We start from the raw sequence: 72089 nt of genomic DNA, 5'->3' as shown, positions 1-72089 counted from the left end.
TCCCAGAGTTTGCTCAAACTCATGGCCATTGAGTCAATGATGTCATCCAAACGTCTCATTCCTCTGTCGCCCCCTTCTCCTCCCATCCTCAATCTTTCCCAGCACCAGGGTCTTTTCTAATGAGTCAGTTCTTCGCATTAGGTGGCCAAAGTATTGGAGCTTCAACTTTAGCATCAGTCCTTCCAATGGCTATTCAAAAGAGTTGATTTCCTTTAGGACTGACTGATTTGATCTCCTTGCTGTCCAAGGGACTCTCAGAAGTCTTCTCCAGAACCATCAATTCTTTGGTGCTCATCCTTCTTTATGGTCCAACTCTCATATCCATACATGGCTACTGGAAAATATGATAGCTTTGACCATATGGACTTTTGTTGGCAAAGTGACGTCTCTGCTTTTGAATATGCTGCCTAGGTTTGTCATAGCTTCACTTCCAAGGAGCAACTGTCTTTTATTTTCATGGCTGCAGTCATTGTCTTCAGTGATTTTGGAGCCCAAGAAAATAAAATCTGTCACTGTTTCCACTTTTCCCCCATCTATTTGCCATGAAGTGATTGGACAGGATGCCACAATCTTAATTTTTTGAATGTTGAGTTTCAAGCTTTCAAGCCAGCTTTTTCACTCTCCTCTTTCACCCTCATCAAGAGTCTCTTCAGTTCCTCTTCACTTTCTGTCATTTGAGTGGTATCATTTCCATATTGGAGGTTGTTGATATTTCTACTGGTAATCTTGTTTCCAGCTTGTGATTCATCCAGCCAGGCATTTTGAATGATGTATTACTCTGTACCTAAAAGTTAAATAAGCAGACAATATACATCCTTGATGAACTCCTTTCCCAGTTTTGTCCCATGTCCAGTTCTGTTGCCTTTTAACCTGTGTACAGGTTTCTCAGGAAACAGGTAAGATGGTCTGGTATTCCTATCTCTGAGAATTTTCTACCGTTTGTGGTGATCCATACAGTCAAAGGCTTTAGTGCAGTCAAGGAAGATGTTTTTCTGGAACTCCCTTGCTTTCTCTATGATCCAATGAATGTTGGCAATCTCTGTTTCCTGCACCTTTTCTAAACTCAGTTTTTACATTTGGAAGTTCTCAATTCATGTACTTCTGAAGACTAGTTTGAATTATTTTGAGCATAACTTTGCTGGCATGTGAAATGAGGGCAATTTTATGGTAGTTTGAACATTCTTTGGCATTGCCCTTCTTTGGTATTGGAATGAGAACTGATCTTTTCCAATCCCGTGGCCACTGCTGAGTTTTTCAAATTTGCTGACACAGTGAGTGCAGCACTTTAACAGCATCATCTTTTAGGATTTGAAATAGCTCAGCGGAATTTCATCTCCTCCACTAGCTGTGTTTGCAATAATACCTCCTAAGGCCCACTTGACTTCACACTCCAGGATGTCTGGCTTGTTAGGGGAGTGACCATATCATTGTGATTATCTGGATCATTAAGAGCTTCCTTGTATAGTTCTATGTACTCTTGCCACCTCTCATTAAACTCTTCTGCTTCTGTTAGGTCCTTGTCGTTTCTGTCCTTTATTGTATTCATCCTTGCATGGGCACAATATATTCCCTTGATATCTCCAATTTTCTTGATGATATCTCTAGTCTTTCCCATTCTGTTGTTTTCTTCTATTGCTTTGCACTGTTCATATGTGAAGAGTTTCTTATTTCTCCTTGTTATTCCCTGGAATTCTGCATTCAGTTGGGTATATCTCTCTCTTTGTCCCTTACTTTTCACTTCTCTTCTTTCCTCAGCTCTTTGAAAACCTCTTCAGACAATCACTTTGCCTTTTTGCATTTCTTTTTCTTTGAGATGGTTTTAGTCACTGCCTCCTGTACAATGTCATGAACCTCTGTCCATAATTTTCAGTCATTCTGTCTATCAGATCTAATCTCTTGAATCTATTTGCCACCTCCACTGTACAATCATAAAGGATTTGATTTAGATCATACCTGAATGGCCTAGGGTTTTTCCTACTTTCTTCAATTTAAGCCCTGATTTCACAATAAGTAACTCTTGATCTGAGCTACAGTCAGTTCCATGTCTTGTTTTTGCTGACGATATAGGGCTTCTCCCTCTGGCTGTAAAGAACATAATCAGTCTGATTTCAGCATTGACTATATAGTGATATCCATGTGTAGAGTTGTCTTTTGGGTTGCTGGAAAAGGATGTCTGCTGTGACCAGCATGTTCTCTTGACAAAACTCTGTTAGCTTTAGCCCTACTTCATTTTGTACTCCAAGGTGAAACTTGCCTATTACTCCAGATATCTCTCTTGACTTCCTAATTTTGCATTCCAGTTCCCTATGATGAAAAGGATATATATATATATGTATATATATTTCATGCTGTTAGTTCCAGAAGGTCTTGTAGGTCTTCATAGAACCATGCAACTTCAGCTTCTTTGGCATTAATGTTTGGGGCATAGACTGGGATTACTGTGATACTGAATGGTTTGCCTTGGAAATTTCTGTTGTTTTCAAGATTGCACCCAAGTACTCCATTTTGGACTCTTTTGTTGACTATGATGAATGCTCCATTTCTTCTAAGGGATTCTTGCCCACAGTAGTAGATATAATAGTCACCTGAATTAAATTCTTCCATTCCTGTCCATTTTAGTTCACTGATTCCTAAGATGTTAATGTTCAATCTTGCCATCTCCTGCTTGACCACATCCAATTTACCTTGATTCAGGGACCTAACATTCCAGGTTCCTATGCAATATTGTTTTTTTTTTTTTTAACAGCATCAGGCTTTACTTTTACCACCAGATACATCCAAAACTGAGCATCATTTCTGCTTTGACCCAGCCACTTAATTCTTTCTGGAGCTATTAGTAATTGCCCTCTGCTCTTCCCCAATAGCATATTGGACAACACATTGGACCTTCCGACCTGGGGGGCTCATCTTCCAGTATTATTTATTTTTCCATTTTCATTCTGTTCATGGGGTTCTCCAGGCAAGAATACTAGAGTGGGTTGCCATTTCCTCCTCCAGTGGATCATCTTTTTTCAGAACTCTCTCCTATGACCCATCCATCTTGGGTGGCCCTGCACAGCATTGCTTGTAACTTTATTGAGCTACAAAAGTCCCTTCACCATGACAAGGGTGTGATCCTTGATGACCCTTGAAGATCATGATGGGATCCTTGAAGATCATCACTTCCCTGTGATGAAAGGGAAGTCTTCATCAAGATGGATAAATAAGTATGGGATAATTATACAGTAAGTTACTACACTGCAGTGAAAATGAATCCACTTCAGTACATACATGACATGAATGATCTTAAAGAAGTTAGAGAAGAAGAGACACAGTATTATTTCACTACAGATGTTCAAACATGGGGACACACAGGTTGTAAAGATTGAGACATTAACTAGTGACTGATTGCAATTTCAGGACAGTAGTTTACCACTGACTGAGAAGAGCAAGAAGGAGTTCAATCAGTGAGAGCACGGAGTGGCTTGTGGGGGCAGGATTATTCTATTTCTTGATATGGGTAGTAGGTAAGTGAATGTTTGGTTTATTTAAAAGGTACAGAAGCATTCTATATAAACTTGCATGTAAGTTATATTTTATAATTTTAGCAAAAGGCACGTATATGTGGGGCAGTAACTTCCCTCAGATCCATGGTGAGCTTTCTTTGACCTTGATGCCATTAATTGTGTTCTTTTATTTCAGACCTTTCTCTTCCACTCAGTGGGCAGCTGCTTATTTATGCCTTTTCACTTTCCTTCTTTCTCCTTCAATATTCTTCTGTCTCCCTCACTCTTTAGTATTCTGATTGTAGGCCACCAACCTGGGGGCCTGTATCCTGGGTCTGGACAGCAGTAAAATACAGAAGAGAAATGGTTCACACCTAGGCAAGAACCGAATTATGGAACTTATATGCCACGCTGGCTGCTAAGTTTTGGGTATAAAGCCCTTATCCCGGCAGGGGAGCCCCAGCCTATTTCAGCCTGGCAGGCAGGTGTCCTCTGGGTTGCCAGGACTGGTCACCTGGTGATGGTTGCTGTGGCAGGGCTATTTGGGGGAGGATATCTATGTCTGCTACAGGGGAAGAGGTGGCAGCTATATAAGAAATTTGCTCTCTTTGGACTTAAAGTCCATTCATGCGATCAAACCAGTCAATCATAACTGAAATCAACTCTGAATATTCACTGGAAGGACTGATGCTGAAGCTGAAGCTCCAATATTTTGGCCACTTGATGATGAGTCAACTTATTGGAAAAGACCCTGGTGCTGGGAAAGATTGAGGGCAGAAGAAGGGAGTGACAGAGGATGAGATGCTTGGATGGCATTATGGACTTAAAGGGCGAGTTGGAGTAAATTCTGGGAGATAGTGAAGGACAGGGCAGCCTGGTGTGCTGCAGTCCATGGGGTCGCAAAGAGTCGGACACGACTGAGTAACTGAACAACAACAACATGAAAGAAATGTTAAAAATAAAGCAGATACTTTAACACTGCATAGAGGAACTGTTAATAAATAGAATGGGAAAGACTAGTGGTTAATAAACCCATGTGATGAGGTCTTTCTCTTACAAGCTTCCACCGTGGTGTTTTATCCCCTATTTATTTTGCATTAGCCATGAACTGTCACTCCCACCACTCCCCAACTTTGTCTTCTTCAATATATTTTTACTTGGTCTTTTCAGATTGATATTAAGACTGTAAGAGAGAGAGAGTGCTTGCATTTATATCCCACATGGAAGTTAACAGGTAATCTTGCATATCGTATGGCTAAATAAGCATTTAGGGCTTCCCAGCTGGTAAAGAACCAGCCTGCCAATGCAGTAAATGTAAGAGATGCTGGCTGGATCCCTGGCTCAGGAAGAAGAAATGGCAACCCACTCCAGTGATTCATGCCTGGAAAATCCTATGGTCAGAGAAGCCTGGTGGACTACAGTCCATGGGGTCATGAAGAGTCCAACAGCTGAAGTGATGTAGCACATAGCTCATATAAGCGTTTATTAACAGATCTGTCTAACATGGTTTCAACAATAGGACTGAACCTCATATTTAGTACTATTTAGGTATAACTACTCACAGTGAACCAAATTGACTTTGATGGTTCATTTTTCTAAGAGGAGTAACTTGTATTTCCTATAAATGAAACAGTTTCAGATTCTTTTTTTAAATTTTTAATTGGAGGATAATTGCTTTCAATGTTGTCTTGATATCTGTACAACAACGTGAACTAGCTATAAGTATATGTATGTCCTCTTCCTCTTGAACCTCCCTACCACCCCACCCCATCCACACCTCTAGGTCATCACAGAACATCGAGCTGAGCTTCCTGTGCTCAGCAGCTTCCCACTAGCCATTTATTTGGCACATGGTAATGTATATATTTCTCAGTACATACTCTCTCATTTTGTCCCACCCTCTCATTCCCCTGCTGTGTTCACAAGTCCATTCTTTACGTCTGTGTTAGACTCTGAGATTCTAATTTGTAAACTAAAGATAATAGCATGAAGGAAAAATGACAAATCCTTAATATTTGACTTGTTTCTTCCTTTAAAATCCTTTAAAAAAATTCAAAGTAATGTAACACTTTACACTGTGCAATGTACGTACAAAACAAAAACATTTTTTTTTAGTATCCCACCTACATACTATGGAGTAGGGAATGGCAGCCCACTCCAGTATTCTTGCCTAGGAAATCGTGTGGACAGAGGAGCCTGGCAGGCTACAGTCCATGGGGCCCAAAGTGTAGGACTCAACTGAGCACAGCACAGCACACAGCAGCACCTATATAGTATGATTTAAGAGAAGTGCTTTAGAGTGCATTTCAGATGCAAGGTGTCATCTTAAATATACCCCCTTTACTTTGTTGCTAGAAGTTGTTAGGTGTTTGTGTACTACATTTCTTTTCTGTTTCAATAACCTACCTACCTGTTCCTTTGGACAGAAATGTGTAAACAGGTAATAGGAGTCAGCCTTAGAGAAAGAATTTGAGCATAATGTACTTCAATTATATCATACAATGTTTCTGATTGTTGAGGGAAAATTAAGATGTTGGAAAAATCATGCATTTTAGACTCAAAGAAGTGACGAGCTATAGGTAAAACAACATACTTGGAAACTTGAGCCACTGATCATCTTAACCTAAGTAAAACATGAGTTTTTATGAACAAGTTTGGGTTCAAGCTGCCAAGTTTTTGAAGGGCTGGTCTCATACATTGCCTGTGTTTTGTGGTTTCAGGATTATTCTCATGCTTCCCAAAACCTTTTTCCACCCATTGGTTGAGACTGTAAATGTCTATGACAGTGGACAATCCACTGAATTTCAGCTTCTAAAGTGAAGTTGCTCTGGGAGAATATAACACAATGATTTAAATTCAAACTAAAGCCTCTGTTACTGATACTAGATCCTTGGTTAGAGTAGGTTTTGGTAGATGGACAAGAGAAGAGATGGTAGGAAGGATCATCAGTTCAGCTCAGTCGCTCAGTCGTGTCTGACTCTTTGCGACCCCATGAATCGCAGCACGCCAGGCCTCCCTGTCCATCACCAACTCCCGGAGTTCACTCAGACTCACGTCCATCGAATCAGTGATGCCATCCAGCCATCTCATCCTCGGTTGTCCCCTTCTCCTCCTGCCCCCAATCCCTCCCAGCATCAGAGTCTTTTCCAATGAGTCAGCTCTTCACATGAGGTGGCCAAAGTACTGGAGTTTCAGCTTTAGCATCATTCCTTCCAAAGAAATCCTAGGGCTGATCTCCTTCAAAATGGACTGGTTGGATCTCCTTGCAGTCCAAGGGACTCTCAAGAGTCTTCTCCAACACCACAGTTCAAAAGCATCAATTCTTCGGTGCTCAGCCTTCTTCACAGTCCAACTCTCACATCCATACATGACTGGGAAAACCATAGCCTTGACTAGATGGACCTTAGTTGGCAAAGTAATGTCTCTGCTTTTAAATATGCTATCTAGGTTGGTCATAACGCCATAGTAAGCATTAAAAATCCAAGCTAAACAGTATCTATATATCATGATTTCTTAATAAAACTCAAATGACAGTTACTTCTAATGTGTCAATGTCGTAAGTAGAATTTTAGTGTACATGTGCGTTTATGTGGAATATATCACACCTAAAGTATATTCACTGAAGAAGGCTTTCTTATCTCTTCTTGCTATTCTTTGCATCTCTGCATTCAGATGCTTATATCTTTCCTTTTCTCCTTGGCTTTTCACTTCTCTTCTTTTCACAGCTATTTGTAAGGCTTCCCCAGGCAGCCATTTTGCTTTTTTGCATTTCTTTTCCAAGGGGATGGTCTTGATCCCTGTCTCCTGTACAATGTCACCAACCTCATTCCATAGTTCATCAGGCACTCTATCTATCAGATCTAGGCCCTTAAATCTATTTCTCACTTCCACTGTATAATCAGAAGGGATTTGATTTAGGTCATACCTGAATGGTCTAGCAGTTTTCCCTGTTTTCTTCAATTTGAGTCTGAAGTTGGTAATAAGGAGTTCATGATCTGAGCCACAGTCAGCTCCTGATCTTGTTTTTGTTGACTGTATAGAGCTTCTCCATCTTTGGCTGCAAAGACTATAATCAATCTGATTTTGGTGTTGACCATCTGGTGATGTCCATGTGTAGAATCTTGTGTTGTTGGAAGAGGATGTTTGCTATGACCAGTGCATTTTCTTGGCAAAACTCTGAGAAATCTGTATGCAGGCCAGGAAGCAACAGTTAGAACTGGACATGGAACAACAGACTGGTTCCAAATCGGAAAAGGAGTACATCACGGCTGTATATTGTCACCCTGCTTATTTAACTTATACGCAGAGTACATCATGAGAAACGCTGGACTGGAAGAAACACAAGCTGGAATCAAGATTGCTGGGAGAAATATCAATAACCTCAGATATGCAGATGACACCACCCTTATGGCAGAAAGTGAAGAGGAACTAAAAAGCCTCTTGACGAAAGTAAGAGAGGAGAGTGAAAAAGTTGGTGTAAAGCTCAACATTCAGAAAACGAAGATCATGACATCTGGTCCCATCACTCCATGGGAAATAGATGGAGAAACAGTGGAAACAGTGTCAGACTTTATTTTTTTGGGCTCCAAAATCACTGCAGATGAAATTAAAAGACGCTTACTCCTTGGAAGAAAAGTTATGACCAACCTAAATAGCATATTCAAAAGCAGAGACATTACTTTGCTGACTAAGGTCCATCTAGTCAAGGCTATGGTTTTTCCAGTAGTCATGTATGGATGTGAGAGTTGGACTGTGAAGAAGGCTGAGCGCTGAAAAATTGATGGTTTTGAACTGTGGTGTTGGAGAAGACTCTTGAGAGTCCCTTGGACTGCAAGGAGATCCAACCAGTCCATTCTGAAGGAGATCAGCCCAGGGATTTCTTTGGAAGGAATGATGCTTTGGCCACCTCATGTGAAGAGTTGACTCATTGGAAAAGACTCTGATGCTGGGAGGGATTGGGGGCAGGAGGAGAAGGGGACGACAGAGGATGAGATGGCTGGATGGCATCACTGACTCTATGGACGTGAGTCTGAGTGAACTCTGGGAGTTGGTGATGGACAGGGAGGCTTGGCGCGCTGCGATTCATGGGGTCGCAAAAAGTCGGACATGACTGAGTGACTGAACTGAGCTGAACTTTAACTCACAAGGAGCCTTTCTGTGCATGTGCAGTGTCTCCTTTGTCCCAAGAAAGAGGGGAGTGGAGATCCTTTAATCCTTTCAAACATGTTTTTGGCTCTCTTTGTCCTTTCCATGACTATTACCTTAAGGTGTTTACAAGAGACAAACACTGGCTGTTTAGCCTGTTTCTGTTTTTACTTCCATTTCAGAGGGCAAACAGGAGGCTGACTGTAAATGCCCTAATTGGAGTCCATCTATCTTCTGTCTCAGGAAATTCTGGTAGTTATAGGTATCCAGCCTGAAGCCCCCTTCTTTGTGCCCCCATGAAATGCAAACAGGAGGCCAGATATAACTGTCTAACCTGGAGCCCATCTATCTCCTAACTCATCTCCAGTGCCCATCACAAAGTCTGATGCCTAGCAGGCATTCAGTAAATGTGTGGTCAAAAAACAGTGTTTTAATGAATGAACTAATGAAAGATAAAGGAGCGTTAGCAACTACAGTAAAATACCAGACATGAGATTCATTTCAGTTCAGTTGCTCAGTTGTGTCCTACTCTTTGTGACTCCTTGGACTACAGCACACCAGGCCTCCCTGTCCATCACCAACTCCTGGAGCTTGCTCAAACTCATGTCCATCCAGTCAGTGATGCTATCCAACCATCTCATCCTCTGTCATCCCCTTCTCATCCCGCCCTCAATCTTTCCGAACATCAGGGTCTTTTCCAATGAGTCAGCTCTTCGCATCAGGTGGCCAAAATATTGGAGTTTCAGCTTCAGCCTCAGTCTTTCCAATGAATATTCAGGACTGATTTCCTTTAGGATGGACTGTTTAGATCTCTTTGCTGTCCAAGGGACTCTCAAGAGTCTTCTCCAACACCACAGTTCAAAAGCATCAATTCTTTGGTGCTCAGCTTTCTTTATAATCCAATTCTCACATCCATACATGACTACTGGAAAAACCATAGCTTTGACTAGATGGACATTTGCCAGCAAAGTAATGTGTCTGCTTTTTAATATGCTGTCTAAGATGGTCATAGCTTTTCTTCCAAGGAGCAAGCGTCTTTTAATTTCATGGCTGCAGTCACCATTTGAGTGATTTTGGAGCCCCCCAAAGTAAAGTCTGTCACTGTTTCCCCATCTATATGCCATGAAGTGATGGGACCGGATGCCATGATCTTAGTTTTCCGAATGTTGAGTTTTAAGCCAACTTTTTCACTTTCCTCTTTCACTTTCATCAAGAGGCTCTTTAGTTCTTTATGTCTTTTAGTTCTTCTACAGACATGAGGTAGATCGTAACAAATTTTCTATTAATAATAGCTAAAATCCTAGGGTTGTGAAATTTAAAAAGAAGAACAGGTAAAAGGCATTTTTATTTACTTGCCTTCCCTTGTATTTTCTTTAACATGAGTATTACAAAAAATTTCTTATTTAACTATAGTTGATTTACAGTATTGTATTAGCTTTAGGTGTATAGCTTCAGATGCTTTTCCATTATAGGCTATTACAAGATAATGAATATATTTCCGTGCTCTATACAGTAAATCCTTGTGTCTACCAATTTTATATGAAGTAGTATATATTTCTTCGGAGAAGGCAATGGCACCTCACTCCAGTACTCTTGCCTGGAAAATCCCATGGATGGAGGAGCCTGGTAGGCTGCAGTCTATGGGGTTTCTAAGAGTCAGACAGGACTGAGCGACTTCACTTTCACCTTTCACTTTCATACATTGAAGAAGGAAATGGCAACTGACTCCAGTGTTCTTGCCTGGAGAATCCCAGGGACGGCAGAGCCTGGTGGGCTGCCGTCTATGGGTTTGCACAGAGTTGGACACGGCTGAAGTTACTTAGTGGCAGCACCAGCAGCTTCACTGACAAACCATTCACAGGATTGACCTTCCTCCAACTTGCCCCAGATCCCAGCTGGAGATTGTTCTTATCAAGGAAGGGATGAGGGGCGTGGCCTCTACTGGTTTCCCTGGTAACTAATGTACTCCACCTGATGTCAATTCCCTTGTAACTGGTAGTCTCCTCTTCCCCTACCCCAGGGAGTGGAGACACATTTCCTCCTGCGCTCACTGCACACAGTGGGGTGTCGCTCCAGGACCTTGCTTCAGACAGGTAAGATGTCCCTCATCCATTGATGTGTCTGTTGTTCTCTCTGAGCTTTTTCTTCAGTCTTGAAGCTAGGCGAGCACAGGCCTTAAAGGGGAGCACATAGCTTTTCGAATTAGAGTTTCCATCTTTTCTGGAGTATGCGTAGGAGGGGGATTTCTGGGTCATATGGTAACTCTATTTTGTGTTTTAAGGAATCTCCGTATCATTTTCCAGAGTGGCTGCAGCAACATTTACATTCCCGCCTACAGTATAGTATGATTCCCTTTTCTCCATACTCTCTCCAGACTTTTTGGTGAAGGCCATTCTCACTACTGTGAGGCGATACCTCCTTGTAGTTTTTGATGAGAATGAGTTTTTGAGGGTAGTGTATTGAGAACTGTTCATAATCTTCAGAATCTTCTGATTTACAGTCCTCCATTTGGGATTAGATCATACGTTTTGTGAATATCATGTATCATGGTCTGACATCCAGTCTTTTTTGAGAACCACTGAAATAGATTACTTCAGTTGGCCTAATAATTTATAATATAAACCACACAGGGAAATAATTTTAGTTTTAAAAAATGAATGGTAATGTGTATCATCGGAGAAGGCAATGGCACCCCACTCCAGTACTCTTGCCTGGGAGATCCCATGGATGGAAGAGCCTGGTAGGCTACAGTCCATGGGGTCGCGAAGAGTCAGACACGACTGAGCAACTTCACTTTCAATTTTCACTTTCCTGCACTGGAGAAGGAAATGGCAACCCACTCCAGTGTTCTTGCCCAGAGAATCCCAGGGACGGGGGAGCCTGGTGGGCTGCTGTCTATGGGGTCACACAGAGGCGGACACAACTGACTTGACAGCAGCAGCAGCAGCAACAGGAGTAATGTGTATCATATGTTACATAAATTATTTTTTATTTGAAAGAGTATTTTCCTTATTTTCTCTAGTTTCTAAAATATTTGGACAAACACCTGGAAATTTTTCTACATTAGTTTCTTCTCTAGAAATCAAGATAATTATGTCTACAAACTTGTAAGAATATCCTGTAAAATTTTGGAAGAGTGAAAGGAGATTCTCTCATGTATCATTTCTTTAATCTTGAGGAAAAGCTTGACTATGTGAGGTGCAGAGTGAAAAGAAAAATGAGATAGACACATTTAAAAATAAACAACAAGGACTTTTTGATATTATTTATGCTATTGTTGGTTAATGGAAATTTCTGAAAGTCTTTAAAACTACCAGTATTTGAAGGGATTGACAAGATTATTTCATTTTCTGGGTCAAGCATAGGACAGAGTATCTTAGTTTATTACTGAATAATGAAAAAAGTAGTTAACATAGAAAGTTGGTATTTATAAAATATAGTCTCTCCTTTACATTTAAGGGAAGGATGTTGGCATATCTCTGCAAATGTATGACACTGAAGATGCTGCATTAATAATCCATCATAATGATGATTTGAGGGAAAGTATCTAACCACCTAAGAGCACAGATAAGATACCTTACCATCTTACACTTTAGGATATTCCTTTGTTTTTTCCATGGCCTATGTTCCTAGTGGGTGTTATGTTGGAGATGCTCATTCACTCTTTCAAGTTTCTGCAAGGCTATTGCAAAAATATGAAAGTTAAGAGGCACCTTCATACTTTTCATCAATAAAAAGTTCTAGTTCTCCTGATGTACTTGTTTGCTATGAAAAAACTCTTTAAAAATGGTAATCTAAGACTTTAAAGTTTTTACTCTGATATTTTTCAAGTCCTTATTGAATTGCTGGCAACTTAGAAGTTGCTGTGTATGCTTCATATTTCAGTTCTGAAACTGTGTCCTTGTGAAAGCTAAGATCTTCTGCTTAGTTTATCATTACCTCTCTATCCAAAACTATTCCCTTTCTTGTCCCATACCAGTTCCCCCCTCAAGACTGAGGAGTGTAGGCTACAATGGTTCTATACAGGATAGACTCCGGGATACAAAAGCCTTTCTGTGTTCCTTGTTTCTTGTACGTAAGAAAAAGGCTTCAGCCTCCTGCACCTTTCTGGCGTTCCAAAGGGTAGGTTCACAGTTGCTAATTAGGGAAGTGAGGAAGTGAAGAAACAAGGGAAAAGCAGTAATGAAACAGTAGTTCAGGGACTCCCCTGGTGGTCCAGGGGCAAGACTTCATGGTCCCAATGCAGGGGACCCGGTGCTTGATGCCTAATCAGAAAACTGCATCCCATTGCTACAACTAAAACCTGACACAGTGAAACAATAAATGAATAAACATATTTTTAAAAAGAAACAGTAGTGCAGTGATAGAGTCTCAGTTCCTCCTCAAGGGATATACAGAGCAATCTGATCTATCTTTGAGTTCATCTATAGGAACTGAGGTACCACCACCCATGTGGAGGATGGTTCCTTCAGGGTGAGCACCAACACAGACCCCCAGACAGGTTAGAACAAAAAAGCTGATGATTGGCTAGAATACCACCCTATTCAATTCAGTTCAGTCATTCAGTCATGTCAGACTCTTTGCAACACCATGGACTGCAGGATGCCAGGCCTCCCTGTCCATCACCAACTCCCAGAGCTTGCTCAAACTCATGTCCATCGAGTTGGTGATGCCATCCAACCATCTCATCCCCTTCTCCTCCTGTCTTCAAACTTTCCCAACATCAGAGCCTTTTCCAAAGAGTCAGCTCTTCACATCAGGTGGCCAAAGTATTGGAGTTTCAGATTCAGCCTCAGTCTTTCCAATGAATATTCAGGACTAATTTCCTTTAGGATGGACTGGTTGGATCTCTTTACATTCCAAAGAACTCTCAAGAGTCTTCTCCAACACCACAGTTCTAAAGCATCAGTTCTTTGGTGCTCAGCTTTCTTTATAGCCCAACTCTCACATCCATACATGACTACTGGAAAAGCCATAGCTTGACTAGACAGACCTTTGTTGGCAAAGTAATGTGTCTGCTTTTTAATATGCTGTCTAGGTTGGTCATAACTTTCCTTCCAAGGAGTAAGAGTCTTTTAAATTCATGACTGCAGTCATCACCTGCAGTGATTTTGGAGCTCCCCAAAATAACGTTGGCCACTGTTTCCACTGTTTCCCCATCTATTTGCCATGAAATGATGGGACCGGATGCCATGATCTTAGTTTTCTGAATGTTGAATGTCAGGGGACGTTCAGCTTTAAGGGATCCGATATGTTGCATTTTGTGTGTGTGTGTGCCATTTCTCAAGGACTCTCTGTTCCTTATCAGTTCCTGGAATACAGGAACAAGTAGAGCTACACACAGTTCTCAGGACTGAGATCATGGGAAAGGGCACCTGCTTGGATTCCTTTCAGTGACTCCCTTCAGTGACTCTCTTCAGCGACCTTGTATGTATTAGACTATCCGTTTTGTTGCAACTGGTGAAATTTCATTCTTTGTAATGGCTGAGTAACCATTTTACTGAAGATATATAAGCATGCAGTTCTGCTAATAAAATACCCTTGTTCCACTAGAGACTTGGATCCCCTGCGTCCGTCTTTCTATGTTCATTCTCTTCAGAGCATGGAAGCCTGCTCACTTTCTTGCCTGGGCTTTAAAGACCTCCTTGAGAGGATGCCCTGTGCCTTCATGAGTGGTACAAGTTCTATGCATGGGCTTTATTGGTTTTCCACATAACCTGAGAGATACTGCTCTCTCTTTCTCTCTCTCTCTTTTCATTGACTCCAGTCCCCAGCACGCGGTCTGTAAAAGACCACAACAGTTGAGCTTTAAGCCAACTTTTTCACTCTCCTCTTTCACTTTCATCAAGAGGCTCTTTAGTTCTTCTTCACTTTCTGCCATAAGGGTGGTGTTATCTACATATCTGAGGTTATTGATATTTCTCCCGGCAATCTTGATTCCAGCTTGTGCTTCTTTCAGCCCAGAGTTTCTCATGATGTACTCTGCATAGAAGTTAAATAAGCAGGGTGACAATATACAGCCCTGATGTACTCTTTTTCCTATTTGGAACCAGTCTGTTGTTCCATGTCCAGTTCTAACTGTTGCTTCCTGACCTGCATACAGGTTTCACAAGAGGCAGGTCAGGTGGTCTGGTATTCCCATCTCTTTCAGAATTTTCCACAGTTTATTGTAATCCACACAGTCAAAAGCTTTGGCATAGTCACTAAAGCAGAAATAGATGCTTTTCTGGAACTCTCTTGCTTTTTCCATGATCCAGCAGTTGTTGGCAATTTGATCTCTGGTTCCTCTTCCTTTTCTAAAACCAGCTTGAACATCTGGAAGTTCACGGTTCACATACTGTTCAAGCCTGGCTTGGAGAATTTTGAGCATTACTTTACTAGCGTGTGATATGAGTGCAATTGTGTGGTAGTCTGAGCATTCCTTGGCATTGCCTTTCTTTGGGATTGGAATGAAAACTGACCTTTTCCAGTCCTGTGGCCACTGCTGAGTGAAAACGTTGCTGACATATTGGGTGTAGCAGTTTCACAGCATCATCTTTTAGGATTTGAAACAACTCAACTGGAATTCCATCACCTCCGCTAGCTTTGTTCATAGTGATGCTTCCTAAGGCCCACTTGACTTCACATTCCAGGATGTCTGGCTCTAGGTCTGTGATCACACCATCATGATTAACTGGGTCATGAAGATCTTTTTTATACAGTTCTTCTGTGTATTCTTGCCATCTCTTCTTAATATCTTCTGCTTCTGTCAGGTCGATACCATTTCTGTCCTTTATTGAGCCTATCTTTGCATGAAATGTTCCCTTGGTATCTCTCATTTTCTTGAAGAGATCTCTAGTCTTTCTCATTTTATTGTTTTCTTTTATTTCTTTGCATTGATCACTAAGGAAGTCTTTCTTATCTCTCCTTGCTATTCTTTGGAACTCCAAATTCAAATGGGTATATCTTTCCTCTTCTCCTTTGCTTTTTGCTTCTCTTCTTTTCACAGCAATTTGTAAGGCCTCCTCAGGCAGCCATTTTCTTGGGGATGGTCTTCATCCCTGTCTCCTATACAATGTCACAAACCTCTGTCCATAGTTTATCAGGCACTCTGTCTATCAGATCTAGTCCCTTAAATCTATTTCTCACTTCCACTGTATAATCATAAGGGTTTTGATTTAGGTCATACTTGAATGGTTTAGTGGTTTTCCCTACTTTCTTCAATTTAAGTCTGAATTTGGCAATAAGGAGTTCATGATCTGAGCCACAGTCCACTCCTGGTCATTTTTTTTGCTGACTGCATAGAGCTTCTCCAACTTTGGCTGCAAAGAATAAAATCAATCTGATTTCTGTGTTGGCCATCTGGTGATGTTCATGTGTAGAACCTTCTCTTGTGTTGCTGGAAGAGGGTGTTTGTTTATGACCACTGCATTCTCTTGGCAAAACTCTATTAGCCTTTGCCCTGCTTCATTCCGTACTCCAAGGCCAAATTTGCCTGTTACTGCAGGTGTTTCTCAACTTCCTATTTTGCATTCCAGTCCCCTATAATGAAAAAGACATTTTTTGGGGTGTTAGTTCTAAAAGATACTGTAGATCTTCATCCTATTACCTCACCACTTACCAGTTAGAAGAAAGTCATGTATCCCTTTCTCAAAATTTGCCTTTAAAAACTCTTCCCTGAAGACTGTTGGAGAGTTTGGGTCTTTTGAGCTGAGCTCCTGTACTCCTCTCTTGGCCTTTGCAGTAAACCTGCTCCAAACTTGACATTTCAGTTTGCTTGGCCTCACTGAGCACTGGGCACATGGACCTGGGTTCAACAACAGTTCCACTGAGCTTTTAGAAAATATGCCCCTACAAATCCTTGTACACTGATGATGGGAAAAATTGGCAAAAAAATTTTTTTTGCAGCCTCTATATAAAAAAAGCATAGAGATTCCTTAAAAAAAAATTAAAAAGAATTACCAGGGGATTCAGCATTCTCACTTTTAGGTATTTATCCAAAAGAATTAAAATCAAGATCTTGAAGTAATTAGCATGCCTGCTAAGGATCTGGAAACAACTTAAAAGTCCACAGATATATGAATGGATAAAGAAAATGTAAGGAGGTACACACAAAGAACTTCCTTTAGTCATGTGGGACTCTTTGCAACCCCATGGACTGAAGCCCACCAGGCTCCCCTGTCCAAGGGATTCTCCAGGCAAGAATACTGGAGTGAATTGCCATGCCCTCCTCCAGGGGATCTTCCCAGCCCAGGGATTGAACCCACATCACTTAGTAGGCAGATTCTTTACCCCTAGCACCACATGGGAAGCCTTCCAAAAGGAGGAAATTTTGCAGATGAACCTTGAAGACATTATACCAAGTGAAATAAGCCAGTCAAGAAAGACAAACATTGCATGATTTCAGTTCTGTAAGGATCTAAAGTAGTCAAATTTGTAGAAGTGAAGGGTGGGATGGTGGTTGTCAGGGTTTGGAGGGAGGGAGAAATGGAGAGTTACTAATCAGTGGGTATAAAGTTTCACTTAGCAAGGTACATAAGCTCTAGAGATCTGCTTACGACATCATTCCTATAGTTAATAATATTTTATTGTACACTTAAAAGTTTCTTTAAAAAAATATTTATTTATTTGGGTGTGCCTGGCCTTAGTTGCAGCACTCAGGATCTTCTATCTTCATTGCAGCATGCAGGATCTGCTAGTTGTGGTATGTGAACTATTTGTTGTGGCCTGTGGGATCTAGTTCCCTGACCAGGGATCAAACGCAGGCTCTCTGCATTGGGAACACAGAGTCTTGACCACTGGACCACCAGGAAAGTCCCTTAAAAGTTTTTTAACAGGGTAAATCTTTTGTGGTATTCTTATGTTAATAAAATTAAAAAAAATTAAAAATCAAATTATTATTAAAGTAAAAATCAATTTTCTGTTGCTGAAAAAATATGCCATGGCATTATAACAGGTAGTTGAGGATTTGTTTAGATGTTTGTTAAAATGGTAATGTAACCATCTAAACCAGTCTCTTTTTCACTTTACATGCTTTGTCAGCTCATAGAGCAAATATCTTGGGGAGCTGATTTTGTTATCTCTTTTAGATACTCAATAACAATATTGCTGGACTGGCCTAAAAGTGAAGGAAATATCAGAACTCCCAAATGTCAAAGCTGCTCTAGAAGGATGAAAATGTTTATGGTTGCTGAGTCAGGGGGAGGATAGGGGGAAGAGATAGTTAGAGAGTTTGGGATGGACATGTACACACTGCTATATTTAAAATGGATTAACAACAAGTACCTACTGTACAGCACAGGGAACTCTGCTCAATGTTATATGGCAGTCTGGATGGGAGGGGAGTTTGGAGGGGAACGGATATGTGTAAATTTATGGCTGAGTCACCTCATTGTTCACCTGAAACTATCACCATTTTGATACCAGCTATATCCCAATACAACATAAAATAGCTTTAAAATTAATTAAGAATGGGAAAAAAGGATAAAAAGTAACAATTGTGAATGTTTATGAAGAGCTGTTGCAGATTCTGGAGGCAGTTTCCAGAGTTCTAAGAGTATGCTGAATAATCTGAACATTGTGGAACTAAGTGCATTAACCTCAAGGTGATTCCTTTGGAAAGGAAAGCTTTCATTTGATTGGTGAACCATAGTTCAAAAAATTTCCCAGTTTCTAGGACTATATTTGTCTTTATGTTCATAGATCATTTCTCAAGCAGTTGTGACAGGAGAGTATGGAAAAAGAGGCTTGGGCCCATGCTGAGGCACTTATTGCTCAGCTAGAAAAAGAACTCATTAGAGTATTCAAAATAAGATTCATAAGGATGACTCTGGTTCTTGAAACTTACCTTCTTTATCTTCCAATAACCAGATTCTTGATCATTAAAACCTAAATACACCTATTTTTTATTTATTCACTTATTTATTCATTTCTTTTTTCCCCGTTTCCTCAAGTATGAGCACCTTCTAAGAGCCAGCACTCTTCTCTGTACAAGAGTTTACCAGAAAGCCAGAGGGAAATGGCGTCTGCCATTACATGGCAAGTCAAACTTTATCTGTATCTCTTTTATGGCAATCACTAGAGTTTAAATAGAGAAGGCAATGGAACCCCACTCCAGTACTCTTGCCTGGAAAATCCCATGGATGGAGGATCCTGGTAGGCTGCAGTCCATGGGGTCGCTCAGAGTCAGACACGACTGAGCGACTTCACTTAATTTTCACTTTCATGCATTGGAGAAGGAAATGGCAACCCACTCCAGTGTTCTTGCCTGGAGAATCCCAGGGACGGGAGAGGCTGGTACGCTGCCATCTATGGGGTCGCACAGAGTCGGACACGACTGAAATGACTTAGTAGCAGCAGCAGCAGCAAAGTTTAATTATTTGTGCATATCTCATCCTCCCACAAGTGCTTTGATGTCAGTATTACTGTCTAATTTACTTATTTCCATGTTTTACAACTAAAAGACAATTGACTTGTGATGAATGACTGGACAAGTGAATGAATAAGTAGGTAAGTGAATGAACCAATCTTTCTGACCTGTTATGCCTGGGTAACGCAACATGATTTTTACTTTTCTGAACTGGTACAAAAGAAACCCAACCTCTGTCATTACAGGATGGAGTCACATAAAATGGGCATCAAGAAAGCCATTACAATGGAATAAAAAAAAAAACAAAACCCCAAATGTGTTTCTGTGGAATTATAGAATACATTTTTGCAGCCTAACATAATTAAATCAGGATTTTTTAAAGGTTACAAATGCAGAATGATATATTTACCAATAGACTTGTTACCTCGGAGAAGGTGGTGGCACCCCACTCCAGTACTCTTGCCTGGAAAATCCCATGGATGGAGGACCCTGGTGGGCTGCAGTCCATGGGGTCGCGAAGAGTTGGACACAACTGAGTTACTTCACTTTCACTTTTCACTTTCATGCATTGGAGAAGGAAATGGCCACCCACTCCAGTGTTCTTGCCTGGAGAATCCCAGGGATGGGGGAGCCTGGTGGGCTGCTGTCTATGGGGTCACACAGTCAGACACGACTGGAGTGACCTAGCAGCAGCAGCAGCAGCAGACTTGTTACCTATTTAGCAGAGGCCATTGATGTGTATTAAGAAAGAATAGCATTATATGAAATAGCAGTAGAGGAAGTTTTTTAGCTCCCTTAAATATTTCTCTATGCTAAATAATGACTCAATGAAGTAAAGATTAGAAATTGTCTCCATATTTTGACATTTTAGAAAATAGTTTTGTTACATGTTCATAAACTAGCTTTGAGGAAGAAGAGTGCATAGGTAAATATTTTAAAGATTTGAAGTAAATACACACAAAGTTTAGGGAACTGAGGAAAGCTAATATCTGCTGAAAGTATCCTCTATTGAAGCACATTCCCACATTTAAAAAATTAATTAATTTATTTTAATTTGAGGCTAATTACTTTACAATATTGTAGTGATTTTTGCCCTACATTGACATGAGTCAGCCATGGGTGTACATATGTTCCCTATCCTGAAGCCACCTCCCACCAATCCCTCCCCATCCCATCCCTCAGGGCATCCCAGTCCACCGGCCCTGAGTGCCCTGTCTCATCCATTGAACCTGGGCATGTGATCTGTTTCACATATGGTAATGTACATGTTTCAATGCTATTGTCTCAAATCATCCCATCCTTTCCTTCTCCCACAGAGTCCAAAAGTCTGTTCTTTATATCTGTGTCTCTTTTGCTGTCTTGCAAATAGGGTCATCATCACCATCTTTCTAAATTCCATATACATGCATTAATATTACTATATTGGTGTTTTTCTTTCTGACTTACTCCACTCTGTATAATAGGCTCCAGTTTCAACCAGCTCATTAGAACGGATTCAAATGTGCTCTTTTAAATAGCCGAGTAATATTCCATTGTGTATATGTACCATGGCTTTCTTATCCTGGAATGTGAAGTCAAGTGGGCCTTAGGAAGCATCACTACGAACAAAGCTAGTGGAGGTGATGGAATTCCAGTGGAGCTATTTCAAACCCTAAAAGATGATGCTGTGAAAGTCCTGTGCTCAATATGTCAAAAAAATTGGAAAACTCAGTAGTGGCCACAGGATTGGAGAAGGTCAGTTTTCATTCCAGTCCCAGAAAAAGGAAATGCCAAAGAATGCTCAAACTACTGCACAATTGCACTTATCTCACACATTAGTAAAGTAATGCTCAAAATTCTCCAAGCCAGGGTTCAGCAATACATGAACTGTGAACTTCCAGATGTTCAAGTTGGTTTTAGAAAAGGCAGAGGAACCAGAGATCAAATTGCCAACATCTGCTGGATCATGGAAAAAGTAAGAGAGTTCCAGAAAAACATCTATTTCTGCTTTATTGACTATGCCAAAGCATATACTATGCCATTGCAATACTGTGTGGATCACAATAAACTCTGAAAGAGATGGGAATACCAGACCACCTGACTGGCCTCTTAAGAAACCTATATGCAGGTCAGGAAGCAAAAGTTAGAACTGGACATGGAATAACAGACTGGTTCCAAATAGGAAAAGGAGTATATCACGGCTGTATATTGTCCCTCTGCTTATTTAACTTATATGCAGAGTACATCATCAGAAACACTGGGCTGAATGAAGCACAAGCTGGAATCAAGATTGCTGGGAGAAATATCAATAACCTCAGATATGCAGATGACACCACCCTTATGGCAGAAAGTGAAGAGGAGCTAAAAAGCCTCTTGATGAAAGTGAAAGAGGAGAGTGAAAAAGTTGGCTTAAAGCTCAACATTCAGAAAACGAAGATCATGGCATCCAGTCCCATCACTTAATGGCAAATAGATGGGGAAACAGTAGCTGACTTTATTTTTCTGGGCTCCAAAATCACTGCAGATGGTTATTGCAGCCATGAAATTAAAAGATGCTTACTCCTTGGAAGGAAAGTTATGGCCAGCCTCGACAGCATATGAAAAAGCAGAGACATTACTTTGTCAATAAAGGTCTGTCTAATCAAGGCTATGGTTTTTCCAGTAGTCATGTATGGATGTGAGAGTTGGAGTATAAAGAAAGCTGATCACTGAAGTATTGATGCTTTTGCACTGTGGTGTTGGAGAAGACACTTGAGAGTCCCTTGGACTGCAAGGAGATCCAACCAGTCCATCCAAAAGGAGATCAGTCCTGGGTGGTCATTGGAAGGACTGATGTTGAAGCTGAAACTCCAATATTTTGGCCACCTGATGCTAAGAACTGACTCATTTGAAAAGACCCTGATGCTTGGAAAGATTGAGGGGAGGAGGAGAAGGGGACGACAGAGGATAAGATGGTTGGATGGCATCATCAACTGAATGGACATGAGCTTGGTTAAACTCTGGGACTTGGTGATGGACAGGGAGGCCTGGCGTGCTGCAGTTCATGGGGTCACAAAGAGTCGGACATGATTGAGCAAGTGAACCGAACTGAACCACAGCTTTTTTATCCATTCATCTGCCGATGGACATCTAGGTTACTTCCATGTCCTAGCTATTGTAAACAGTGCTGCAGTGAACATAGGGGTACACGTGTCTCTTTCAATTCTGGCCTTCTTGGTGTGTATGCCCAGCAGTGGGATTGCTGGGTCATATGGCAGTTCTATTTCCAGTTGTTTAAGGACTCTCCACACTGTTCTCCATAGTGGCTGTACTAGTTTGCATTCCCACCAACAGTGTAAGAGGGTTCCCTTTTCTCTGCACCCTCTCCAGCATTTATCGCATGCAGACTTTTTGATAGCCATTCTGACTGACATGAGATCATACCTCATTGTAGTTTTGATTTGCATTTCTCTGATAATGAGTGATGTTGAGCATCCTTTCATGTGTTTGTTAGCCATCTGTATGTCTTCTTTGGAGAAATGTCTGTTTAGTTCTTTGGCCCATTTTTTTGCCTGGGTCATTTATTTTTCTGGAATTGAGCTGTGTGAGCTGCTTGTATATTTTTTAGATTAATTCTTTGTCAGTTTCTTCATTTGCTATTATTTTCTCCCATTCTGAAGGCTGTCTTTTCACCTTGCTTATAGTTTCCTTCATTGTGCAAAAGCTTTTAAGTTTAATTAGGTCCCATTTGTTTATTTTTGCTTTTATTTTCATTACTCTGGGAGGTGGGTCATAGAGGATCATGCTGTGATTTATGTCAGAGAGTGTTTTACTTATGTTTTCCTCTAGGAATTTTATGGTTTCTGGTCTTACATTTAGATCTTTAATCCATTTTGAGTTTATTTTTGTGTATGGTGTTAGAAAGTGTTCTAGTTTCATTCTTTAACATGTGGTTGACCAGTTTTCCCACCACCACTTGTTAAAGAGATTGTCTTTTCTCCATTGTATATTCTTGCCTCCTTTGTCAAAGATAGGGTGTCCATAGGTGTGTGTATTTATCTCTGGACTTTCTATTTTGTTCCATTGATCTATATTTCTGTCTTTGTGACAGTGCCATACTGACTTTGTGGTATAGTCTGAAGTCAGGCAGGTGGATTCTCCAGTTCCATTCTTCTTTCTCAAGATTGCTTTGACTATTCGAGGTTGTTTGTATTTCCATATAAACTGTGAAATTATTTGTTGTAGTTCTGTGGAAAATACCATTGGTAGCTTGATAGGGATTGCATTGAATCTATAGATTGCTTTGGGTAGTATACTTATTTTCACTATATTGATTCTTCTGATCCATGAACATGGTATATTTCTCCATCTATTTGTGTCATCTTTGATTTCTTTCACCATTGTTTTATAGTTTTCTATATATAGGTCTTTTGTTTCTTTAGGTAGAATTATTCCTAAGTATTTTATTCTTTTCGATGTAATTGTGAATGGAGTTGCTTCCTTAATTTCTCTTTCTGTTTTCTCAGTGTATAGGAATGCAATGGGTTTCTGTGTGTTAATTTTATATCCTGCAACTTTACTATATTCTTCGATTAGCTCTAGTGTTTTCTGGTGGTGTCTTTAGGGTTTTCTATATAGAGGATCATGTCATCTGCAAACAGTGCAAGTTTTACTTCTTTTCCAATCTGGATTTCTTTTATTTCTTTTTCTTCTCTGATTGCTGTGGCTAAAACTTCCAAAACTATGTTGAATAGTAGTGGTGAAAGTGGGCACCCTTGTCTTGTTTCTAACTTTAAGGGAAATGCTTTCAAGTTTTCACCATTGAGGATAATGTTTGCTGTGGGTTTATCATATATGGCTTTTATTATGTTGAGGTATGTTCCTTCTATGCCTGCCTTCGGAAGGGTTTTTATCACAAATGGATGTTGAATTTTGTCAAAGGCTTTCTGTGCATCTATTGAGATAATCATATGGTTTTTATCTTTCAATTTGTTAATGTGGTGTATCACATTGATTGATTTGCAAATATTCAAGATTTCTTGCATCTCTGGGATAAAGCCCACTTGGTCATGATGTATGATCTTTTTAATATTCTGTTGGATTCTATTTGGTAGAATTTTGTTAAGGATTTTTGCATCTATGTTCATCTGTGATATAGGCCTGTAGTTTTCTTTTTTGTGGCATCTCTGTCTGGTTTTGGTATTAGGGTGATGGTGGCCTCATAGAATGAGTTTGGCAGTTTGGCTTCCTCTGCAATGTTCTGGGAGAATTTGAATAGGATAGGTGGTGTTAGCTCTTCTCTAAATTTTTGATAGAATTCACCTGTGAAGCCATCTGGTCCTGGGCTTTTGTTTATTGGAAGATTTTTTATTACAGTTTTGATTTCTGTGCTTGTGATGCATCTGTTAAGATTTTCTAGTTCTTCCTGGTGCAGTTTTGGAAGGTTATAGTTTTCTAAGAATTCATCCATTTCTTCCAAGTTGTCCATTTTATTGGTATATAGTTGCTGATAGTCTCTTATGATCCTTTGTATTTCTGTGTTGTGATTTCTCGATTTTCATTTCTAATTTGATTGATTTGGTTCTTCTCCCTTTTTTTCTTGATGAGTCTGGTTAATGATTTGTCTATTTTATTTATCTTCTCAAAGAAGTAGCTTTTAGTTTTGTTGATTTTTTCTATAGTCTCCTTTTTTTGTTTTTCATTTATTTCTGCCCTAATTTTTATGATTTCTTTCCTTCTACTAACCCTGAGGTTCTTCATTTCTTCTTTTTCTAATTGCTTTAGGTGTAAAGTTAGGTTATTTATTTGATTTTTCGCTTGTTTCTTGAGGTAAGCCTGTATTGCTATGAACCTTCCCCTTAGCATGGCTTTTACTGAATCCCATAGGTTTTGGGTTGTTTTGTTTTCATTTTCATTCATTTCTATGCATATTTTGATTTCTTTTTTGATTTCTTCTGTGATTTTTTGGTTATTCAGAAGCATGCTGTTTAGCCTCCATATGTTTGTATTTTTAATAGTTTTTTTCCCTGTAGTTGACATCTAATCTTACCACATTGTGATCAGAAAAGATGCTTGAAATGATTTCAATTTTTTTGAATTTACCAAGGCTCAGGGTGTGATCTATCCTGGAGAATGTTTCATGTGCACTTGAGAAAAAAGGTGAAATTCTTTGTTTTGGGGTGAAATGTCCTATAGATATTAATTAGGTCTAACTGGACCGATGTATCATTTAAAGTTTGTCTTTCCTTGCTAATTTTCTGTTAGTTAATCTACCCATAGGTGTGAGTGGAGCATTAAAGTCTCCCACTATTATTGTGTTACTGTTAATTCCCCCTTTCATACTTGCTAGCATTTGCCTTACATATTGTGGTGCTTCTATGTTGGGTGCATATATATTTATAATTGTTATATCTTCTTCTTGGATTGATCCTTTGATCATTATGTAGTGTCCTTCTTTGTCTCTTTTCATAGCCTTAATTTCAATGTCTATTTTATCTGATATGAGTATTGCTACTCCTGCTTTTTTTTGTCTCCATTTGCATGGAATATCTTTTTCCAGTCCTTCACTTTCAGTCTGTATGTGTCCCTTGTTTTGAGGTGGGTCTCTTGTAGACAGTATATATAGGGGTTTTGTTTTTGTAACCATTAGCCAGTCTTTGTCTTTTGGTTGGGGCATTCAACCCATTTACATTTGGGGTAATTATTGATAAGTATGATCCTGTTGCCATTTACTTTGTTGCTTTGGGTTTGAGTTTATAAACCTTTTCTGTGTTTCCTGTCTAGAGAAGATCCTTTAGCACTTGTTGAAGAGCTGATTTGGTGGTGCTGAATTCTCTCAGCTTTTGCATGTCTGTAAAGCTTTTGATTTATCCTTCATATTTGAATGAGATCCTTGCTGGGTGTAGTAATCTGGGTTGTAGGTTTTTCTCTTTCATCACTTTAAGTATGTCCTGCCATTCCCTTCTGGCCTGAAGTGTTTTTATTGAAAGATCAGCTGTTATCCTTATGGGAATCCCCTTGTGTGTTATTTGTTGCTTTTCTCTTGCTGCTTTTAATATTTGCTCTTTGTGTTTGATCTTTGTTAATTTGTTTAATATGTGTCTTGGGGTGTTTTGCCTTGGGTTTATCCTGTTTTGGACTTTCTGGATTTCTTGGACTTGGGTGGCTATCTTCCCCATTTTAGGGAAGTTTTCAACTATTATCTTGTCAAGTATTTTCTCATGGCCTTTCTTTTTGCCTTCTTCTTCTTCTGGGACTCCTATGATTCGAATGTTGGGGTGTTTAACATTGTCCCAGAGCTCTCTGAGGTTGTCCTCATTTCTTTTAATTCTTTTTTTTTTTCTCTCTGCTACATTTATTTCCACCATTCTATCTTCGACCTCACTTATCCTATCTTCTGCCTCAGTTATTCTACTGTTGGTTCCCTCCAGTGTGCTTTTGATCGCAGTTATTGCATTATGCACTATTGACTGACTCTTTTTTATTTCTTCTTGGTCCTTGTTAAACATTTCTTGCATCTTCTCAGTCCTTGTCTCCAGACTATTTATCTGTAACTCCATTTTTTCCCCAAGATTTTGGATCATCTTTACTATAGTTATTCAGAATTCTTTTTCAGGTAGACTTTCTGTCTCCTCCTCTTTGGTTTGGTGGGCATTTATCATGTTCCTTTACTTGCTGAATATTTCTCTGCCTTTTCATTTTATTTAGATTGCTGTGTTTGGGGTGGCCTTTCTGTATGCTGGAAGTTTGTGGTTCCTCTTTATTGTGGAGGTTCATCCCTGCGGGTGGGGTCGGATGAATGGCTTGTTAAGATTTCCTGGTTAGGGAAGCTTGGATTGGTGTTCTGGTGTGTGGAGCTGGATCTCTTCTCTCTAGAGTGCAATGAAGTGTCCAGTAGTGAGTTTTGAGGTGTCTATAGGTTTGGTGTGATTTTGGGCAGCCTGTATTTTAATGCTCAGGATGATGTTCCTGCATTGCTGGAAAATTAGCTTGGTCTGTCTTGCTCTGGAACTTGTTGGCTCTTGGGTGGAGCTTGGTTTCAGTGTAGTTATGGAGGCTTTTGGATGAACTCTTATCGATTAGTGTTCCCTGGTGTCAGGAGTTTTCTGGTGTTCTCAAGTTTTGGATTTAAGCCTCCTGCCTCTGGTTTTCAGTCTTATTCTTACAATAGCCTCAAGACTTCTCCATCCATACAGCACAGATTATAAAACTTCTAGGTTAATGGTGAAAATATTCTCCACAGTGAGGGACACCCAGAGAGGTTCACAGAGTTAAATGGAGAAGCAAAGAGGAACGAGGGAGATAGAGGTGACCAGGAAGAGAAAAGGGGAAATCAAAAGGGGAGAGAGCAATATAGCCAGTAATCAATTCCCTCTGTGCACTCCATAGTCTGGAACACTCAGAGAGGTTCACAGAGTTACACAGAGAAGAGAAGAGGGAGGAAGGAGATAGAGGTGATAGAGTCGAAAGAGGAGAGACCAGTCTAGCTAGTAATCAGTTCCCTAAGTGTTCTCCGCAGCCCAGAACACCCAGAGAGATTCACAGAGTTGAGTAGAGAAGAGAAGGCAGAGGGAGGAGATTGAGGTGACTTGAGGGAGAAAAGGGAGAGTCAAAAGGGGAGAGAGCAATCAAACCAGTAATCACACCCCTAAGTAAAAATGGGTACTGAAAGGTACAAAATTGATTACAAATACCAAAAAGCAAAGATTAAAAGTCTAGAGTGTCGGGAAGCATTTAACAGGAGGCTTCCTGTGTGCTGTTTTGGATCTGTCATGAATCCTCTGTTCCTTATTAATTTCTGAATATTCAGGAATTAAGTGGAGTGGCAAACCACTCCCGGGGCTGAGGAAGCATGCATTTCCTTCGTTAGTTTTTCCATATGGTGATAAGTAACTATTTACAACCCTCTTCCTTTTTATGAACCATACAGTAAAAGTAATTGTTTACAACCCTCTCTCTTTGATATGGATTGCCTTATGTTTCCTTGATAATTTGTAAGTCTGGACTTTTGATCTTTATCTTTGCTGAAAATAGCTACCTTGTAAGACAGAATATATACCCACACTATGTTGAATAAAACACCCTTGTTCCATCAGAGCTTGGGTCCCTGTGTCTGTCTGTCTTTCTGTCTTTCTCTCCCTCTCCCTCTCTCTCTCCAGCTAATTCTCTGGAGCATAGAAACCTGTTGTGCTCACTCTCCTGCCTGGGCTTCCTACACCCTCTAGAGAAGGCACACTGTGCCTTCACCCCCTTGAGAAGACGCCCGGTGCCTTTATGAGCGACACAAACTCTGTCAAGAGCTTTATTGGTTTTCTGCATAAACCAAGGAATATCAGCCTCTTTCTCTCTCTCTTTTACTTTCTTATCGTCGACTCCAGACTGCCAGGCTCTGGTCCATTGAAGGACCTCAACACTAGAGTAGAGGTTAGAGTCTCAAAAATACAATATTAAAAAGACAAAACAAAATCAATCACAAAAATTATTAAAAAATATATATGAGATTTGTTTTAAAAATAGGGTCTTTTTTTTTTGCAAGGTAATAGGTTAAAAAATGAAAATTAAAGGCATAATAAAGAACTTAAAATTTTTAGAAATTAAAAAATGATAATAATAAAATATATCTAGGAATTTCTCTGGAGCTGTTGAGGGCAGTGGGGTCAGTTCAGTTTCAGATAGTTTCTTGTTCCAGCTTATACTACTTCTCAAGGTCTATAGGCCCCTTCCAATGCTTAGTCAATGCTAACTACAGGGTTTTAATCTGTTGCATCTGTCACCTCCAGAGCAGTTCCCTCTTCTTTATTTTGGCTTCCTCTGTTTGCAAGTCTCTTCAGGGTCTAATTTCCACCCTGACACAAGGGGGTCAAGGTGGTCACTTATTTGGGCTCACTTGTTCAGTCGTGCTGTGGGGAGGGAGGAACACTGCAAACAAATATCAATGGCATGTGTGGGGAATTCTCGCAGTGTATGGACTACACTGGGTTTGCCCCCGCTCAGGGTGTGTGTGTTTTCCCAGTCTACACTGCTCAGGCTCCAGATTGCTCTCTGCAGCGAAACTGTCCAAAGTGGGCCCTGGGTTTTGTGTACTAAGCTGCTCAGGTTCAGGTTCTCGGGTACTCCACAAAGGCACAGACTCAGTTGGGCATGTGTTTTGTGCCCTTCCCAGGTTGGAGCAGCTCAGGCGTCCAGATGCTTGGCAAGCGCACTGTCCCAGGTGGGCTGTGTCTTGCTCACCTCCCTGGTCCCAGACGCTTGGTTTCCTGGGTGTGCTGCAAGAGCACTGTCCAGGGATGCCATGTGTCTCCTCTGGGGAGCTGATCTCTGGCTGCTATCCTCCTGGCAGATGTCAACCGTCTAGGATCCCAGGAAGAGTTGATTAGCAGCTGAGAGCCTTTCATAGTTTGGTGGAGGATGCCATCTCTGGGGCGGAGACTGCCCCTCACCTTCTGGCTCTGGCTGTCGCCTGCCTGCTTCTCTGCCTCCGGAGAGGGGGATGGGCCCATCCGCAGCCGGCTAGCTCTCCTTGGATATTCGCTCAATCCTTTGTTCTGTGAGAGGACCAGTCTGTGCCTTAGATTAGAGCTTTTAGCAGGAAACCTCTCTCTCTCTCTTTTCTCTCTCTGGCTATCCTACAGTTTGGGTTGCTATGTCACGTTAGCTCTCTCAGATTGTCCTCAGGGCATTCAGTCCTGGTCCTTATCCTAAGCACACAACCGGTGTCTCCCTGTTCAGCCCCTGCTCACTGGTGGCTGACGCTAGCGTTTGGGCTACATCTCTGCTGGGAGTTGTGGTTAGACGCGTATTCTGTTTTCTTCTCCTCCTTCCGGTTATGTTGCCCTGTGAGATTCCAAAGCTCCCCACAGACCTGCCGGTGAGAGAATTTCCTGGTGTTTGAAAACTTCTCCTCCTTCCCAACTCCCTCGCCAGGATGGGTCTCCATCCTTAACTCTTTTGTCTTTTATATTTTGTCCTACCTCCTTTCCAAGAGAATGGGCTGCCTTTCTGGGTGCCTGATGTCCTCTGCCAGGGTTCAGAAGTTGTTTTGTGGAAGTTGCTCAGCATTCAAATGATCTTTTGATGAATTTGTGGGGGAGAAAGTGGTCTTCCTGTCCTAAGAGGTCCTCTGCCATCTTAGCCCAAGGCTACATTCCCACCTTTTTGAGGAGTTATCAGTTTGGAGTTAATTTCTCTATTGAGCTTTAAATTTCCTCCCATACTTTTTGCCCACCAACTGTCTTATCAACAGCTTACAAGGGTTCCCTATTCTCTGTGTCCTAGCCAACCCTTGTTACTTCTTGTCTTTTTGATGATAGCCATTCTAACAGATATGAGATGATATCTCATTGTGGTTTTGATTTGCATTTCACTGATGATTAGCAGTGTTCAGCATCTTTTCATATATCTGTTGACCATTTGTATGCTCTATGCAGAAAAATGTCCATTCAGGTCCTCTGCCTATTTTAAAATCAGATTATTTGTTTTTTGTTTGTTTTTGTTATTGAGTTGTATGAGTTCTTTATCTATTTTGGATACTAACTCCTTATCAGATACATAATTTGAAAATATTTTCTTCCATTTCACAGGCTACTTTTTCATTGTGTTGTTTCTTTTGCTGCACAGAAATTTTAGTTTGATGTAATCCCAGTTGTTGATTTTTGCTTTGTTGCTTGTGATTTTGGTATCATATCCCAAAATATTATTGCCAAGACCAGGGAGATATTCCCTGTGTTTTCTTCTAGAGGTTTTGTGGTTGAAGGTCTTGCATTTGAGTCTTTAATCCATTGCAAGTTACTTTTTGTGAGAGGTGTAAGATAGGTGTCCAATTTCATTTTTTCTTTTTTTGCACGTGAACATCCAGTTTTCCCAGCACTATTTATTGAAGAGACTGTCCTTTCCCCATTGAGTATTCTTGGCTTCCTTGTCAAATATTGGTTGACTGTGTGTGTGGATTTATTTCTGGGCTCTTGATTCTTTTCCTTTGGTCTCTAAATTTTTTTTATGCCAACATCATGTTGTTATGATGTACTATAGTTTTTGTAATATAGTTGGAAACCAGGAAGTGTAATGCCTTCAATTTTTTTCCTTCTTTCTCCAGATTTCTTTGGCTATTTGGGGTCTTTTCTGGTTCTATACACATTTCAGAATTGTGAAAAATGTCATTGGAATTTTGATAGGGATTACACTGAATGTGTAGATCACTTTGGGTAGTATGGAAATTTTAATAATATTAATTATTCCAATCCATGAACACAGAATCTTCCCCCATTTATGTCTTCTTCAATTTTTTCCCACCAATGCTTTATGGTTTTCAGTGTTCAGATTTTCACTCACTTGGTTAAATTTATTCCTATTTAATTGTTTTTGACACTACTTAAATAGGATTCTTTTCTTTATTTCATTGTCAGCTAACTAGTTTTCAGTATATAGAAACACAAGATGACTTTTATATGTTAATTTTGTACTCTGCAAAATTACTGCAGCTTTACTGAATTTGTTTATTAGTTCTAACAGTTTTTTGGTGATGTCTTTAGTGTTAGATAGGTCTTATTAAATGCAGTCTTTGAATCCTGTCCCATGACTAATGAAGCAGCCTAAGTTCCCCATACCTTCTGAGAATCTGAACATTGAACAATTTTCAGAATTGTTCTGACAATAGTTCTACAAATGGTGGAACTCTGACTACCTTCATCAATCTAATATGTGAATTCTTTAGGTTATCTGCTCTCCAGCAGAACAGCCATCTTGAGCCTGTTTTGATGGTTAATAAAGGCTTAAGCTAACAACTTTTAGTTGGTTTTTCTTTTTTCACAAATTCATACTTTGGCTAGATATTATTTTCCTAAAGAATTTTTAGATTTTGTTTTTGGATCTCATGGCACCAGGGTTGCTGATGAAAAGTCTCTTTTGCAGTGCTCAGTTCTGGGGTTGACACCTTCCTCTGCAACCTCTGCATTTTCCTGGCAGGGCTGTGGCTTACAGCTGTGGCTTCCCTGTGCTTTCTTTTCCAGGAATCTGGTCCTTCTGGACTATTCTGGTTTACCAAAAGTCCTTATTCTGTTTTTCACAAATCCCAACATATTTATTAACTTCTTATAAAAATGTATGTACCTTTAAAAATGCTTATAATGATTTGGTGTTAAAAAGGGAGATTTCAGCATGTGCTCAAGTTGAAATAAGATTAATTTTGTTTGTTTCTTTGGGTGGAGCCATATGAAGCTGTATCTTTGGGGAGTAGAATTGGTGTTCAAGGAACAACTTTTATTTTTACTCTCTTCATTTCTCTATTTGAATTTCTGCTTATGAGTTGCCTTTTGATTCAAAATAATGAAGTACTTGGGCTTCCCTGGTGGCTCAAGTGGTAAAGAATCTGCCTGCAGTGCAGAACACCTGGATTTGATCCCTGGATTAGGAAGATCCCTGGAGAAGGAAATGGCAACCCATTCCAATATTCTTGCTTGGAGAATTTCATGGATAGAGAAGCCTGGCGAGCTACAGTCCATGGGGTCACAAGAGTCGGACAAGCTGAGTGACTTTCACTTTCACTAATGAAGTACTTGATGTATTGGGCATCTTATCTTCCTTTTCTACCTCCCAGTGTGCTCACCAACTTTCTCCAGCTGCTATGGTGCCCTATCTCTGCAGCTTTCCAGAGTGCACAGTATGCAGAGTTCCAAGGCCTTTGTTTTTCAGGTGGGTTTGCCCAATGGAAGTACCAAGAGCAAACTAGACAGGAAGAGGAGGGTGAGGTTGGGGCACATATTCACTCATCTCCTCACTCTTATTCCTCGCACCCCCATGTTGACTATTCTGTCTCTTCATCCTCCTATGAAGAAAACAGCCACCAGGTGGCCCGTGGCGCATAGAGACCCTCACTTCCTCATCTTGATCCTTTAGGCCCACTGGTCGCAGTGGCTCCAAGGATGCTAGCCTGGAGACCACACTCCTTTGCTGGCTTCTCCACATCCTGCCCACACCTTTGTGACTCAGCTTGAGCATCATTTATTTTTGCCTTGGATCCTGACCAAAACAGAACCCCTAAAACAAACCTCAAACCAAAGCAATAAAGTATTCAGGTAACTTAGCTATACAGATTGATCTTTTTTGCTGTTTTGTAACAGAATAAACATATTTTAGAAAGAATATTGGTGAAGAAAACTCATTTTAGTTGAAGAAAGTATGCCACAGAGGGGAAGTTATAGTAAATATTTCATGAGTACAAACTTCAAGCTGAATCTGTCTCTTTCCTGCTCAGCTGTTGCTAGGTTTCTGGGCCTGGAGGGAGAGCAGGCAGGAGTGCAGACTGTCTGATGGGGGTCTTCACACAGCACCATGGGATCCTGCTGCAGAGACGTACAGAATCTCAGAGAGCGAAGGGCCGTGGGGGCTGTCTGGCCCATTGATGCACAGCACAAAAAGCCACTCAATTTGTGAAATGGTTCTAGATTTAACTTGTGTGGTAACTATTTAGAATCGACCCCCGTGCTGCTGCTGCTACTGTGTGTCTACAAAAAGCATTTATTGGCTATAATATAGTGCTAATTTTCTCTCTGGGGATTTTGAAGAATAGCTAATAATGGCAGCAGGTAACATTCACAGAATGCTCACAGTGTGCCAGAGATCATGCTCAAAGCTTGACGTGCACCATGTCCCATGACCCTCCTCTAAACTCCACATGGCTACTGTCCTCTGTGTAGAGTGGTGCATGATAGTAGTTGGTGGCATCACTAGTCCAGTTTTACTGATGAGGGAAATAAGGCAGAAAGAAGTTAAGGGACTTGCCCCTCATCACACAGCTGTTAAGTAATGGGGTAGTTTGACTCTGAACCCCACAGTCCTATCCATTACATGATTCCTTCCTATTAGAACATCTATGCAAAAATATATACAAACATACAATGCAGAAATACTGCCTAACAATATACCAGATATGTTGTTCTATGTCTCTAAACACACAACAATGCCATTTTAAGTGATGCCATAATTTTCAGTTGTGTCAATATGCCAATTTGCTTAATCAATCTCATTGTTAGATATTAATTTGCTCTGGTATTTTGGCCTCATAATTCCTTTTGAATCCTGACTCCTCTTATATCATAATCTCTTACCTCAACATTTCCTTGAGCTTCATATCCTCAATTGTAAAGTGATAATCATAATATAATCTGTAGTATTTAAATGTGTAGTAAGGAAAATCAGTTCACTGAAGTTTTTTTGAAAAAATTGTTAATTTAAAGATATAAAGGTTAAAATATGCTTTAGCACTCATGTCTCACAAATGATTTTAACATTGATCAAAAACAGTCACTAGTCCAGAAAAAACTCGCACAATTTTACTTCACTGAGCAATGCTTGTCCTGAGTTATTTTACCACTTGTCAGTATTTAACAGTGTGCAATCAGAAAGGCACTTGGCAGTCCTTCCCTCAAATATACACACAAGAGCTTTCCTCTGATTGCTCAGTATTTCTGATACATGTGCTTCTGCTCGAGTGTTATGGGCACTAGTAATCACAGGCAGTTCTTAGAAATGTAAGATAGGGGCTCTATCTTTGTTACGGGGGTGATGCCATATTATCAGCACCCTATCTTTCTGCATGTTCCAGTGATCTTTGTGAGAGTTTGGTTTAGTGTCTTAATTCTAGTGAGACTCAAACACTGGTTCACTTATCCCTGGGCTTTAAGGAGGACTGAAATAGTACTGTGCTGCTGTCTTACTCAACAAGGAAATAATCAGTAAAATGCATCTTTAAAGTAGGTTGTTGCTCTATTTGAAAAAGAGAATCATAAACACATGTAAACAGAACTGAGCCTTTACTGTTTGGGTAACCAGAATGTAATTGTTTTCTCCATGAATGATCCCAACAACAAGTGCATGCATGTGGGAAAGAGAAACTGTGACTACATTTAGTCATTTTCCTTAAGAAAGAGAAATTTAGTAGCTTTATGTTTCATTATTTTACAGCCAAAACAGGTTGGAACATATCTCATCCACTAAAAGAAAGGTTGCCAATTAGACATAAAGGTTAATGAAAGAATAAGGCCCAATTTAAGACACTTTTTCTTTTATTTAAAATGTTAACTATTATGACACATTGTACAATAAAATACCTTAGAATCACAGAAAAACTTTTTAAATGTCTCTATATAGCCACAAAACATGAAACATGCTGCAGGGAACAAACACAGTTTGATACCAACTCTCAGCACATTTTCACCATGAAAATAAATGGAGAAGCACAGCCTATATATGAATTTCTTTTCCGTAGTATTAGCTGATGTGACTGCTTCCAAGAAATATAAATGATTCCTTTCTTTGGAGAATATATCTTTGATAGGTTTTTACAACTTCATTGAACACTGTGCTTTGTTGAGAAGTTACCACTGATTTCTACTTCTGACTGAGTTGTCATATTAGAATTACAACACATTTTTTTACAACATATATTGCCACAATATGAAAAATAAATACTTCTTGAGTTTTAAACTCAAAACAACAATTATTAAATAAATAATTATTCCTCATAGTACATGTCTCATTTTACCTTTCCTTGACCACTGACACAAATGAAGCTCAATAAATATGTTAGGCAGTCTATTTACGTCTTCTTTCATAATCCTGCATCACACTCCTTTCATAAGCCACTGAGAACAAAGAGAAGGTAAAGGGTTTGTTAAGAGGATCACTGACACAGGTAAACAAAGTTCAAGGCATAGGAAATTTATTTTAAACTCATTACTTTATCCCTTGACTGAAGTATTTCTAAGAGTCTTATTTGTGTATCTTCTATTCGGGTCTCAGTCTTTATCGTGATTGACAGTGATCTATCCACAGAATTCTTGGTTATGTTGGTCATCCTTATAGACTTGATGCCCTCAAAGTATACTTCCACAATATATTGCAATATTGATTCTCCATAGCTTTCTCAAGCAGTGACAGACACCTTGGTGATTTACAGAAAAGATAGTGTTTAAAGTAAACAGGAATGGTAGGAGGATGAAAGCAAAATGCGGGGCTTTTATTCCAGGATATAGTCAACCAACTATATATAGGTCATGGGCCAAATCCAGTCCACCATCTTTTCTTGTAAATAACATTTTATTGGAACATGGGCACACCCATTCATTTATGTATTGTCTTTGCCTAAGTTAGTTAAGTGTTAGTTGCTCAGTTGTGCCTGACTCTGTGACCCTACACACTGTAGCCCACTAAGTTCCTCTGCCCATGGAGTTCTCCAGGCAAGAATATTGGAGAGGGTAGCCATTCCCTTCTCCAGGTGTCTTTGCCTACTTTAACATTAAAATGGCAGATCTGAGTAGTTCCTCCAGAGACTGCATGGTTCACACAGTCTAAAATATTTACCATCTGGCTGTTTACAGAAAAAGTTTGCTGATTTCTGGTATGTGGTGGTGGTGGTTTAGTTGTTAAGTTCTGTCTCATTCTTGTGACTTAATGAACTATACCCTGCCAGGCTCCTCTGCCCATGGGATTTCCCCAGCAAGAATACTGGAGTGGGTTGCCATTTTCTTTGCCAGGGGATTTTCCTGACCCAGACTTCCCTGGTGGCTCAGACGGTAAAGTGTCTGTCTACAATGTGGGAGACCTGGGTTCGATCCCTGGGTCAGGAAGTTCCCTGGAGAAGGAAATGAAAACCCACTCCAGTACTCTTGCTTAGAAAATCCCATGGACGGAGGAGCCTGGTGTCCTTGGGGTCACAAAGAGTTGGACACGACTGAGCGACTTCACTTTCTTTCTTTCCTGACCCAGGGATCGAACTCATGTTTCCTGCACTGGAGGCAGATTCTTTACCGATGCACCAGGATAGGGGTACCTAATAGTGTGAAGGTTTCTTCCTGTCCTCTGGATTCCTTCCAATGACAGACTGTCCATGAGACTAAAAACAATCTCATTGTCTGAAAGTAGGGTAATTGTATCATCTAAATACAACATAGTTTAACTTACCTCCTAGCACCCTAAGTGGCCTGTGGAACATTAATCACTGTTTCCAAAGGTATTTAACATATAGCCAGCAAGTAATTTAAGTACTTTGACTATGTGGAAAGAAAAAAGTACCAAATTACATTATTATATTAAACATAATTTCAAAGGGGTCTGTAGCCACAAAAGAATAAGGATCAGATTTTTGTGATAGATTTTGGACAAAATACTTATGTCCATTTTTCATTATTTTAGCTAATATTTTATACACTTAGATTTACATGATAAATGATTTTTAAAACTATTGCACTTTTAAAAATTCAGTATGCATGGATAAAATGCTGACTTTAAATAGAAAGAACTGTGAACGACATCAGGAATCATAGATGCCACTCTAACCAATTTTCTCATTGAGAAGGGTTTGCTGAAAGAGATGGTAGGTAAAGGCTCCAGTGTTGTCGCTTCCCTCCTTTACCACTGAGCAGATGCTCATTTGTATACAGTGTTCACTTAAGTGAGGTCAACAATAAGCTGAATGTTTTTAATAGTGTACATGTCAAACATGTACAAAGCTGGCAAGCATTCGTAACATAATTCTATTCCGCAGAGAAGGGAGGTGAATGCTAATGTAAACTGACCAAAGGCAGATTAGTGATCAAGCTGGAAAACAATGTCTTAACTGGAAGCGAAGTTCTCGCCTGCTCCTTGAACCCTCTAAAACCATAAATGTTTGTGTGTATGAGCTGATGAGGGTTTCCCTGGGAAGATGGTTTCTAGGCTTGTCAGATTGTCAAAGGTCCTTACCACAACAGGGTAAGGATCAGATGGCTGTAGGTGGCAGACACTATGATAACCTTGCCTCAACTAATTATATGCCAAAGTACCTGATTGGTTATAGATTACATGTTTGCCCATGTTTTCCTTTGACATTTTCTTAACTAAAATGAAGGAGCAAAGATTTAGTCATTGACTGTGATTCATATAATGATTCTATTTAATACTATCTATAATTATATTACCATTTTAAGTACCTTTAATAGCATCTAATTTGTTCCAAATTGCACACATCTATATTATTTGTAAAGTTAAGCATGTTCTGAAACCTGTGTCAGTTCTGAAAATGAAAAGTTGATGACTGGCATGGTTTCAAGAAAACCACAGGTATATAAGGGCTAGTGTTACACTTCTGATACATATAACGCCAATGTGGTTTAAACTTATATTCCATTTCTAAAAGGTGGAAGATAATACATAGCAATAAAACAATTTTAGTGTTTCATTATGTACATTCACAACTTCTTTAAAATTGAGAACCCTCCAAATTATTGATGAAGAAATACAAAAGTACTATCTAAAATTTCAAGGTAGAGAACCAATATATAGGCTAAAATACCTCATTTTTGCTAGACTTTTTCAGGTTAGTTAAGTCAGCACATCTTAGTTATAGATTTTCAGGAAACTGGTAATACTCTAAATGGGTAAGATGGGTGATGATTACTTTCTAATTAATTACATGATTAGTATTTTAATTCTAATTTCACTGAAGTTAAACAGAGAATTTGAATAGCTTTTCTATGAAAAATAACCTATTGATTATAAGGCCTGAATGAGCTTAACAAAATATCAGTCTCTAGGAAAAAGATACAGGGATTATTTAACCTTGAAAATACTATGATGAATGAGTTAAGAAATGAGTTTTCAGATCTATACAAGTGGCATTTACATACACTATAGAAACTAAAGAAAAGAAAGGAAATATGCAGCCTTTATATCAAGTGAAAGAGTTGTTCAGAATTAGAGAACTGTAGCACTCCTTCTCTTTAAGGGTTTTATAGCCAGGACTGATTAAAACCCTCTAGGATAATTTGATGGTTTCTCTTTTTAAGGCACTGGAATGGACTATGTTACTCTCCTAGTGTTAAACATTCATCAGGAGGTATAGAGTATGAGCTATTATAATTTCATAAAGAGCAAGTGATTTGTAAAAATGGATTTGTTTTTGTTTATTTCTGTGTTAGAAGACTGTCAGATTTAACCTTTTGTAAGACTTTCTAATTAGCTTGGTTTTAATCCCCCCCTCTTAGTTCAGTAAGGTAAAGTGTAGCTTATTGAACAGATATAAGAGAAAGGGTATTGGACTAGCCCAAAGATTCGGATTAGGTAGTGATTAAAAGGGGGAGACACTAGGAGTTTGAGAAAGATAGACTGCTGTAGTGGTATTAGCTCGCTCAATCAGCTATAAATCCATTCTTGGATTTATTTATTGCAGTTAGATTTTTTCAACATAAGTACTCATTTTAATTTTATTATTCCTGTTTAATAGTTTGAAAAGAATGCCTTGAGAAAGTAGCAGTAGATTTAAGATACTGTTTATGTCCAGTCATGGTTTTATACATACCAGAATTTAAAGCTCTTTTGCCCATTAGTCCAACAAAGGAATCTGTTTTATGCCCTGGAAAAATACATTTAGGGGTATTTTAATATGTATATATCTGAGGAAATAAACTGTTATAACTAGTACCAAGAAAAGCAAGCTTCCAAATATATGCCTATATAATAAATGCATAACTATTTCAAGTTTTGGTGAGCCTGAAGAAATAAAGACTCCTAGTAAGTCTTAGTAAATAAAATAATACAATGAAAGCACTTTTCTCAATTCTATATCTAAATATTAGCAAGTATACTTTATTCATATTCTATTTTATGTGTTTTATATAATGCTTTAAATATTGTGGCTATTTGAGCAAGCTTTGATTTTTAGGAAGTCAGCGTCACATATGTGTGATAGAAATATCTTCATATTACTGAATACGCTATATTTCTCAGGAAACTAAAGTTTAGTTAAATCAGAATCCTATACTTAATAAGTATAAATTTCTAAAGGTCATTATTTCTATTTTACTGGATTAAAAAAAATTTCCTTGGAAAAAGTAAGTTTTGATTTAATAGAGTACATTTATTTTCATCACATAGAATTGTGCTATATATAATTCCTTTGAAAGTAAAATCCTGAGAAAATAAATATGAAAATGTTTATTTATTTTCAAAGATGAAACCTTTGGAAAGGATGATTATTTTAACTCTAGTGGTAGAATATCTCTTGGTTTATACTACATTAGCTTGGTTTATACTACATGGCTGCTATCTTGGTGTGGCCTGCTCTGCCCTCGGTGAGCCAGCATCCAAGCTGGATTCCACCTTGGGCTAAGTGAGTGTGATTAAGATGGATCCCTGGGACTTTCTACAACTCTGGTTCCATTAACTAGGAGACTGCAATCTAATGACTACCAAGTGCCACAATTCTGCCATCTTTGCTGCCCTAAGAATGTTTCACTATGCTTGGAAAGACTGAGGTCTCCCATCCCATCATGGGATCACAAAACTATTGATACATTTCTGTCTTTACTTTAGTATGGATTCTCTACTCAGAAATTCACTTCATCTTCTTAACTGACTGCTGGATTACTCTAATAAATTATGTCAACATGGAATCCAACATAGTAAAATGAACCTGGAGATGCCTATAAATGCTTCAGTTTTTGTTTTTGCTTTTGTTTTTGCAGTGGAAGTGGCAGGGTGAAAATCAGGGAAGAGGAAGGGGTGATGGAGTTTTACCCCTAGGATTGAAATTCTTACCTAAAACTAACAATTTGTATGAATTAAAGGACTCCTCCCTCCTTCCCTTTTTCCCTCTTCTTTTTTCTTTCTTTAGCAGTTTAAAATAACAACAAATATTTATTATCTCAGTTTCTGTGGATCAGGAATTCAACAACAGTTTAACTGGGAGCTAAAGGATTTTTAATATAATGCATCTTTGTGGTAGGTATGATATGTTTAAACAACAGAACTTTAAACAATTATGTTCTGGATGTAATATGAGTATCCTCCATTCTTAAATCATGTAAATTAAAAATATCAAGTCCTACATTACAACAGAAAATTAGATATTATATAAAATGGAATTCAATATAATTTATATTTGCATTTGATAAATGTCAAAATAATTTGGAACTTACTTTTGTGAGAAAGCTGGCCATGTCCTATAGAAAGAAAGATAAAATTAGCAAACAATAGATTTGCTTAAAAGGAGCTACATTTTTAAAGAGAATTATAAAACAAATAGTTTTTTAAAATAATGCAACATTTCTCATTCATGTACTATCCTGAGAAATATAGCAGAACCATAAATGCTAACCAAATTATTAATAATAAAAGCAATGTTTTAGCAAAAGGAATACTTTTAATTGGTTTACATGGGCCACAGATTCAAACTGAGGTCTGTGAGACTTCTGAGGTCTGGTAATAACTGCCTGACCATACCACGTCTCTTGTTTTCTTATGAGACATGCATTCAAGGTCCATCACCTCTGATTCTCAGGAGAGAGCAAACACATCTCTTCAATTCAACAGGCATTATTAAGAATCTGTATTTGAGTCCACAAAAGGCTTTCTTCACACATGTGCATCCGCAATAGTAAAATAAAGATTTATAGAAATGTTTACCATAAAGGGCCTTTAACAGGGCCACTTGCTTTTCAATTGAGGAATCTGACAAGAGACAAATTGACGTTAACCACACATTCCACTGATGGTGTGATGAATTCAAGGAGATTACTCTTCTATCAGAAGACACTGGCAGCTGAATCTACTCTAACCCCAGTGAGCTAAAGTCAGTTTTCTACAAGCACTGAGAACCTACTGAGTACCCTGAGCCCTCCGGTTGCTTGTCAGTTTGGATCCTTGGGCAAGGAAGCACTTAGCTAAAAAGGTTGATTCCTGTTCTTGGTGGTTCAGATGGATCTCCCTCCCTCCGTGGGCACATGTGTGTTAGTGAGGTGAGGGCCAGAGTCGCGCCCCAGGAGATATACCCCTTTTAGAGTGGAAATCTCTGCTCATAGAGCAAGAGAGACTGGGTGCTCTGAGCACCAGCTAAGACCGTGAGTGGGAGTGTATGTGTGTGGGTTGCCCAGAGAGACAGAGAGGGACGACTGCCCATCTCACCAGCATCCCGTTTGCCCATCAATCCAAAGAACTGCTGAGGCTTGGGTCTCCGAGCGATTCTCTGCAGAAGATGCTCAAGGGGCTCAGGCATTTCCTCCTAGAGGACAAACACACGGATTATCGGGCCTGAAGGCAACCAGTTCGAGGCACTGGGAATTCGGAGTGCGTTCCAGCCTTGGGCAAATCCTGGCGGTGGGGCCAGGTCAGGATTAGAGAACCAGCTCCGAGGAGAGAGGAAGCCGAGCTTCCTCAAGCCTGGGCGCTCCCTCTCTCCACCCCTCCCCGCCCAGTTGGTGTCCTGCACCTCCGCCGCCTGCTAGCCCAGCCTTGCCGTTAGCGGGACGCGCAGTGCCTCCACGCCCTGAGAGCGCTTTCCGTTCCTTGCTCCCAGCACCCAGACCCTCACTCAGCAGCCTCTCAGCTACCGGACTTTGTCTCATCTCAAGCGCTGGCTGCGGCGACCTATCACCGCCCTAAATGCACACAGGTGTGTGTGGCGGGGGGAGGGGAGGGACTGGCCGGGGGTGGTAGGTAAGGTGACAGCGCTTTAGGAGCGACTAGCAGTGCATGGCTCTCAACTGTTCCTGCTGCATGTGGGTCCCTCGTGCAAACAGCCTGCGAGCAATCTAAAGGGAAACTTGCGGCTATGTCTTCAGGTCGGTAAAATAAAAGTCAAGGCCTGAAGTTAGCTTCCCACCCACCTGCGCCTCTCCAGGCCCCCAGCAACTGGCCACTTGCCCCTGCTTTTGCCTGCGTCGGACGCGCTCTCAGTCCCTGCCCAGCGTTTCCAAACTCCAGGCCCTTTTGCAGCGGGACTAGTCCCCGAAATCCGCGTTACCAGGGGATGAAACCTTGTGAGGTTTCCAGTCTTGTGAGGATCCTGGGATCCTTAGGGAGGGTATTATTCCTCCAGAGAGATCCTGAGACCCGACGATGGAGAGGAAACTTGGTTCTTGGTTGCAGGACCCAGGGGAATGACGTTCCTTTTACAAGCCCTCGCAGCTCGTCCCCACTGCCTCTGGTTGTGATCCCGGAGCCCGCTAGGCTAACTAGGGTGCTATCGCTGGGGGTGATGGTGGGATGGTGGTAAGTGACAGCTCCTAAACCCGTGAGGAAGGGCGCAGGCCATCTACGGAACGGGTCTCACCTTGATCTGGTCGCTGTCGGACCAGTCGGACCAATAATTGAGATCATCGTTGGCTCCGATTTCTTCTGCAGACAGTTGAGTGGAGACGAGAAAAATCACTGCCAAAGCCACGAGGATTTTCATGTTGGATTTCTGGGAAGAGTAGGGAGAAAAGGCAGAGGGGGAAAAAAGAATTTATGATCCCATAACAGAACTCAGGGCCGATTGAAACAAGACAACCCACCTAAAGGGCTAAAGTCCTGCATGTGCACGTTAGGAAAGACAAGCCCTAAAATCTCAAATTCCCTTCTTCCTAGACCCCAAATCCCCAGCTTCCAACCACCAATCCATACCTTCAAGCCAGGAGGCTGTGCGGGTGGAAGACAAGGAGGGATAAAGCTCTTGGGATACCCGTTTCCTCGCAGCCCCCCAGTTGTCCCCCGGCTGTTTCCCCGCTGTCCGCAGCAGCCGCCCATCCAGCCCTGCTAGACGCCTTCTCGGAGCGGTGCGCGGCGCGGAAAGCGCGCAGTTCAGCGCGCGGGCACTTACCGCAGCTGACCCGCCCGGGGGTTCCTCTGCTGGTCTGAGCACTCGCGGGGCGCTGCGCACTCTCGGTCGCAGCAGCGATGGAGGAGGTCAGCAGCGCGGTCTTTTGCCTGCTGGCTGCCGCGCGGTATTTATCCCAGGCTCGCCGAGTCTCGGGACCCACGTGACACGCTCCCCACGCGACTTTCTGCTCAATATTTAATTAACCGCCTCCTCTCCTTTCGCTTGCGTCTGATTGAGAGTTTCCGAGACGGTATTCCGTCGGTGCGCATAACATCTGGACCCAATTGGGTTCGAAATGACGCAATTATAGGAATATCGAGTTCTCGCCATCCAATACCCAGCGGCCTGTCTTCTTCCGTCTGCATATCTGACGCCCCCTCCCCTCTTTCTTCGGAACGAGGTTCCATGACACCTGAGATTACTCATCAGAGCAAAGTGACTCATTCTTCGGACTTGGGCAACTTTTTCGTGCCGTGAGAGGATAAGTTGCACTTCTAAGGATGGCCAAATAACTTCAGATATTAAAATATTGTCGGAAATCAGGCTAAGAAAGGAGAATTTCAAATGAGGGGGCGGGGCATTTTCCCCCTATTTCCGTCTGCAGAGTATCTTAAGTGTTTCCAAGATACAGCATCTTTCTGTGAGCAGAACAACCTTCTTTCAAATCAACTAGAATACTGGCATTTTTTTTTTTTCAGTACTAGAAAAAGACTTTCCAGTCCCATAGGATTTCAAAGGATGAAAGCAGATTTATTTTACGTTTTGGAGATGGGGGCATTTAAACGTGGCATTGAATGAAGAACTTTCATATTAGTGCCATTTTAGGATATCTTTTGTTCCAAGCTAGCTATAGTTACCTACGAGAAACCCCTAAGAGATGTACAGGCTCCTTCCTGTTTGTCACTAAAGGTCTCTTAAGATCCTTCATAGATTTCTTGTAACAAGTGTAGTGAAGATGTTAATTGGACAGTCATTATCAATACAAGGCTATTAGGCAAATAGCTTCTGTACAGATATAACAGGTTTTCATGAGCCCATGGTTTGCCTTGTAGACTAAATGACTGCTGTCTCTCGGATGGTGTTGTGTTCTCCCCTTTCCTTAGTAAATACTGTTTTCCAGTTGATTCTGATGTTCTTAGTATAGTGTATAAAGGAAATAATTTATTGCAACTGACTTAAAGCCACGATTTTTTCTCTATTATTTGTTGTTCTTTATTAAGTAACCCTGATGTTTGAATTTTTGTGTGTCTATCTCATTTCTTTATGCCTAGCCTCACAACAGGAGGCATTCTATTCTTTCTCTCTATAATTTTTTATATGGAAAATTATAAACTTGTACAAAAGTAGAGAATCATCCACTTGAAACAATTTGCAAGTTTCGCTTTGTATTTCCCCACAACTCAGATTATTTCAAAGCAAATCTCAGACATAATTTCAACTCTAAATATTTTGTCATGTCTATAGAAAGGACAAAAAAATAAAAGAACTATGCTATTATTCCACCTAAAAGCAACATAAAATAAAATAATTCTTTATATTAATGTCCAGTGTTCAAATAGTCCTCATTGTTTTATGGGTCCCTCCCCCATACACTTTACTACTTGAAATCAGAATTGTAACAACGTTTATAAATTGCAATTAGTTCGCATCTCTCTTAAATCTTCCCTAATCTAGAGTCCTCTCTGTATATATATTTTATAGATAAGAACTGCTCAGTATAGTGTCCTGAGTTTGGGAGTTTGCTGATTGCCTCCTAATGGTTTCTTTTAACTTGTTCCTCTGTTCTATTTCCAGTTAATTGGTATTTGTATCTAGAAGTTTAATGTCATCTTGGTTTGCTTTTTTTGACAAAGTTACTCTGCATGTGTTGTTAAGAAGCACATGATATCTGGTCGATTCTCCTTTTGAGAGTTAGCAGCTGTTGCTGACCATTTTGGATCCATTAACAGTAGTACTTTCAAAATAGTGTTACTATGATTTTCTCATTCATATTTTATTTATTATTCAACCTATTCCTTCCATATAAAATTTTCCCCAACAATTATGTAGTTACTCTAAGACATGGCTAATATAGGAAAGATAGGATAAGTGCTTGATTACTTCCTTTTACCAATTATTAAAATAATGAGTTGGTAAATTAATACATTCAAATATGGCCCTCCCCCTCCAAATTTAGTATAATTATGACTTCATTTATTTAAACACAATTGAAGTATTTTCATTCTTCAAAGAAAAATAGAAGGCCTCCTTTTTTTTATTTTTAAAAATTTATTTATTTTAATTGGAGGCTAATTACTTCACAATGTCATAGTGGTTTTTGCCATACATTGACATGAATCACCCATGGGTGTACATGTGTCCCCCATCCTGAACCCCCTCCCACCTCCCTCCCCATCCCATCCCTCAGGGTTGTCCCAGTGGACTGGCTTTGAGTGCCCTGTTTCAAGCATGGACCTTGGACCTCTGTTTCACATAAGGTAATATATATGTTTCAATGCTATTCTCTCAAATCATCCCACCCTCGCCTTCTCCCACAGAGTCCAAAATTCTGTTCTTTGTATCTATGTCTCTTTTGCTGTCTCACAAATAGGGTCATCCTTCTAAATTCTGTATATATGTATTAATATACTGTATAGCTGTTTTTCTTTCTGAGTTACTTCACTCTGTACAATAGGCTCCAGTTTCATCCACCTCATTAGAACTGATTCAAATTCATTCTTTTTAATAGCTGAGTAATATTCCATTGTGTATATTATACCACAGCTTTCTTATCCATTCATCTGCCAATGGACATCTAGGTTGCTTCCATGTCCTGGTTATTGTAAACAGTGCTGCAATGAACACTGGGGTACATGTGTATCTTTCAGTTCTGGCTTCCTTGGTATGTATGCCCAGCAGTAGGATTGCTGGGTCATATGGGAGTTCTATTTCCAGTTTTTTAAGAAATCTCCACACTGTTCTCCATAGCGGCTGTACTAGTTTGCATTCCCACTAACAGTGTAAGAGGGTTCCCTTTTCTCCACACTGTTTCCAGCATTTATTGCTTGAAGATTTTTTGATAGCCATTCTGACTGGTGTACCTCATTGTAGTTTTGATTTGTATTTCTCTGATAATGAGTGATGTTAAGCATCTTCATGTGTTTGTTAGCCATCTGTATGCCTTCTTTGGAGAAATGCCTATTTAGTTCTTTGACCCATTTTTTTGACTTGGTCATTTATTTTTCTGGAATTGAGCTGCGTGAGCTGCTTGTTTATTTTTGAGATTAATTCTTTGTCAGTTGCTTCATTTGCTATTATTTTTTCCCATTCTGAAGGCTGTCTTTTCACCTTGCTTATAGTTTCCTTCATTGTGCAAAAGCTTTTAAGTTTAATTAGGTCTCATTTGTTTATTTTGTTCTTATTTCCAGTATTCTGGGAGGTGGGTCATAGAGGATCCTGCTGTGATTTATGTCGGAGAGAGTTTTGCCTATGTTTTTCTCTAGGAATTTTATGGTTTCTGGTCTTACATTTAGATCTTTAATCCATTTTGAGTTTATTTTTGTGTATGATGTTAGAAAGTGTTCTAGTTTCATTCTTTTACAAGTGGTTGACCAGTATTCCCAGCACCACTTGTTAAAGAGATTGTCTTTTCTCCATTGTATATTCTTGCCTCCTTTGTCAAAGACAGGGTGTCCATAGGTGTGTGGATTTATCTCTGGGCTTTCTATTTTGTTCCATTGATCTATATTTCTGTCTTTCTGCCAGGAACATACTGTCTTGGTGACTGTAGCTTTGTAGTATAGTCTGAAGTCAGGCAGGTGGATTCCCCCAGTTCCATTCTTCTTTCTCAAAATTGCTTTGACTATTCGAGGTTTTTTGTATTTCCATACAAACTGTGAAATTATTTGTTCTAGTTCTTGATAGGGATTGCATTGAATGTATTGATTGCTTTTGGTAGTATACCCATTTTGACTATATTGATTCTTCCAATCCATGAACATGGTATATTTCTCCATCTATTTGTGTCATCTTTGATTTCTTTCATCAGTGTTTTATAGTTTTCTATATATAGGTCTTTTGTTTCTTTAGGTAGATTTATTCCTAAGTATTTTATTCTTTTCATTGCAATGGTGAATGGAATTGCTTCCTTAATTTCTCTGCTTTCTCATTGTTAGTGTATAGGAATGTAAGGGAGTTCTGTGTATTAATTTTATATCCTGAAATTTTGCTATATTCTTTGATTAGCTCTAGTAATTTTCTGGTGGTGTCTTTAGGATTTTCTATGTAGAGGACCATGTCATCTGCAAACAGTGTGAGTTTTACTTCTTCTTTTCCCATCTGGATTCCTTTTATTTCTTTTTCTTCTCTGATTGCTGTTGCTAAACCTTCCAAAACTATGTTGAATAGTAGTTGTGAGAGTGGGCACCCTTGTCTTGTTGCTGACTTTAGGGGGAAAGCTTTCTATTTTTCTCCATTGAGGATGTTAACTGTGTGTTTATCATATATGGCTTTTATTATGTTGAGGTATGTTCCTTCTATGCCTGCTTTCTGTAGAGTTTTTTTTTTTAAATCATAAATGAGTGTTGAATTTTGTCAAGGACTTTCTCTGCATCTATTGAGATAATCACATGGATTTTATCTTTCAATTTGTTAATGTGGTGTATCACATTGATTGATTTCTGAATATTGAAGAATCCTTGCATCCCTGGGATAAAGCCCGCTTGGTCATGATATATGATCTTTTTAATATGCTGTTGGATTCTGTTTGCTAGAGTTTGTTGAGGATTTTTATATCAATGTTCATCAGTGATATTGGCCTGTAGTTTTCTTTTTTTGTGGTATCTTTGTCTGGTTTTGGTATTGTGGTGATTGTGGCCTCATAGAATGAGTTTGGCAGTTTACCTGTGACTTTCTGGAAGAGCTTGATAGAGTTTGATAGGATAGGTGTTAGCTCCTCTCTACATTTTTGGTAGAACTCACCTGTGAATCCATCTGGTCTGGGGCTTTTGTTTGTTGGAAGATTTTTGATTACAGTTTCGATTTCCATGCTTGTGATGGGTTGATTAAGATTTTCTGTTTCTTCCTGGTTCAGTTTTGGAAGGTTATACTTTTCTAAGAATTCATCCATTTCTTCCAAGTTGTCCATTTTACTGTGATATAGTTGCTGATAGTAGTCCCTTATGATCTTTTGTATTTCTGTGTCATCTGTTGTGATTTTGCCATTTTCATTTCTAATTTGGTTGATTTGACTCTTCTCCCTGTTTTTCTTGATGAGTCTGGCTAATAGTTTGTCTGTTTTATTTATCTTCTCAAAGAACCAGCTTTTAGTTTGTTGATTTTTGCTAAAGTCTCCTTTGTTTCTTTTTCATTTATTTCTGCTCTTATTTTTATGATCTTTTTCCTTCTACTAGCCCTGGGGTTCACCATTTCTTCTTTTTCTAGTTAGAAGCAGAGCTCCTTCTAATCAGTGCTCAAATTATCTGATTTGCTGACAAGAAGAAGAAAGGTGATCAGAAGGTGTCTTTTCAAATTGACTCCTGAGGTTTGTTATGCCTTAAACAGGCTTTGATGGCTTTCTTGTTTTTAGTGAGACAGGATATTCCATGTTTAAGTTGTGTGTTTCCTGCCTCAAACCTGCAATTTGACGCAAACCTTAAATTTGCTTTTAAGGAGCTCTTGTTCCTTTTGCATTAGAAATGAGAATTAGAGACCATAATCTAGGTATTATGGGTGTACACTGCTATGAATTCTTCACTCTTTCAAGAGTTTTTCAATGAATAGAACCGAAAATGTGTTTGTTTGTGTGTGTGTGTTTAAATCATGAATATATTCTGACACTTTCTGTTCCAATCAGGGTACTATCAGGTCTTTCCTTAACATTTTCATTTTTCCATCTTCCTTTCTATGCCAAAAAATCCCAGTTCCCAATGACATCAACATCATTACTCAGTTGCTTTATCTCAGTACATGATGCCAACATAATCAATAATACGATTGTTAGAAACATACGAAGAGTTTTATTGCATTTAAAAAATCTTTAGATATATCACACAGGGTATGGTCAGTCAATTTACTGTGTGTTAAAGTCATTTTAAAACTTCTCTGTATGATTGTGGTATCAACTCTAATATACACAGGTTCATTGCTCACTTTGCTCTTGAGTTTTAGGAATTGCTTTCATTAGAATTACTTAAAGTACATAGTTCTAAACTCAAATATTTGAAACACAATATGTTCAAAGAAGTATAGTTTCAATACCTGTTCCTTCACCCTCTTCCTTCTAGTAACTCTTTCTTTTAGGGTTTTAGTTTATCCTTTTATTATTTTTATTGTTGTTGTTATTATATTATATGCAAATATTTATCATATCCCTCTCTATCTTTTCATACCTAAAGTGGGGCATTTTAGGTTATTTTTTTTTCAGTTACTGATGTGATTTATGAAATAAACACAGCTATTTCACAAATTCTTCCCTGTTAGCTCAGTGTAACCAGATGCGTAACTCTGTTCAGATCCTGTATGTTGTATTAATAAATGTGCCACAGTACATTAAAAGAAAAAGCTATTTCATAGAATTGAGTAATAAACAATAATGAGATAAAAATTGATCAAAGAATACATTTCCTACCTTTCTATGTCATGCATTAATTGCTAACTTAGTGCTCCTAGTAAGATCATGCACTTATTGATACACTTTCTCCTTGAACATTGCATGATTTTGGGCTATTTATATTCTTTATTTCTTTTATTTGGGATATTTATACTCTTTATTTCCCAAAACACTGAATTTATTTTAAAATGTCCATATCAGTAAAATACATATGTCTGTGAAGTAGAATGGTGAAAAAGTAAAAAGTAACAAATCAACCTTTGTGTTTTTAAATTAAAGACATACAGGGAAATGCAAAGAAAAAATACTGGAATTCATTTTCTCATAAGCTAGAGTAAAACAGCATCTTGATCTGCTGTTTGCAATTTTTAAAGGGAGAAAAGTCACCTAATCTTTTTTTTTTTTTTGGTAAAATAAGACATGTTCTTTTTAAAAAATAAAGCAATGCAGTAAAGTACAATAATGTGTTTTAAAAATTACCCCAAACTCAGAAATTGTCACTCTTAACCTTATTTGAATATATTTCTATGTGCATTATAAGTTGAAGAGTGTAGCAGTAGTCACAAATAAATAAAAGTTATGACAGTAGGATGAGTTCCTACTAGGAAGTATTTTTAATAAAGACAGTTCCTTATATTTTGTTTGACTTTAGTAGAAGATAAAAATGAAAAATATTTCTTCACCACAGGGTATTTTTTCCATAAAAGAATCTATTAATGCTAAAAAAAAAAAAGATTTAGAAATAAATTTAAGAGGCTAGTATGGAACATTTTAAAAAATAGACATTTGGAGAGTATCTATTTATTTCTTGTTTTAACAGATGAGGGCATTAACATGCAAACATCCTCCCATCTCCCTAATCCCCACCTCCTAATTTTTATAGTTATATTATTATTTTAACATTATTCAAGTTTACAACATTCACAATTATTTTTGCTGCTCTACTTTCATTAGCTGTCTTCTCTTCATCCTATATTTAAACAGACTTACTTTCACCACAATTTTTTAATTTAGCTTTGCCATTGTCAAGTTTATTTTCAATCATCTTTTATCTGACTGGATGTTGCTGTCAAGCAATTTTTTTCTTCCTCAAGAAGAAATCAAACATACTGCATTCACTGAGTTCTTTCATGCCAGTGAATGCCTCTCAGTGGTTCCTATGCTTGAGTGGCATCTTGAATAGTTGTAATATCTTTGTTTTATTTTGTTTTATTTCATTCTATTCTATTTTATTCTATGCTGCTCCCCAGGGGCATGTGGAACTTCCTTGACTAGTAATTGAAACTGCACTCCCTGCAGTGGAAATGCAGATTCGTAACCACTGGACCACCAGGGAAGCCCAGTTAAAATATTTTAAAATTAAATTTCATCTTTCTCAACACTTTATGGACACTTCTTCATTGTCTTGTAGAACTGAGTGTTGTGGAGAATTCTGAGATGGGATAATATTTCCTCTTGCTTAGATATGATTTTCTGTTTTGCTTAAGTATCTGAGGAATTCTTTCTTTATCCTTTACATTTAATAGTTCACTTAGGATATGTTTCACATTTAATTTTCTTAGTGTGTCATGAACTTTTTGTTTTGCAGAATATTCTCTGTTCATTTTGGGGAAATTCTATTGTATTATGTCTTTGTGAATATACCTTTAAAATGGAAATTCCACTTCAAGAATATTATGATTTTTTTGGATTATAATATATTTTATTATGTATATAATATTGTAATATGTATATTTCATATCTACAATATTCTTCCAAATTTATTTCTTTACCCTTTTCATTCACAGCCACTTAGATTATCTTACCTTTTCCTCTTTTTGTCAGTAATTGACTTTTGTGTCAGCAAATCATCTTGTTGAATCTAAACTGCTTATTTCCATAAAAATGTTGCATAGTCCCTAATTTGTTCTCACAGACTAGTAATTTCCTTTGTGTCATCTCATTTAATTACTTTATTATTTTATTGGTAGAATCTTATTTTATTGAATTTATGTTCTTATTAAGGTGTTCCTGGTGTTAAGTAATTGAGGGAGTTTCCTTCTGTTTCCTGAGTTGTGTTTTCTTTAAGTTCAGTGGTAAAATGCATGAATTTTGAGCCAGTGCTACTGACATAAATACAGGCTTAGCCACTTGCTAGCCATGTCTCAATTTCCTAATCTGTCAAATAGGATGATAAATAGTACTTACCTCATAAGGTTGCTATGGGAGTTAAATGTGTAAATACACACGAGGAGTAAAGAACAGTGCTCAGTACATGCAATGAACATTTAACTATTATCATTATTCTTGGTGGCTATGTGTGTGTGCATGGTTTACTTTATGTGTCAAAGTGGCTAGGGCTATGTTGTCCAATTGTTGGTTAAACGCCAGTCTAGATATGCCATAAAGGTATTTTTTTTTTTAAGATGTTATTAGAAGACAATGGCACCCCACTCCAGTACTCTTGCCTGGAAAATCCCATGGATGGAGAAGCCTGGTGGGCTGCAGTCCATGGGGTCGCTAAAGAGTCAGACAGGACTGAACGACTTCACTTGCACTTTTCACTTTCCACTTTCCTGCATTGGAGAAGGAAATGGCAACCCACTCCAGTGTTCTTGCCTGGAGAATCCCAGGGATGGGGGAGCCTGGTGGGCTGCCTTCTGTGGGGTCACACAGAGTCGGACACAACTGAAGCGACTTAGCAGCAGCAGCAGCATCTGAATCGGTAGACTTTGAGTAAAGCCATTCTTCTACATTATATGGGTGAGTTCTGTCCAATCAGTTGAAGGTTTTAAGAGAAAAAACAGGTTCCCTAAGAAAGAAGGAGTTTTGCCTCCAGACTGCTGTTGGACTTAATACATCAAGTTCTTGCTGAGTTTCCAGCCTTGCAGACTGCCCTGTAAATCTCAGATTTCCCAGTCCCCAAAACCATAGGAACTAATTCTTTAAAACATTTAATTGATTCCTTAAAAACCAGCCCCTCCCTTTCTTTCCTTCTTCACACATACACACACATATACCACCCCCCCCCGCCCCCCCACTTATTGGTTCTGTTTCTCTGGAGAATCCTAAGCAGTGTGTAATATATTTGCACAGTTTCTGGGCCATTCTCTTCATCTAGATTTGCTTGGATGATTCTGGACAGAGTGGGCTTGACTGTTTGCCTCTATTTCTTTAATACTGGAGGATTTCTCCCCTCTGAGAACTAGGAATGTTGCCCTCTGTTCACTTTTGTTAGCCTGAGGAAATGACAGGGGAGGAGAACTTGGATGAGATATTGTGTGGTCTGAACACCTCATCTCTGCTCTTTCCCCTGAGATTCTGTGAAGTGTATTGTTCCATGTCAATTCCCTGGTTGGAAGGACTGTTCCTTTCTTGCAAGGGGCCCTTGGACTGAGTTCTGTGTGCCTGACAGCTTCCCTCCACTTCCCTGAGTGTCAGCTCTGTTCTCTTCCCTGGTGTCACCAGTTTCTCTCAGCCACTTGTATTCTTCATGTTTTGGAAGAAAATAATGATCTGCCCATTCATGTGTAGCATCACTGAGAATTCTCAGACTTTTGTCAGTTTACAAACAAAACTCTTGGCAGGTGATGGCAAGGTTAGGGACTCTTGTGGAGCCAGGCAGTGATAGGCCTCTCTGCTTTGCTCCAGAGTTTTCGGCTTCTCTCATTGGCTACAGGTCCTTGAAGATGAGTGCATTAGTTGGATTGTGACTCTTGATTTGTTCGGTGGCTGATGGTGGATTTTAACTTTTTTCCCTAGGAGTTCATGATTTTTAATTTATTTTGTAGGTGTTAGAAAAGGCCTGAAATAGTACAGTGTTCGTGTTATCTGACTTGTAAATGTTTGTAGAATTGTTGGATATCATGTATACCACATGAATACATCAGTTCTTGTTGAGTTGCCCCCGCCTCCTTAACTTTAGAAAATCCTCTGGGGGCACTGCTGTTGCTGTAAATCTGATATGGGGAGAATGTGTTGTCTGAAGGGCAAAGTCCATTCTCTGCTCCCTGACACACTGGCTTAGCTTTTACGTGTTCTTCACCTAGGAAGTCTTGCTGCTATTATCACTTGTTTTTTTCTTGTTGCCTCATGAAAATTCTAATGTGCTTTGTTAATTTTTCAAGTGTACTTGTGCCAATCACTCTTTTTAATCCCTCCAGCCTCTATTATTATCAGGCTCTAAGTTATTGCACATTTGCCACTGCCTAGGAAGAGACCCCACTCCAGAGGCGAAAGGAGGGTTACAAGTTTCTGCACTATCTGAGGTAGGCTAGAGGGGATTTTAAGCAGTTCTACTCAAAACCAGGTAATATAAACATGGTTTCATCGGGGAATACTAATCCCTTGCATCTGCTTTTTTGAAATTGGGGTATAGTTGCTTTACAACGTAGTGTTAGTTTCTGCTGTACCATGAAGTGAATCAACTATATGTATACATATATCTCCTCCCTCTTGAACATGCCTCCCACCTCCCCATCCCACTCACCTAGGTCATCACAGAGCACCAAGCTGAGCTCCCTGAGCTATATGGCAGGTTCCCCCCTAGCTATCTGTTTTACATATGGCAGTGCACATACTTCAGCCCCATCCTTCCAATTCATGTTCCTCCCCATTTGCTGTATTCACACATGATATATTCTCTATGTCCACATCTGCTCTATTCCTGCTCTGCAAATAGGTTCATCTCTACTATTTTTCTAGATTTCACATATATGCATTAGTGGACCTAGAGTCTGTCATATAGAATGTAAGTCAGAAAGAGAAAAACAAATCCCTTTCATATAAATCTAATTATTTCTTTCTGTGTTTCATAACACTGCTTTTTGAAGCATTTAGTTGTTATGTTGCTGTCCCTTTGTCCAGAGAGCCACTTTTTATGGGAAACTAATTTTCCTGGTATAGTAAAGTCAGGCTTCCCTGATAGCTCAGTTGGTAAAGAATCTGCCTGCAATGCAGGAGACCCTGGTTCGATTCCTGGGCCAGGAAGATCCCCTGGAGAAGGGATAGGCTGCCCACTCCAGTATTCATGGACTTCCCTGGTGGCTTAGATGGTCAAGAATCTGCCTGCAATGTGGCAGACCTGGGTTCAATCCCTGGGTTGGGAAGATCCGCTGGAGGAGGGCATGGCAACTCAATCAAGTATTCTTGCCTGGAGAATCCCCATGTACAGAGGTGCCTGGTGGGCTACAGTCCATGGGGTCATAAAGAGTCAGACATGACTGAGTGACTAGGCACACACACACACAGTAAAGTCAGAAGTGGACACCCTTTTGGAAAAAGGATACAGTATTTTTGGTACATGCCACAGAAAGAATTAAATCAATAAGCATTTATTTAATGTTTGCTATTTTCTAAGCAAATATGGCATTAGATAAATGGGTGATGGGTTTTGCTCCAGCAGGGTTCAAGAAGGTCAGGAAGGCAAGATGCATAAAAAATGCTGTAACAGAATATTAAGCATTGTATTAGCAGAGCTTGGACTGAAATTTCCTAGATGGGAGGGAGTAGCATAGAAGGCATTTCAGGAAGAGGGAAGACCATAAGCACAGGCAGGGAGAAGTAAAAGACTGTGTTGGATATCCACTCAATGGACATGATTTTGAGCAAACTCCTGGAAATGGGAAGGAGAGGGAAGCCTGGCAGTCCATGGTGTCACAGAGTTGGACACAACTTAGCAACCGAGCTGCACTGAACCAGACAAGCAGAATCAAGATGGGAAATGTTGGGGGTGGGGGTAGGGATTGAGAGAAGTAAAACAAAATAAATTCAACTGACATTAACTCTTTGTTAGGTGTAAACATCAACAAATTCTATTAGGAAACAAAGATAACTTGCTTTGGAAGAAGAACAAAGGTCACAGCTATTGTTTCTCAGCTTGTAAGTGCCTGGCCACTGATGATTCTTAAATCAGAAGTTTAGGTGTTTGGTGACTTTTTTAAAATACTTGTTTTTAAAAATATTAATATTTAACAAATATGTTTTCATTCTATTGCCTCTGGGTGCAATGAAAATTCGCAATGTATATACTCACCAAAAGACTGAAAATAACCTTATTCAACATGACTCTGCAGTGTGAAAATAAACCAGAAAAATAAGTCTACTGAAAATGCTCCTAATCAGATATCAGTGTTACTAAACTGGAGCCTTAAAGGTCAAAAATTCAATGAAAATTATGTATAGCAAGCGTGAACTGTGAACTTCCAGATGTTCAAGCTGGATTTACAAAAGGCAGAGAAACAAGAGATCAAATTGCCAGCATCTGTTGGATCATAGAAAAAGCAAGAGAATTCCAGAAAAACATCTACTTCTGCTTTATTGATTACGCCAAAGCCTTTGACTGTATAGATCACAACAAACTGGAAAATTCTTCAAGAGATGGGAATACCAGACCACCTTACCTGTCTCCTGAGAAATCTGTATGCAAGTCAAGAAGCAACAGTTAGAACCCGACATGGAACAACAGATTGGTTCCAAATAGGAAAAGGAGTACATCAAGGCTGTATATTGTCACCCTGCTTATTTAACTTATATGCAGAGTACATCATGAGAAATGCTGGGCTGGATGAAGTACAAGCTGGAATCAAGATTGCTGGGAGAAATATCAATAACCTCAGATGACACCACCCTTATGGCAGAAAGTGAAGAGGAACTAAAGGGCCTCTTGATGAAGGTGAAAGAGGAGAGTGAAAAAGCTGGCTCAAAGCTCAGCATTCAAAAAACCAAGATCATGGAATCCAGTCCCATCACTTAATGGCAAATAGATGGGGAAACAATGGAAACAGTGGCAATTTTATTTTGGGGGGCTCCAAAATCACTGCAGATGGTGACTTCAGCCATGAAATTAAAAGACGCTTACTCCTTGGAAGAAAAGCTATAACCAACCTTGACAGCATATTAAAAAGCAGAGACATTATTTTGCCAACAAAGGTCCATCTAGTCAAAGCTATGGTTTTTCCAGTAGTCATGTATGAATGTGACTTGGACTATAAACAAAGCTGAGTGCCAAAGAATTGATGCTTTTGAACTGTGGTGTTGGAGAAGACTCTTGAGAGTCTGTTGGACTGCAAGAAGATCCAACCAGTCCATTCTGAAGGAGATCAGCCCTGGGATTTCTTTGGAAGGAATGATGCTGAGGCTGAAACTCCAGTACTTTGGCCACCTGATGTGAAGAACCGACTCATTGGGAAAGACCCTGATGCTGGAAAAGATTGAATGAAGGAGGAGAGGGGATGACAGAGGATAAGATTGTTGTATGGCATCACTGACTCGATGGACATGAGTTTGAGCAAGCTCTGGGAGTTGGTGTTGGACAGGGAAGCCTGGTGATGGACAGGGAAGCCTGGAGTGCTGCAGTCCATGGGGTCATATAGGGTCAGACATGACTGAGCGACTGAACTGAACTGAGCAGAGCCCATTTGTCTTAGCAAAATGGCCAACTTGTACATCATAGAAATACTAGTTAAAAATTAGGAAATGAATCATTTTGAACTAGGTTAGTAATGAGAAGGTACATATTTAGATTCATTGGGTACCCTAAAACAGGGAAGTGTATTTTTCAAAATCAAACTGAGAAACCCAGTTGTGGAGCCATACTTTACTATTTTCTTTCTCCAGGCAGTAGTTTAATAGTTGATGTATCAGACAGTTGACTTTGAACTCTGAAAGGTATGGTCTACTCAGAACCTGTCCTCCCTGATTACCCAAGTTCTGGGAAGATCTTGCCATTTGGCAGCCATGGCCACTCTCTTGTACTGCTTCCATTTTTTAAAAGTGTGTTTATTCTTGGTTCTGCTAGATCTTCGTTGCTTTGTGTGGGCTTTCTCTAGCTGCAGTAAGCAGGGACTGCTCTTGTTGCAGTGCACAGGCTTTTCATTGCAGTGGCTTCTCTTGGGGAGCACAGGCTCTAGGGTGCACAAGTAGTTGTGGCACAGGAGCTCAGTGGTTGTGGCTCATGGGCCCCAGAGTCAGGGCTCAGTGGTTGTGGTGCTCAGGTTTAGGTGCTCAGCAGCATGTAGAATCTTCCAGACCAGGGATTGAACCCATGTCCCCTGCATTGGCAGGTGGATTCTCATCCACTGCACGACTAGGGAAGTCCTCCTGATTCCATTAATGTCTCTACCAAATGGGTTTGAACTCATGCCTTCTGGTTTCAGAGTCTATGCCACCAGCTTTTATCACTTTGTTGTCTGTGCTGCTGTAGAGTTGGTGTCATTCATGTGCGGAGTGTTTGGCTCAGGGATGACTAAAGGAAATGCTAATCACGTATTCCTATTTTCTTGTTGTTGTTCAGTTTCTAAGTCGTGTCCAAGTCTTTGAGACCCCATGGACTGCAGCACGCCAGGCTCCCCTGTCCTTCACTATCTCCCAGAGTTTGCTCAAATTCATGTCCGTTGAACTGGAGATATCATCCAATCATCTCATCCTCTGTTGCCACCCCTTTCTCCTTTTCCTTCAATCTTTCCCAGCATCAAGGTGCTTTCCAATGAGTTGGCTCTTCACATCAGGTGGCCAAAGCATTTGGTGCTTCAGCTTCAGCATCAGTCCTTCCAATGACTATTCAGGATTGATTTCCCTTAGGCCTGACTGGTTTGATCTCTAGCTGTCCAAGCTTCACTCATAAATCAAATCAAATGTAAGTCTCATTACCTGGATTTCATTGCTTATAATTTCTATAAAAATGCTATCACAGGTCTATAGTGTAAGGTCAGTCAGTCAGTTCAATCACTCAGTCGTGTCCAACGTTTTTTGACCCCATGGACTGCAGCACGCCAGGCCTCCCTGTCCATCACCAACTCCCAGAGTTTATTCAGGCTCACATCTATTGAGTCAGTGATGCCATCCAACCATATCATCCTCTGTCATCCACTTCTCCTGCCCTCAATCTTTCCCAGCATTAGAGTCTTTTCAAATGAGTCATCTCTTTGCATCAGGTGGCCAAAGTACTGGAGTTTCAGCTTCAGCATCCATCCTTCCAATGAATATTCAGGACTGATTTTCCTTTAGGATGGACTGGTTGGATCTCCTTGCAGTCGAGGGGACTCTCAAGAGTCTTCTCCAACACCACAGTTCAAAAGCATCAATTCTTCATTGCTCAGTTTTCTTTATAGTCTAACTCTCACATCCAAACATAACTACAGGAAAAACCATAGCCTTGGCTAGATGGACCTTTGTTGGCAAAGTAACATCTCTGCTTTTTAATATGCTGTCTAGTAGGTTGGTCATAACTTTTCTTCCAAGGAACAAGCATCTTTTAATTTCATGGCTGCAGTCACCATCTGCAGTGATTTTGGAACCCCCAAAAATAAAGTTGCCACTGTTTCCACTGTTTCCCCATCTATTTGCCATGAAGTGATGGGACCGGATGTCATGATCTTAGTTTTCTGAACGTTGAGTTTTAAGTCAACTTTTCCACTTTCCTCTTTTACTTTCATCAAAAGGCTCTTTAGTTCTTCTTCATTTTCTGCCATAAGGGTGGTGTCATCTGCATATCTGAGGTTATTGATATTTCTCCCAGCAATATTGATTCCAGCTTGTGTTTCCTCCAGCCCAGCATTTCTCATGATGTACTCTGCATAGAAGCTAAATAAGCAGAGTGACAATATATAGCTTTGACATACTCCTTTTCCTATTTGGAACCAGTCTGTTATCCCATGTCCAGTTCTAACTGTTGCTTCCTGACCTACACACAGATTTCTCAAGAGGCAGGTCAGGTGGTTTGGTATTCCCACCTCTTTCAGGATTTTCCACAGTTTATTATGATCCACACAGTCAAAGGCTTTGGCATAGTCAATAAAGCACAAATAGATGTTTTTCTGGAACTCTCTTGCTTTTTTGATGATCCAGCAGATGTTGTCAATTTGATCTCTGGTTCCTCTGCCTTTTCTAAAACCATCTTGAATATCTGGGAATTTATGGTTCACATATTGCTGAAACCTGGCTTGGAGAATTTTGAGCATTACTTCACTAGTGTGTGAGATGAGTGCAATTGTGCAGTAGTTTGAGCATTCTTTGGCATTGCCTTTCTTTGGGATTGGAATGAAAACTGACCTTTTCCAGTCCTGTGGCCACTGCTGAGTTTTCCAAATTTGCTGGCATATTGAGTGCAGCACTTTCACAGCATCATCTTTTAGGATTTGAAATAGTGCAACTAGAATTTCGTCACTTCCACTAGCTTTGTTTGTAGTAATGCTTCCTAAGGTCCACTTTACTTCACATTCCAGGATGTGTGGCTCTTGGTGAGTGATCCTACCGTCTTGAGTATCTGGATCATGAAGATATTTTTTATACAGTTCTTCTGTATATTCTTGCCACCTCTTCTTAATATCTTCTGCTTCTGTTAGGTCCATACTGTTTCTGTCCTTTGAAGGTCAGGAAGCAACAGTTAGAACTGGACATGGAACAACAGACTGGTTCCAAATAGGAAAAGGAGTACGTCAAGGCTGTATATTGTCACCCTGCTTATTTAACTTATATGCAGAGTACATCATGAGAAATGCTGGGCTGGAGGAAGCACAAGCTGGAATCAAGATTGCTGGGAGAAATATCACTAACCTCAGATGACACCACCCTTATGGCAGAAAGTGAAGAGGAACTAAAAAGCCTCTTGATGAAAGTGCAAGAGGAGAGTGAAAAAGTTGGCTTAAAGCTCAACATTCAGAAAACAAAGATCATGGCATCTGGTCCCATCACTTCATGGGAAATAGATGGGGAAACAGTGGAAACAGTGTCAGACTTTATTTTTGGGGGCTCCAAAATCACTGCAGATGGTGACTTCAGCCATGAAATTAAAAGACGCTTACTCCTTGGAAGAAAAGTTATGACCAACATAGATAGTGTATTGAAAATTAGAGACATGACTTTGCCAACAAAGGTCTGTCTAGTCAAGGCTATGGTTTTTCCAGTGGTCATGTATGGTTGTGAGAGTTGGACTGTGAAGAAGCCTGAGCACCAAAGAATTGATGCTTTTGAATGTGGTGTTGGAGAAGACTCTTGAGAGTCCCGGACTGCAAGGAGATCCAACCAGTCCATTCTGAAGGAAATCAGCCCTGGGATTTCTTTGGAGGGAATGATGCTGAAGCTGAAACTCCAGTACTTTGGCCACCTCATGCGAAGAGTTGACTCATTGGAAAAGACTCTGATGCTGGGAAGGATTGAGGGCAGGAGGAGAAGGGGATGACAGAGGATGAGATGGCTGGATGGCATCACTGACTCAATGGACATGAGTCTGAGTGCACTCTGGGAATTGGTGATGGACAGGGAGGCCTGGCATGCTGCGATTCATGGGATTGCAAAGAGTCGGACACGACTGAGCAACTGAACCGAACTGAACTTGCATGAAATGCTCCCTTGGTATCTCTAATTTTCTTGAAGTGATCTTGAGTCTTTCCCATTCTATTATTTTCCTCTATTTGTTTGCACTGATCACTGAGGAAGGCTTTCTTATCTCTCCTTGCTCTTCTTTAGAACTCTGCATTCAAATGGGTATATCTTTCCTTTTCTCCTTTGCTTTTTGCTTCTCTCCTTCTCACAGCTATTTGTAAGGCCTCCTCAGACAGCCATTTTGCTTTTTTGCATTTCTTTTTCATGGGGATGATCTTGATTCCTGTCTCCTGTACAATGTCATGAACGTCTGCCCATAGTTCATCAGGCACTCTTTCTATCAGATCTAGTTCTTAAATCTATTTCTCACTTCCACTGTATAATCATAAGGGATTTTATTTAGGTCATACCTGAATGGCCTAGTGGTTTTCCCTACTTTCTTCAACTTAAGTCTGAATTTGGCAATAAGAAGTTCATGATCTGAGCACAGTCTGTTCCTAGTCTTGTTTTTGCTGACTGTATAGAGCTTCTCCATCTTTGGCTGCAAAGAATAAAATCAATCTGATTTCAGTGTTGACCATCTGGTGATGTCCATGTGTAGAGTCTTCTCTTCTGTTGTTGGAAGAGGGTGTTTGCTATGAACAGTGTGTTCTCTTGGCAAAACTCTATTAGCCTTTGCCCTGCTTCATTCTGTACTCCAAGGCCAAATTTCCCTGTTACTGCAGGTGTTTCTCAACTTCCCACTTTTGCATTCCAGTCCCCTGTAATGAAAAGGACATCTTTTTTGGGTGTTAGTTCTAGAAGTTCTTGTAGGTCTTCATAGAACCATTCAACCTCAGCTTCTTCAGCATGACCGGTCAGGGCATAGACTTGGATTACTGTGATATTGAATGGTTTGCCTTGGAAACAAACAGAGATCATTCTGTCCTTTTTGAGATTGCATCCAAGTACTGCATTTCAGATTCTTTTGTGGTCTATGATGGCTACTCCATTTCTTCTAAGGGATTCTTGCTCACAGTAGTAGATATAATAGTCACCTGAGTTAAATTCACCCATTCCAGTCCATTTCAATTCTCTGATTCTTAAAATGTTGACGTTTACTCTTGCCATCTCCTGTGTGATCACTTCCAATTTGCCTTGATTCATGGACCTAGCATTCCAGGTTCCTATGCAATATTGCTCTTACAGCATCGGACCTTGCTTCTGTCACCAGTCACATCCACAACTGGGTGTTGTTTTTGCTTTGGCTCTGTCTCTTCATTCTTTCTGGAGTTATTTCTCCACTGATCTCTAGTAGTATATTGGGCACCTACTGACCTGGGGAGCTCATCTTTTAGTGTCCCATCATTTTGCTTTTTCATACGGCTCATGGGGTTCTCAAGGCAAGAATACTGAAGTGGTTTGCCATTCCCTTCTTCAGTGGACCACATTTTGTTAGAACTCTCCACCATGACCTGTCCATCTTGAGTGGCCCTACATAGCATGGCTCATAGTTTCATTGAGTTAGACAAGGCTGTGGTCCATGTGATTAGATTGGTTAGTCTTCTGTGATTATGGTTTTCAGAGAAGGCAATGGCACCCCCCTCCAATACTTTTGCCTGGAAAATCCCATGGACGGAGGAGCCTGGTGGGCTGCTGTCTATGGGGTCACACAGAGTCGGACACGACTGAAGTGACTTAGCAGCAGCCCTCCGATAGAGTAGGATAAAAGGCTTATGGAAGCTTCCTGATGGGATAGACTGACTGAGGGGGACACTGGGTCTTGTTCTGATAGGTGGGGCCATGCTCAGTAAATGTTTAATCCAACTTTTTATTGATGGGTGGAGCTGTGTTCAGTTACTATTTCAGTTCAGTTCAGTCACTCAGTCAAGTCTGACTCTTTGTGACCCCATAAACTGCAGCATGCCAGGCCTCCCTGTCCATCACCAACTCTTGGAGTCCACCCAAACCCATGTCCATTGAGTAGGTGATGCCATCCAATCATCTCATCCTCTGTTGTCCCTCTCTCCTCCTGCCCTCAATCTTTCCCACCATCAGGGTCTTTTAAAATGAATCATCTCTTCGCATCAGGTGGCCAAAGTATTGGAGTTTCAGCTTCAACATCAGTCCTTTCAATGAACACCCAGGACTGATCTCCTTTAGGATGGACTGGTTGGATCTCCTTTCAGTCCAAGGAACTCTCAAGAGTCTTCTCCAACACCACAGTTCAAAAGCATCAATTCTTCGGTGCTCAGCTTTCTTTATACTCCAACTCTCACATTCATACATGACCACTAGAAAAACCATAGCCTTGAGTATATGGACTTTTGTTGACAAAGTAATGTCTCTGCTTTTTAATATGCTGTCTGGTGGAGGTAATGAAGATAATGGTGACCGCCGTCAAAAAATCCCAGGCACGTTCTGCTACACTCAGTGCCCCCAGCCCAGCAGCAGGCCACCACTGACCCAGGCCTCCACTGGAGAATCCTGAACATACACTGACAAGTCTGGGACAGTCCCCTGTGGGGTCACTGCTCCTTTCTTCTGGGTCCTGGTGCACGGGTTTCTGTTGTGCCCTCCAAGAGTCTATTTCCCAGTCCTGTGTAAGTTCTGGCAGCTCTATGATGGGGTTTATGGTGACCTCCTCCAAAAGGACTTATCCCATACCCAAGTCGGCTGCACCCAGAGCCCCTGTCCCTGCAGCAGACCACCAGCAACCCATACCTCCACAGGTAGTCGGTTTAACTGGGTGTTTGGATATAAGATATGAGTTATGGTATAAGAAATTGTTTAGAGAAATACATATAAATATGGATGAAATAACTCTTATGGTGTAGTTCACTGTGGTCTTTAATATTCTTTATATAAAAGACTGTGAGATTTATTTCTTATTTTTTTGTGTGTCTTTCCTGGAAAACTGGTATGCCTCCTTATATCAGATGGGAACTATTTTTTTAAACTTTTCATTTTATATTGTAGTATAGCTTCCCTGGTGGCTCAGAGGTTGAAGCATCTGCCTGGAATGGGGGAGACCCCGGTTCAATCCCTGGGTCGGGAAGATCCCCTGGAGAAGGAAATGGCAACCCACTCCAGTACTCTTGCCTGGAGAATCCCATGGATGGAGGAGCCTGGTAGGCTACAGTCCATGGGGTCGCAAAGAGCTGGACATGACTGAGTGACTTGACTTCACTTCACTTATAGCTGATTAACCATGTGATGGTTTCAGGTACACAGCAGAGTGACTCAGCCTTACATATACAGGTATTCATTTTCTTTCAGACTCAGATGGGAGCTATTTAAGCCAACATTTTTACCTCTTTCCCCTTGTTTTTCTTCTATTTTATTTATCTTGGCTTTCAGAGAACTCAGATGTAATTTTTTATTTCAGGACTCATTTTTAGCTTCCTTATCTAGTCTGTGTGTTTGTTAATCACTTAGTCAATTCTTTGTGACCCTCGTGGGCTATAGCCTGTCAGGCTCCTCTGTCCATGGGATTCTCCAGGCAAGAATACTGGAGTGGGTTGACATTCCCTCCTCTAGGGGATCTTTCTGACCTAGGAAGATCAAACCTGACTCTTCTGTGGCTCCTGCATTGCAGGCGGATTCTTTACAGATTCTTTACTGCTGAACCACTGGGGAAGCACAAGATCCAACCATATTTGCTTATAATAATTTTCTTGTTAAAATGTACAGAAGTATCTAATCTTTCAAACTATAAGAAACTCAAATATAGATAAATACCCTAATAGATAAAAATTATCTAATATAATATGTCCTTAGTAGTGAAATTTTGTCATCAGTACTGCTTGAGATTTGATCATAGGATTAAGATAGAAGAGGAAACACAAACTTTACCAATGATTATGGGTTTTATCAGAACAGTATCATAGGGAAGTCTCTAGAGATGTTATTTGCTCTATGATCATATTTCCCTTATTTACACTGATGGTTTTGATGTATTCACCATGTGTAAGGTTAATTAATTGATTAATTACTTGCAAAAACTTAAAGTCAAGCTCCATGTTGTTTTTAGGAGATTTGTAGAAAAGGAATTATGAGTAAGGAATACATGAAGACCAATATTCCAAAATTCCCTGGTAAAGTGGTGAAAACTTCAGTTAAAAGGGGAATCAATGCTTAATAATATCGTATCAATGTTAATTTTCTGGTTTTGATACTTGTACTATGATTATGTAAGATGTTAACATTTGAGGAAATTCCTTTCCAGAGGAAAGGAATATGAGTATGCTTTGTACTATTTTGCACATTTTTGTAAATATGAAATTATTTCAAAGTCAAAAGTTAAGTAAATTTAAAGAAGCTTCTCTCAGAAAAAAGCGGGGAATTGAGAGACAGAGAGGCATGGTTAACATTATTGATGGGAAAGAGTTTTGCCTGAGGTCTTGTATATGGGGGGATCTGGTTTATAAGCCAAAAGAAAGCTTGGGAGAATTTAGCTCTTGTTTAAGGAAATATCTAGCACTATATGGCTGTGATCATCTTTGAAGTTTAGTGGAAACCTGAAGCTGCTAGTGCCTAAACCATGAACAAGTCTGATATTTTAGCCTAGATGCCTATTCTATAAACAGAAAGTGAAAAGGCCAGCAGCCTTCCCCTCTGCTTGTCTTGTATTGGCCATGAGTCATTGTTAGTGATATGTAAATATTGGTCACAAAGCTATCCCAGTAATAGAGTTATCCTGGATATAATTACTTGGATTAAGAATTACATATAAAATAATAACTTATTATTCTACATCTGTGTCAGCTGCAAGAAGAGTCAAGAGAATAATGGGTAAACAAATTTTTAATTGTAAGCGGGTAATTTAAATAGGGGTCCAATGATTTATCTTCCTTTCTTTTAGTCAACTGAATTCAAGAGATTTGGGATCGATTCTTCTAAAGTTAGCAAATAGCATTACCAGTAACTGGAAATTAAGAGAAACCTTTAAAAGCTTATTGTCAGTTTCTTTTCCATGTACTTCATTTTGGATTCCCCCACCGTAGTTCTAGGGTAAGTTATCAATTAGAAGAAGCTTCATGAAGGAAAAGGAAGTCTAGTTATATCTTATTTAAAAAAAAATTGTTTCAGTGGCAGATTTATGGCAACTTTGTTCTACCAACATTTCTTAAGAATATCCTAAGAATACAAAAGAAAAATTATTTGAATTACATCATCCGTTGTAGGTTATAAGATTTTGCTACTTTTAAGCTATACAGTGCATAGCTGTTTTAAAACTTTGCGATTCCTAGGTGACTACACATACTTAGAACCAATTTGAGGCTATAAGAGCATAGATAATGCCGTGAAACATTGATGTTGCAGGAAGGTGGGCCTGGCTTACTGTCCAGTTTTTATCATATGCTAGCTGTTTGACCGTAGGCATATAATTTAACATCTTTTTCTGTCTGTGTATGTGTGTATGTGTTTGTGTTTAATATGCCTATATTGTAAAGTTTCTGTGATAACATGAGATAATATTGTAAAACACATAGTATATTGCCTGGGAACTGGTAGACAGTAAAATGCAATCACAATTATATCATTATTACTCTAAATGTAGTATTCAAGTGTTCCGGAGGAAATGTAATATTCACTGACAGACTTATGGAGATTATTTCCAGGGAGCAGTTAGCTCTGTATATGTAAATAAAATTAGCTTACTCAACCAACCCTCAGTTTCTGTAAATGACACCATAGCCAATGTATCTTTACTCTGCTTATTATGTATACAAGCTTGCAGTACTGGCCTGTATTTTATGAATACAGGCTTCATGAGTTTAGATATCATCATTAAGGCATAGCTCACTTAAAAAAACTAGGATTTGAGATAACCTTGGAGAGCGAGATGAAAGATTTGTTTTTATTTTAGGTTCTTATATTTACAGAAAGATCCATGATGGATGTCTTAGCTGAGGCTGTAACAGAATACCATAGATTGGGTGACTTGCCAACAGTAGATATATAATTCTGGGTTTCCAGGTGATGCAGTGGTAAAGAATCCACCTGCTCGTGCAGGAGACGCAGGTTCAACCCCTGGGTTGGGAAGATCCCCTGGAGAAGGAAATGGCTTCCAGTACTGAAGGAAATACCGAAGGAAATACTCCAGTATTCTGGCCTGGGAAATCTCATGGACAGAGGAGCCTGGTGGGCGACAGTCCATGGGGTCACAAAGAGTTGGACGTGGCTGAGCATTCATGCCCATAGCTCTGGAGGCAGGGAAGCTTAAGCTCAAGGGGCCTACAGGTTCAGTGTCTGGTGAAAGCTCCTTTCTTGGTTCATAGACTGTCTTCTCAGTGTGCCTTCATAACTAGAAGGAGTGAAGGAGATTTCTGGGGTCTCTTTCATAAGGGCACATTTCATTGTGTTAAGACTTAGTCATTGTGTTAGGACTTTAACATATTAATTTTGGGGAGACACAGATATTTAGTTAGTAGCAATGGAATTTAAGAATTGAAAGATACCATAGCAATTATCTTGCCAAACACTTTTTTCAGGTTATGAAACAGACAACCAAAAAGATGTTTCTAAGATCATGTGGGTGTGTGCTAAGTTGCTTCATCCGTGTCTGACTCTTTGCAAACCTATGGACTGTAGCCCACCAGGCTCCTTTATCCATGGGACTCTCCAGGCAAGAATACTGAAGTCGGTTGCCATGCCCTCCTCCAGGGGATCGTTTTGATACAGGATCTAACCTGTGTCTCTTATGTCACTAGCGCCACCTAGGAAGCCCTCCTAAGATTATATGGCCAGTTATGGAGAAGGCAATGGCACGCCACTCCTGTACTTTTGCCTGGAAAATCCCATGGATGGAGGAGCCTGGTGGGCTGCAGTCCATGGGGTCGCGAAGAGTCAGACACGACTGAGCGTCTTCCCTTCCCCTTTTCACTTTCATGCATTGGAGAGGGAAACGGCAACCCACTCGAGTGTTCTTGCTTGGAGAATCCCAGGGACAGGGGAGCCTGGTGGGCTGCCGTCTATGGGGTCACACAGAATTGGACAAGACGGAAGTGATTTAGTAGCAGCAGCAGCATCAACAGAACCAGGATTAGAGCTCAGTATTCCTGACTTCAGATCAGCTCTTCCTGTGCCTGGCTTTGCTTAATTTATGACAATTTCAGAGGAGACATGACATTTGAATTGGTCCAGGATAGCAAGATTCTCCAAATGTTTAAAATAAGCTTCTATTTACAATAATTGATTCTTTTTTGAGAGTCATTGACATCAGTGATGAGGAAGTATATGTGAGACAGCATAAACCATCCAGAGCCCCAGACATATTGAAGACTAACATGGCCTAGGATTCAGGTATCTGAGGATTCCCATGTTGTCACAGCAGAGCAGGTGTGTTGTGTCCAAACTTTGACAAGAGGTTCTTCCCAAGAACCTTTGACAAGAGCTCTTTACCCAAGAACTTTTCTTGGGGAAATGAACTGTTATAGGAAAGTATTTTTCTAATATATTCCTGTAAGTCCACCTCACACTTTTTTTTTTTTTTGCATAAAGGTGCATTGGGAGCATTGAATTATTCAGCTTTTTAGATGTTTATATGGGTTTGCAAAGACAGTGTATGTCTAAGTAGGTGTAGGAAGATCAAGGTCATCCTTTTTTTTTTTTTTTTTAAATGTGATTAAAAAAAATGACCAAGAAAATGCCACTCTGACTATAGAGAGACAAGCAACAATGCTGAGGGCCAGCATACCTAGAGGTGTGATCAGGTACAGGAGCAGTGGGAGTGTAGGCAACTCAGCGCTGGCCAGGGAGATGGGCACCAGCAATGGGGTGCAGAGGAGTGAGAATTCCAGCAATCCTCTCCACCCTCCAAGCCACAGATGCAACACCAGGAAGCAGTTTTCCTCTGATAGACGAAGGAGAAAACACCCAAATTGATGGATCACTTCTTCTGTCATCGGGTGGAATGAAGAACTGAAATGGAGAATGAGTTAAAAGAAAATTGCATTCTTTATTCTACCAGTAGGAAGCGTCATTCGTTCCAGTGATGCTAGTTATTGTATTTGGGGAGGGCGGGGCTGGGGCCAGGCAGTGCGGCTCCAGAGTACTGCTGCTAATCAAATACCACCCGACCACACTGGGGAGGACACAGGCTGACTTGCTTACAGAATCATTACCGTAGATGGCAGGAAGTGTTAGCACTGGAAGACAGACGGAAAAGTATTTTTGGAATTTTGAGAAAAGGATCCTGAATGACTTAGACCTGAAGGAATGAGAAGATTCACCTATTGAGCTTGTGCTTGCAGAAAGGGAAAAATCTATTCTAGGTTTTATTATACTTATATATACAGAGGCCCGGTGAATGCATGCTTATGTATCCGATTATTGGGATTAAAAAGAATTAAAATTTAAGTACAACTAAGAATTCTGTTTCTGTTGTTGTTGCTATTCTTACTTTTACTAGGCTATAGGGGGTGGGTTGGGAAATATCTCTGCAAGTCACGCCCCACCAGGGAAATGTCCATTCTCATTTCCTGTGCTGCTTTTAGAGTTTTTCTTTTTGTTGGAGCCACTGCTCTTGCTGGCAGCAGCTTCTTCGGGTCCATTGCTGAGTGGCTCCGCAATGTTCCTGGGGACACTCTTGTTTCCTGATTCTTCAGGGTCAATTATTCAGGTTATGTTATTAGATAATGCAGTTCTTCCAAAGAAATGAGTAAGATAGACCTTACCAGAAATATTTAAAATTGGAAAACTGGAGGTGTTCATAGAGTACACCTACTGGGGTCTGTTGTCATCGGTGGCAAATCAGACGACACGTTAATAAGACTTTGAAACTTCTGAAGCCCAAACAACAAACTGGAAATGTTTTGACATTTAACAGTTCTGAAAATTCATGCTCTGTGTTTGTGTTAGAAAACTTATTTTGGTTAAAGCAGACTCCTCTTTTTTTAAAGAGAAAAATTTACTATTTGGGGGGGATAGGGAGAATTGTTTCTGTCCTACTGTTGAGACAAAAGATAAAAATAATGCTTCGGCATCCCATTTGGTACACTGTCTTCTGGTTCACAAAACAGAGTGATGGGAAAGTTAGTGGGTGCTGGAGAACAGCAGCTTTCTATACTGCCTTCTGGCCTGCCTCTGAAGTCCCTGGGTAATTTTAACTAATGTAGCAAAATTACAGGCTAATGAAGCCTTTATATTGTTAGCTCTCAATAGTCTTACCTTGGCTCTCTACAGTAATGTCTTCTCTAAGGGCAAAGAGAGGCTGGGTTTATCTGATGCTAAAATTATCAGGTAAAAAGTAACCATACTAACTAAACTAGTATGTTCTTCATCTTTCCAGCCTCATTTGTTAGTGGGATAAATTTAATTTTTTGAAGATCTATTCAAAGCTACTTTGATTCTGCATGGTTAGTACTTTCTCTCCCAGTGTTTCTTTTCATTCAAGAGATATCTTGATCCCGTATAATGTGCTGGGCACTAGGGATTTTGTAACTGGGTAAATAGACATTGCCCTTACCTAGATGGGCCCTATATTTTAGTGGAGAAACAGAAAAAAAATAGAAATAAATAGATAAACTGATGAAACAAAATGATTACAGACTATAAGTACTTTTCACAAAGAAGTGCTTTTTATAAATATAACATGTTATGATGGTTCAGTGTTCAGATGGTTCAGTATTGTGATGGTTCAGCATTATGAAAAGTACTTTTTATAAATACAAAATATTGTGATGGTTCAGCGTGTGATAGATCAAGAGCTGTCCATCATGTAAAGAGATAAGTATTCTGGGTGAGGAAAGCAGGTGCAAAGGCCCAGTGGTCACTGAGCGGCAGAATGGTAGTACATGATGTGGAGTGAATGGATGACATGGGCTAGATTCAGTTCAGTTCAGTTCAGGTCAGTCACTCAGTCATGTCCAACTCTTTGCAACCCCATGAACTGCAGCACACCAGGCTTCCCTGTCCAACACCTACTCCAGGAGTCCACCCAAACCCATGTCCATCGAGTTGATGATGCCGTCCAACCATCTCATCCTCTGTCGTCGCCTTATCCTCCTGCCCTCAATCTTTCCCAGCATCAGGGTCTTTTCAAAGAAGTCAGCTCTTCGCATCAGGTGGTCAAAGTACTGGAGTTTCAGCTTCAGCACCAGTCCTTCCAATGAACACCCAGGACTGATCTCCTTTAGGATGGACTGGTTGGATCTCCTTGCAAAAGGGACTCTCAAGAGTCTTCTCCAACACCACAGTTCAAAATCATCAATTCTTCAGCACTCGACTTTGTTTATAGTCCAACTCTCACATTCATACATGACCACTGGAAAAACCATAGCCTTGACTAGATGGACCTTTGTTGGCAAAGTAATGTCTCTGCTTTTTAATATGCTGTCGAGGTTGGTCATAACTTTCCTTCTAAGAAGTAACCATCTTTTAATTTCATTGCAGCAATCACCATTTGCAGTGATTTTGGAGCCCCCCAAAATAAAGTCTGTCACTGTTTCCACTGTTTCCCCATCTATTTCCCATGAAGTGATGAGACCGGATGCCATGATCTTCGTTTTCTGAATGTTGAGCTTTAAGCCAACTTTTTCACTCTCCTCTTTCACTTTCATCAAGAGGCTCTTTAGTTCCTCTTCACTTTCTGCCATAATGGTGGTGTCATCTGCATATCTGAGGTTATTGATATATCTCCCAGCAATCTTGATTCCAGCTTGTGCTTCGTCC

The 72089-nt window shown here is 39.9% G+C and overlaps 1 protein-coding gene across 4 annotated transcripts; it reads right to left on the bottom strand.

The window, feature by feature from the left end:
• Positions 1-35523: 35523 nt before the first annotated feature.
• Positions 35524-43138, bottom strand: TAC1 (tachykinin precursor 1). 4 transcript variants are annotated; one of them, XM_068972964.1, is made up of 6 exons: positions 43016-43138; positions 41869-41965; positions 41371-41415; positions 40884-40907; positions 39266-39319; positions 35524-35573 (listed from the first exon to the last, which is right to left on the bottom strand). In XM_068972964.1, exons 1-6 carry the CDS (start codon positions 43136-43138, stop codon positions 35524-35526), a joined length of 393 nt encoding a protein of 130 aa, XP_068829065.1. The 4 variants fall into 4 exon arrangements, with proteins under 4 accessions (XP_068829065.1, XP_068829067.1, XP_068829066.1 ...); XM_068972966.1 differs by lacking the exon at positions 39266-39319; XM_068972965.1 differs by lacking the exon at positions 41371-41415.
• Positions 43139-72089: the final 28951 nt, after the last annotated feature.

This window comes from Capricornis sumatraensis, chromosome 5 (assembly GCF_032405125.1).
Source record: "Capricornis sumatraensis isolate serow.1 chromosome 5, serow.2, whole genome shotgun sequence".
NCBI lineage: Eukaryota > Metazoa > Chordata > Mammalia > Artiodactyla > Bovidae > Capricornis > Capricornis sumatraensis.
This window is presented reverse-complemented; position numbering and strand designations above follow the sequence as displayed.

What these genes read in the sequence shown, in the direction of transcription:
- TAC1 (XM_068972964.1), bottom strand. Translation starts at nt 43,138, where the DNA reads ATGAAAATCCTCGTGGCTTTGGCAGTGATTTTTCTCGTCTCCACTCAA. An exon ending in CCGACAGCGACCAGATCAAG is followed by an intron (nt 41,966 to 43,015) that starts GTGAGACCCGTT and finishes TTTGTCCTCTAG; the next exon opens with GAGGAAATGCCTGAGCCCCT. An exon ending in CCTGTTAAAGGCCCTTTATG is followed by an intron (nt 40,908 to 41,370) that starts GTAAACATTTCT and finishes TTCTTTCTATAG; the next exon opens with GACATGGCCAGCTTTCTCAC.